Source organism: Peromyscus californicus, unplaced genomic scaffold (genome assembly GCF_007827085.1).
Source record: "Peromyscus californicus insignis strain IS unplaced genomic scaffold, ASM782708v3 Scaffold_14__1_contigs__length_90479793_seg_2, whole genome shotgun sequence".
Lineage (NCBI taxonomy): Eukaryota > Metazoa > Chordata > Mammalia > Rodentia > Cricetidae > Peromyscus > Peromyscus californicus.
In genome coordinates, this window is record NW_026294436.1 from 54,886,419 (window position 1) to 54,958,507 (window position 72,089).

At 41.7% G+C, this 72,089-nt stretch overlaps 1 protein-coding gene and 1 long non-coding RNA gene across 3 annotated transcripts; one reads left to right on the forward strand and one right to left on the reverse strand.

The window, feature by feature from the left end:
- The first annotated feature begins 7,851 nt into the window (after positions 1-7,851).
- LOC128109947 (uncharacterized) lies at positions 7,852-12,765 on the forward strand. Its single transcript, XR_008217971.1, has 2 exons — positions 7,852-11,418; positions 12,160-12,765. It is a non-coding gene; the product is annotated as an uncharacterized LOC128109947 (long non-coding RNA).
- On the reverse strand, positions 12,610-19,434 carry Rgs4 (regulator of G protein signaling 4). 2 transcript variants are annotated; one of them, XM_052737526.1, is made up of 5 exons: positions 19,212-19,380; positions 16,625-16,729; positions 16,053-16,114; positions 15,254-15,420; positions 12,610-14,812 (listed from the first exon to the last, which is right to left on the reverse strand). In XM_052737526.1, the coding sequence occupies exons 1-5, from the start codon at positions 19,253-19,255 to the stop codon at positions 14,573-14,575; spliced, it is 618 nt and encodes a 205-aa protein (XP_052593486.1). In that variant the 5' UTR covers positions 19,256-19,380; the 3' UTR covers positions 12,610-14,572. The 2 variants fall into 2 exon arrangements, with proteins under 2 accessions (XP_052593486.1, XP_052593487.1); XM_052737527.1 differs by lacking the exon at positions 15,254-15,420 and having other exon boundaries at positions 14,630-14,812; positions 19,212-19,434.
- Between the last annotated feature and the right edge of the window lie 52,655 nt (positions 19,435-72,089).

A 72,089-nucleotide genomic window follows, 5' to 3' on the forward strand; every position in this document is an offset into this window, starting at 1 on the left:
CAATGTACAGGAAGATTTATTTTGGCTCAGGATTTCAGAGGTTTCAGTCCATGGCTGGCTGGCTCAAACATTTCTGAGACTGTCAGAAGGCAGAGTAATAGTAGTAGGAAGATCTTGTAGCCAGGAGATGGGGGAGGGAGAGGGATGGGGACAGAAAGGGAGGTAAGGAAGGGAGGAAAAAGAGAGAGAGAATACACCCTTTCAGATCACACACACACACACACACACACACACACACACACACACACACACACACCCCTTCAGTGATCTACTTGCTACAGCTTGGCCCCATTTCCTGGTGTTTCCCCATCTCTCAACAATACCATCAAATTAGGACTCTATATCAATGGATTAATTTATTGATGAGGCTAGAACCCCCATCATCCAATCACCTTCCAAAAGCCTTAACTGTGAATAATACTATATTGAGGACCAAGCCTCTACACATGAACTTTGGGAATATTTCAGGTCCAAACCATAGCACCATCTAACGAAACATCTTTGTGCCTTTTTTTTTTTTTTTTTAGATTTCCCAGTGTCTCCTCTTCAGCTATATAGCTCAAAGACTGTTGCTACATCCAGAGTTCAATTAGGTTGAGTAGAATCTCAAGCCTCTACTCTCCAAATGTAAAGACAGAAAGGGATAAAAATCCAAATATCTGAAAGTGCCGTAAATAGCTAGCTAACTTCTAGCAGTGCTACAACGTATGTGGGGGCTGACATGGGACTTCCTGTCACATAAAGGGGAAATAATGGCCTACTAAGGACTCTTGATGAAGCATCTAATATGTGACATGACCCAGTCAGATACTTACTTCCTTGTGGAATTTTACTATCATCTTTCTGAATCTGGCCTCGATTTCAGAAATGAGATATCAGCGTGACGCCACAGCATCTGGATGTACCTGGAGTTTGAATAGTTAAGCCTAAAACTAGGCAGAACCAAAGTGGACTTAGTATGGCTTTTGATTTGGTTGATTGGCTTCAATCCAACACCTTCTACCCCATTCAAAGAATGGAAGATGAAATAGAGAGGCATTGCTAATAGGAGAAGATAGTGATTTTTGTCAAGGCAAGATGACCCAGCCAGCAAGCATTAGCCATAAGCATGACTCATGGGAGCTTAAGCAGGTTCTGCTTACCTTTATGGAATCACGGACCGCCTCCCACACCAAATTAGAAATAAAGAATGGCATAAGAGAGAGTTATGAAGATACAGTTTTATTTTGCACTTGTGCAGTTAGCAAACTCCCTCACTTCCTTACTTTATTTCCAGCTCTTGAATGCTGGTGGATGGGGAGGGAAAAACACACATTATTGTCTCAAGGTCTCAGAGAGAACCATGCTGGGGAGCCGCACCCAGAGCCATTAAGTGACAGGTACACCGAAGTCTTGATGGCGGCCGCAGTGACTTCACCACTGTCACCTGCTGAAGCGAGGTTGAAAAACGGTCAGAGTGAAGCCAGAGGTTTCTGGGGGGTAAGGAGAACTTTTCCAACTCTGATTCTTGTCCTATTTTGGCATCAACAGACCTCAGTGCGAGAAGAACTGCTCACCTAAAATAAATGTCTGAAGCAATGCCTAAACTTATTTGGACTGGCTGAATTCTTGGCAGGAGCTAATGCAAGAAAAAGACCGACTGCAGGGAAGGATCCCGTTGGTAACTATGTCAGCCCAGTGGGAGTCACCATATACGCTCTTCTCCAAGGGCTATGTGGTGAGGAAATGCAGCTGGCAATTCACTCTCCAGCAAAGCAGGCTCCCTGGCAACAGCTGTTAATTCAACTGTGTCAGGTCCATTTAACTCCCTGGGCAGGTGGTGTGTTCACTTAAGCACCAAATGGTCACCAGGCACATTATGACCGAAGGTCATATGTTAGCTTTCTTACTGTCCAATGTGCCTTTATGTTCTGTTAGGAGTCTATGTTCCCTCCCTTTCTTGCTCTCTCTTCCTTCCTGCTTGCCTTTCCTCTTCTCAGTCTCTTTTATTATTACTTTCCACATTCAGCTTCCCTTCATGGATCAAATAGACATTATCGAATACCAACTTTAGTTCTGTTGGTTTTCCAGAAAAGACTATGACTCAGATCCAAGAGCCTAAGTTCTCTCTTTGTAAGGAATTCTGTGCCTGCATCAGAAACACTAATCGACATGGCATTATAAAATTACCTTTGCAAGGCCATGCCACTATAGGAGCATGTGCTGACCACCAGTGTCCATGCCTACTACCTGCGGAGCATACAGAAGAAACCTTCCATATGAAGGCTGCCATTCAAAACCTTGCTACTTTTCAGAGAAAATAAGAATTTAGGAAGATACCAACAAATGACACAAGGCAGCATAGAGCTGAGTTTTTCTGAAGCTGTTTATGTTAGCACACAGAAATGAGTTGCTGGAAACAGTAGGGCTCATTACTATTTTCCAAGAAGAGTCATGCATCACTAGGATTGCAAAATATGGATAGGGAGTTTTAAAGGAGAAGATGAAAGAGGCTACAGCCAGGAGGAGGGACAAATTACCAAGACAACAAGAAGAGAATGGGCTTACCTTCAATTTTCTTTCTCTTCTTACATCTGGGTCTTTCTGGAGTTTTTGTTTTGTTTTAAGAGAAAGAGAGAGTACCTTCTGTTTACTGTATAATAGGTAGCATTTACTAATTTTTGTTTATATCAGAGACCCATTTGTATGGCCTTGATGTAGACTCTTCTTTGATCTATCATATTCGAATAAACATATTCGACAGGTGTTGCTCAGCCATCCTAACATGACCTATGCCCCAACAGACAAATCACAGTGTTGGTTAGTGAAGGCAAAGCTCTGCCTAACTCTTCACTGTGCTAGTGCCTCTGGCTGCAAGCACACTGGCTGCTTGTGTTCCTGGAGAGTGTCTCGGGAGTGTTCCATGATTCAACCTCTAGGTTATTGGGTATTGAACAAGGAATCAGTGAGAGTAGTAGTAATGCATACATAGTTTTTTTTTAAGTAAAAAGAAAAGTATTGAATGCATTCCACACAGTGGCAGTGGGCTTAAGCGAGCACAGGGCTCAAGAGCTCTGTTTTGGGAGCCCAGCAACTTTTTATTACAAGAGAAGAATTCTCTGAAAGGGTTTATCTTCCTTTGTCTGTTGTAGGTGATTGATTTTATTAGTTGGAGGTTTGTTCAACTTTAAGTGTGGTCCAGGGCAGTTTGAAGGATGGTTATTCTTGGTTGTAAGGTCCCAGAGGTAAGCTTTGACATAATCACACATGTCTGACCCTATCTCCCCATTTCACTTTGTATTCATTTAACTTTCTACATCCATATCCCTTGTCATGAACACTTTATGCTAACATGTACATGAACACATCTGTACCTTTCCACAATAGCATACTTTGTTGAATGATATTAAATTCACAAGATTTAGTGGTTTCTTTCAGTGGCAGCAATTTGTCATATAACCCTGCCCACCACAATAACCTGACCAAGGCACATGCATGTCCTTTTACTGCAATCCTAACTGCTAATACAAACTCTCATGTTGCACGACACACATACACAAGTTAAAGAGGCGACAGCAGTGTTCAAGAGGTTTCAGAAGTGGTCTTAGGAAGAGTCTGCATTGACTGGATAATGAGCCAGACCAGTGTGGGTAGGGAGCTGCTGCTGGAGTTGGGGTGTGAGAGTGAAGCAGCAGAGATTACCTGCAAGGTAGAAGGCTTGGGCCTAGAGCAGGCAACTAGTCAGGAGCAAGAAGCAGCAGGTCAGGCCCGGACAGATGACCAGATGAAAGGGTAGGCAGGTGATTAGGCTACAATGACAACGGGGAACCAGGACAAGCCAATGGTCCAGGGATAATCTTGGAGTCCTTTGCTTGTTGATTGGTATGGGGCTATCACATCATCATGTTAGTGTCCATCACTTTATGAGATCCAGATGAGCATGTCCAGTAAGTTTTGGGACCTGCTTTCCCTGATAGGATTTTAATCTCTCTTGTGCCCTCACTGTTTCAATTCTCTCCAGTAAACGTATAGGGTGGCTCAGCTTTTACTCCCAGAAATAAGTCATGGATCAGTTCATGCTGAGTGAGTGGGTGAGATCTGAGAGATGCTGCAGTTTCTGTGTCCACTCAAGGGCTGCAGACTTCCTTCTCGCTCAAACAGAGACAAACACTGCTTGCAAAATGGAGTCTCCCAGTACAAGACACAATCTGAAAATCCACCGTTTTATATAGAATGAATTATCTTAAAGTGATGTGTAACCTGATGTCTACCATACAGTATCTCCTATGTTGGCTCAAATACCCTGAACAAATCTTTCAAAGAAACAGTAGCAAGTGCTAGATTAAATGTTAATAGAAAGGGCCTGTAAAGGTCTCAGCAGGCAAAGGTACTTGTTGCCAAAACTTTAGACCTGAGTTTAATCCATGGGAACTGTGTGGTGGAAGGAAAGAACTGAATCCTGCAAGCTGCACTTTGACCTCCACATGTGTACCATGGCACATGCGTGTTTCTGCCATGAGTCCCTTTAAAAAAGACCCACATTTGCAGCTTAATGATACCCCATTTACTGGCACCCTTCTTGCTATATGGATGCACTGTGTGCTCTCTCTCTCTTTCTTTCTTTCTTTCTTTTTTTTTTTTGGTTTTTAAAGACAGGGTTTCTCTGTATAATTTTGGTACCTGTCCTGGAACTCACTCTGTAGACCAGGCTGGCCTCGAACTCACAGAGATCCGCCTGGCTCTGCCTCCCAAGTGCTGGGATTAAAGGCGTGCACCACCACTGCCCGGCTCTCTCTCTCTCTCTCTTTCTTTTTCTCTCCCTCTCTCCTCATCACCTTCCTCCTCCCTCTTAGGCTTCAACCTATGAATCTATAATAAACTTCACTATAAAACTTGCCCTCTCTGGACCATGGATTTCATTGTTCAAGTTTCTTGAGACAAGAACCCCAAACCACTTGCTCTGCTTTGGTGGCCTTTGAGTTTCCAGGACCCCAGAAAGGCCCAATGGTTCTCAAAGATGCACCCTACCATTCCCATATCAGTAGAACACTTAGTACACAAACACTATACATGAAATACCATTGGCTTACATCATTGAATGTAGCGGGTACATTCTTCTATGAAAAACAACTAGTCTAACTGAAGGCAATATGGACAGCTAACTTCCTCCCAATCCAGTTCAATATTCAGCGTGAGACTTTAGCATCATCCTCAGAGATTCCAGAACGTCTTTCTGAGAAAGAGTTGATATCGAGAGTAGCTTGTCTCCACTCTACATTCATTATTTTCAAACACATCTCTCAAAGATGCCTGAGGTTAAGCCCCAAATTTTGGACCTATGGTTCCTAAAGACACATGAGCTCCCTCAACAACCATAGCCTCTCAATCCACTGCCACATAGTGTCCCTTTCAAATGTCCTTTATCTTGCTGTTTGTACTCAGGAAATGATCATTATAATTCAGAAAGCTTTATGGTGTTATGGGAAGAACATAGAATTAAATGGCTGAACACTCTGCCACTTATTAGCTATGTGAATTTTCCTCTTCTCACTTGTTAAATGGAGACCAGAACAATAACACCCACTTCACAGGCTCTTGTGAGTACAGACTCAGGCAATGTGCCTGGTGATTTCCGAAATGTTATGCTTCCTGGTCTCTATGAGGGTAAGTTAGTGGGCCAAGGGCCCTTTCCCATCAGCCTTCAAGCCCCTTACATGCAGACTGTCTTCCCTGCAGAGCTCCTGGAGCCGGCTCCCAGATGGGGTTGTTCCTACGTTCATTTCGACAACAGTGAGGATACAGAGCGATGACAACTTACCTATACGAGTGGTTGCATGGGCTCAGCTCCCTGCATCAAAGCTGGCTTCTCTAGCTCAATGCTTCCTAGCTGAAATTGATACCTTGTTAACTTACTGTTGACATAAATCTGTTTTCTCCCTCCCTCCCTTCCTCTCTCCCTCCCTACCTACCGTATCCCTCCTTTTTTAAAAAAAAAATAATTACTTCTGGTGTTGGTTAGTTGTTTTTGTCAATTTGGCACAAGCCGGGGTCATCAGGGAAGATGAAACTTCCATTGAGAAAATGACTCCATCAAGTTGACCTGTAGGCAAGCCTATTGGGCATTTTCTTGACTGATGGTTGATGTAGGAAGGCTCAGACCACTGTGGGTGGTAACATTCCTGGGCAGGTGGTCCTGGGGTATATAAGAAAGTAAAGTGGGCAAGCCAGGAGGAACGAGCAGTACACAGCATTCCTCCATGGTCTCTGCTTCAGTTCCTGCCCCAAGGTTCCTTCCTTGAGTTCCTGCCCTGACTTCCTACTATGATGGACTGACTATACACTGCAAGATGAAAGAAACCCTTTTTCCCCAAGTTGCTTTTGGTCATGGTCTTTATCCCAGTGAAAGAGAGCAAGTAAGACAATCCCTAAAACACCAAATCTCTGGGGTTGGGAGCCTCTGAATCTGTTGTTTTCATTAGACTTCCCCAAGTGTTGCTTTAGGTGAGCATTTTCTCTTGCCCCTAATCAGTTTTGATCTAAGGCTAGATAAGTTTAACATCACATGAAATTGCCTCAAGTGTTGTTACACCCTTAGTGAAGGAGCAATTTGAGGTGTCGTAATTCAAGGGAAGGGACAATTAGAGTGTCTATGAACCAAAGAGCTAGGGTCTCAAACTGAACTCATTTTAATCCCGAGTCTGATCATCACTGCTTGTGAGATTTTGAGCAAAGAACTCAACCTCACTCAAGTCTGGATAGATTCATGAAGTGGAAATATTGGAAGAATTGGATGAATTAACATATATAGAGTACAATTCCAATATCAGGCTTCAGGGCAACCCCAGCAAATGGAAACTATTATTAATTCCTAAGACATGTAGATGAAGATTTCTTTTCAATAATTCCTTCATTTCCCTTTATTTTACATGGACCTTTCTATTTATACTTGAAATTGCTTGTGTGCTTCAAATTTCTTGTGCTATTTTATTCTCAAAAATAAAAAGCATTCGAACCTATTTTCAGCACTCATTTTACTGCTGCAATCACTGAGTATCCATGTTATTTTCTCAATTATCAGTGAGCTAAAGACCCATAAATCAGGCAACAGAATTGGAGACAGGTGTGAGGACGGTCCCACCTGCCATTGGTAATTATTCCGTGGACTGTGTCCAAATGCTAATGGGATGATAGGAATTACAGACACAGCTAAGTAGCTGGCTATTAGGAAAATGCCTGTACAGCTGTGATCTGGATTTAGTTCAGCTTTAAAAGTTTTAAATGTCATTGGAAATGCATGAATTTCTTACATAGACTAAGAAGGGAGATGTGAAGGAAACATGGGATGTTAGAAGAGATAGTCCAGGGTAGGAAGTTCAGAAATCTATCAGAAACAAAAGAGATGCACCAAAGTGGGTGTGTAAATATAATACAAGAGAGCAAAAGAAATTTACAGAGGAAAAAAAATTGAGAGAAGAGTAGATAACTAAAAAAAATGTTTATATATAAATATTTATATAGTTATGTGATACATGTGTGTATATATGCATATATATATTTAGCAATCACAGAACTTCATGCTTTTATGAGATAGACTTGGGCTGTGGGACCATACTGTCTTGGGGTCAAACCTTGATATTTTTGCTCATGAGATATGTAGTCCTGAGCAAGTATTTGCTTATCTGTGCATCTGTTTCTCACCTATGAAAAGAAGGCAATGGGTTTTTACAGTCTCTTTATCATGGTGGTGTTATGTATTAAAAGAGAGCAGATAAAGTGATACTAATACAAAATAAACTATGAATGTCAGTGAATTCGCCGCAGATGTACTGAAGGGATAGCGCACACAGGACACAATCAGAATGTATTCTGTCTATGAAATAGAACTAACTTTAATTACATATGTAAAATAGATACATGAACATACTGTGAGCACACTTGTGACTTTCTGCAAAATCTTTTCTCTGTAAGTGGCTCCAACAATATCTTTTCTACTCTATTTCATTCCCACTCCCCCATCACAAGCCTGGGAAAAACATCCTTGTCTTTTACAAGAAATGACAGGAACATAGTAGACTTTGAGAAGATTACATCACAACCATACTCAGGATCCAGTAAGCACTCAGGGCAGTTGGAGGAGCCAGATGGACCACTTCCTGCTCGCATCCAGAAATAGGTAAACTGATGTTAGTCATTCGACCAGCAGTCATCCTCTCAGTGTAAGGCTCATGACTTGGTGCAGGCCTTATTAAATCAGTGAAACACGGTCCATGGCCTTGAGAACTTGGCAGTCTAATTTGGAAGACAAAAATTAGTGATTGCTGAGCAGTGTTCTGGGACTAAAAGCGTGCCGAGCAGTAAAGGAAATCCCCAGGGGAGATTTAAGTCATGCCAGAAAGTGGGAGAAGTTTCTCAACTGGGGACAGGTCTTCAGCTGAATGTAGGAGCTAGCTAAATGAAGAAGATGCACTAACCAGAAAAATAACAGTAGCAAATGGTCATATACCACTTCAGAAATTGCCAATCTTCACAGCAGGATCAAAGAGATAATTGTAGAAGATAATACCAGAAAGCTTGACAGATTTCAGTATCATAGAGTTTGGAACATCAGCCAGGAGAGTTTGAAGCACTATAATTTTTCAGGAAAAGGTGGACCAAATGTACACCTATGAACACCATGACAGTTACTTGAAATGAACTGGAAGCTCCTGGGTTGGAGGTAGAAAAGCCAGTAGACAGGTTAAGTCAACCACCAAGGCCGCGCACTCTAAGGCCCTGGATAAGGGGACATCCCTGAAGGCAGAGAACTTTGAGAAGTTCCATCCAGAGAAATGTTACACAGTTAGATGTCTGTTGAGTGTGTGGACTTTCCAGATGGAGTGACTCCATGTAAGCTCAGGGCTATTGCTAAGGTAGGACATAGAGGAGGGAGAGAAACATTTGGACTGGAATTTGCCCAACATTCCTGACAGTTTTCTTCTTCAACACCAACAAGGCAAGAAAATATCAGTTAGCAGACAAAATTATCAAAAAGACCAAGTCTTCTAGCAGGGAGAAGAGGATAAAAGCAAGTGTTAGAAACGGTGGTGGGAGACAAAATGCATGGTTTGTCTTCAATGGGACTCTAGCTCTTTTCCCACAGTTCATTATCATCAAGGAGATCTTTTGGGGATATGCTGTCCTGGGAGAAGACAGTTACAGAAACCCCAAATGGGTTGGTGGATAATCTGGGAATCTTACAAATACCCCCATGAAGGGGGGAAAACAGCCTCCTTTACTTCATCAGCAATGACCCCAAAGTCGGGCTTGCAGAATCTTGGGAGGCTGCTGCTCTCTGGTTCCCACGGTCTAGCTTACTGGTTTGCACATGTTGTTGCCTTAACTGAACTCCTGGGGTGGGGACAGGGCCCTTTACCCTACTGACTTCCTCCCAGAGGGGAGGCAGGAACGTGAGGAGGACCATGGGTGCATGCCTGTTTCCAGCTGTGGTCCTGGCTGCATGTAACTCCTACTGACTGAATGACCTTGCTTTGTTGTGTGATGTCCCCCACCCCACCCCTCTAGCAGTAAATTCAAACCAGGGAGTCTGAGAACTTAGAGTACCTTTTGTCCTTTATAAATTTTATTTTATGTGTGTGTCTATTTGCTGCTCTATGAATGGTACCGAATCGGGCAAGTTTAAAGAACAAAGGGGAACCAGAAAATGGACTCTTGGAGCTCTCCTTAGTATCTAATGCTTGCTTCCAAAATGCACTTTTGACCAGATCTGGGGAGAATTCCCACTTGCCCCAACTCAGGCAAGACATGAGCAAAGCCCAGTGGCTGCTCAGTGCTCCAGGGAGCCTATGCTGTGGAGATGATGGGTGGTGAGTATTTGTCCTGTTTCACAGCAAACACCTTTGATTCTCTTCCTTTTCCTGTCCTTTTCTTCCCTTTCCTTGGCCCCTTTCTTTTCCTTCTTTGCTCTATTTGTCTTATTCTTCTACCTCTTCTCTCCATTTCCATTTCTTCCTGTGACTTTTCCTGTACTTCCTACGGCTTCTTTTTGCCTTTCCCCCTCTTCTTTTCTTCTTTCTCAACTAGAGTGATGAAACGTGAACTCTGGATGCAGAATACTGGGCTCCACTCAATCTCTACTACTTTTCTGAGTATGTGCTACTGGGCATGTCTCAGCGCTTTCCTATGTCCAAGTTTTCCCATCGGCCATGGGAAGACACTGAAATCATCTACCTCCAGGTTAAGCAAGATAATGTCATGCATTCAGCACCTGCTTGGCCCTTAGAACTCACAGCAGGCATGTAAGGTGTGACCATTAACTTATAGACTTCCTTTGGAAAACTTATTCTCTCTCCAAGCATTATTCATCAGTATTAGTCATAGAACTGTCTTTTGTATTGGCTACTTTAGCCCCTCACATATACAATCTAAAATAATTGGGTTCTAAAGGTAAATGATTACTAAGCTATCTCACTCAATTTTCTCATATCCTAAGAGAAAAGAAGAATCCCAGTATTTTCTTTTCTCGTGTCATTTCCATTTTCCATGCAGGCATAAAAGAAGCAAAACAATATCGACTAAAACAACAATTGTTTTTGTTTTGTTTTGTTTTGTTTTTGTAACTGATCATCTTGTGCTTAAGGACCTATGCAGATTCTTGGTTTGAATTCAGCCTCTGAAGGGATGAGCAGGACTCTTTAGTGGCTACACCACCAGCTTCTGCAGCTGCCTGGTCACGTCAGTTGGTTGACCTGACTCGAACTTCCTTTGCCAGAATGACTCCTTTTTTCCCATGTGTTTAGCCTGGGCTGAAACATAGTTGTTGGTTTTTCTGTGTCTCTTCTTTCTTCTTCACCCTTTCCCTTCTTCCATCTTTCTGTCATCTTTTTAGAAATTGAGATTTCTAAAACTGGCAGCAGGAGTTTTTGGAACACAGTGCAAGGCACACTGCGGGGAGAATCCCCCAGCAAAGTCTAGTTTGTGTGTGTGTGTGTGTGTGTGTGTGTGTGTGTGTGTGTGTGTGTGTGTGTGTTTGACTGCTATAGAGATGAATGAGGCATCTTAATCTGCAGTTTGGAACTTCTCCCCACCACACACACAGATGAATAGCAACAGCATAGTGCAGTGTTTAAGAGGCAGATCTCAGCATTGATCTGAGTAGCATGTGATGCTGGAACAGCCAGGAATCCACACACTAAGCATCAGCACTCCCCCATCTGGTGCCTACACCTTCTGGAACACACAGCCTGGGAAACTGCCAGAAAGAAGGGAGCAACAGAGAATAGATTTGGGCTCCATTATTGATCGATATGACTGCAAGTGACACCGTTGGCTGCTTTTAGTCCATCTGTGTGTGGCGGTTTGGAGGCTGCTGTGAGTCTCTGGCCTGTTCTTTGTGGACCATGATACCTCCGTGCACACCCCAGCTCTGTCACTTGCATGGTGGTAAGCTGCGTTTTCTTTGTGTTGGTTACCTCATCTGTGAAAGATTTCAGAGTCAATCCTCATGATCGACATCTCTACCTCAGGGCCGTTGGGAGAAGCAAGTGTGCAGGAGAAGGAGAACAGCGAGATCTCATTCGGTGTCTGGAGGGGTGGGTTGCAAACATTTTGTATAAATATTTATGAGAAATTTGGGTTCCTTTGTGTACTTTTCTAAGTATAGGATCCAGGGTTCCTGCCAGAGCTTTAAAAGGATCATTACTCAAAAATGTCTACAATCATCTATGCCTACTGCCCTGTGAGCACAACTCTTACAGTAGGAAATGGAAGAACCAGGAAATGGGGGTCTTATGACATGATAAGGCACTGATTTCAGAGGTGAGCATTCTGTGACCTCTTCCTCAGATAGTAGCCAAGGCTGAAGATAATATTGGGCAGCTGTGGCTGAGAGCTGCCTCCCAGGCACCTCTAGGCACCTCGGCCTTCTCCGTTTCCCTATGACCCACCTTCTCTCACTCAGACAAGTTGATGAAAGCAGACAGCTGCTCAGAAGATGAACTCCACCCCTCTGAGTCCAGGCAAGAAAACATGTGTCAGTCATCCCAACACTCGGGAGGTTAAGACAGGAGGATCTCAGTGAGTTTGAGTCCAACCTAGGCTTCGTAGTTGTGTTTCAAGCCAGCCCAGACTACAGAGTGAGACTCTGTTGTTATTGTTTGTTTGTTTGTTTGTTTGTTTTTAAAGCCCACTGAAGACCTATAAACAGACCGCGGAATCTGTCAACAGTCTCCAAACCTATAGCAGCCCTGGGTCTGTGAGCAGAAGCAGGCAGAGCAGAGAAAGGGACAAGAGCATAAACAAGGTAGGTTCTGCTTTCCTTCCTGGAGTTGGCAGGGAAGGGATAAAAGACTCAGTGTGAGTCATTTTCTAAAGGCATCCTATACTCTTCTGTCTCTCACAACATGCCTCTCTGGATCATTAATGTGTTTCCAAGCAGATTGTTTTGTAGGAAGCATTTATTTACTCTTATCATTAAGATATGTGTGTTTCATTGGAAGCATCAGCTTTGAGGCCTATAAAGCACATGATAGAATTAGGCATGCATATGGAAGGAGTAGTCTCTGCATGGACCAGCGGCAGGCAGGCTCACCATATCAAAGAGCAATGGAAATACAATTGAAAACACACTCAAAATGTATTACATAAAATAATTTACTTCTCATTCAGAACGACTTTCCAGACCTATTTGTGAGACAGCAGTCTGTGAGTACAGGTACAATCTCAAAGTTATGATAATATCAGGGTAGGGCAAGACCAAAGAGTTGTACAAACAAGATCTGGAACTGTGTATAACAAAAAATGGGGTGGAGAACACTGTTAGGGAGCTGTGGGGACATTACAAGCAAGACTGTCAGAGAGACAAGAAGGGTACAATTAGAAAACCAATTTCTTCAGTCCGATGAGACTTGGATACACACGGCTCCAGTGTCTTCATTTTGCAGCCCAGTACATTGGCTTACTAGCCACAGTGGTGCTCATGCATGTAATGTAGACCGGAACAGTGGGTGCAATGTGTGCATGAGTATGTGTGTGCTCTCAAAGGCAGTAGTTTTAGAAGAATGAGAAGAAAATTACTTCCTAGGCATTCATTAGTAATTCAGGTAACATCCTGTACCTCCGTTTATAAAACAATACAATAATATAAACATTGTAAAAACAACATCATAAATAACACAAATGAGAAATTTTCAAGTATTTCATGTGCCTTGAAAAGTTCCAAACAGTAGTCCTACCAACTGATATCCTGTCCTCTCTCTTTTCTCCTTCTTTTTCTCTCCTCTCTCCTTTTGTCGGTCTCTGCTAGCCTGGGATAGGATGGACAAGCTCTTAACTCAAAGCAGGAAAGCAAGGAGGGCTTTTCAGTTTGGGAGAACTTACTTCCTCCTTATAAAACAAAACCTTTCCCGTGACGAAGCTTTACAGATGTGGGCATGTAGCTTCGAGCCAAGCTGTGGTTCTGAAAGTGAACCACCAACCACAGTGAACTAAGGAGGCTCATCTGGCAGCTGAAGTTCTCAGGGGGTGGGACTAGAAGAGCACCTTATCAAGAGAGGAAAGAAATAGACCATCTCTAGGTCCTCTGCCCTCACATAGCCAGTGGCCCATGAGAGTGCTAGTTGGCAAGGTCTGGACCACTTTCCTCCATTCAGCTCTAATATCCCATCTCCCAACTCCAGACCAACCCAGCACCCAGGCAAAGGAGGGAAGGCCATCATCATAGGGACTTAAAAGTGCCAGTAGTGATCACTGATGCAAGGCAGTTCTGTGTCAGCCAGCGGATTTTTTGGAGTCATCACCCCTTAGCTTAGTGCTCAATGTGGAGGCTGTCATCAGTGCTTAAACATGAAGCCCCTGATTGTTCTCCATCAAGACCCAACGGTTTTACAGAACTTGTTTTCCACAAGTTAGTGGCCCACTCTTAGCCTGCACGGCAGTTAATTTAGTTTGCCCTGTTCAAACAAAGTATGAAGGACCAGAGATCAGAACATGCGTGTAAGCATGTGTACATACTCCAATTTGAGCACCTAGGGTCTTTCCCATCTACTCTTGTAGAAATGTGTGTGCACGTGCAAATGTATATAAATACATACATTCACACACATAGTTGAATAATAGATACAATATATACAAAATGTATATGCATATATTATATATATTTAATATACACATATACACATCAGTCTCACCTAAGCTCCAGAGTCTGTAGGAAGTGCTGCTGGCTGACATTGCATGTGCACGTGACGTCACATGAAGTAGGACCAACCAACTAACTTGAGGTCAAACTGCTGGAGGGGGAGGACGGCCAGCAACCTTGGAACATCCAGACCTACAGGGCCCTTATTTGGAGACTTGCTCACATGACACCCTTAAGGAAACTTGGGAAAATTTGCAATGAGTTGGGTCATATACCCCAATGGAAAACCCCAATACCACAACTAAGTCTAGTTTTACATGGAAGTGACTAGCACATGGCAGGCGGCATGGACACTAAGCTACAAGGTGGGTAAAGCATTGCTTAATACAGATCAATATTTGGCCTCAGATTTCCCAGGGCATAGAGTCTTGGCATTTCTGATCTCTGCCTCTGCGTGAGGAACTAGGCACACTGAGGGACTAGGGAGGCACAGTCTGCTGAACTCTTGGCTGCTTTCTGCTTCTCTGCCCCGCAGTTAGAAGGACTGATCAAATCGAGATAGAATCGAGACTTCAGGAAGCGGCGGTATGAATCCTTTTCCATCAGGTTGAATATCTTCTTCTGGGCTTCGTCAAAACAGGTTATCGTGGGCTCTAACATGTTCCGGCTCGTCTCCTCCCTGGTGCAAGAATCCAGGTTCACCTGAAAGGCAAAGACCAAGGTTGTATTAGATCTAGTACCCCCGTTGAAGAGAAGAGGCTGCAGGCTTATACTCAACAAGAAATAGCCGGGACCCTTCCTTTACATTTCTTCCAGAAATGAAGACCAGGACATTTGGGTGTGCCCTGGCATATTTGAGAGTATAAAATGTTCATTCTGCTCCTAAGTGGGAAGAGCACTTGATTTTCCTTTATTCTCTTTCACATTGAGGAGATTTTATGATTGTATTTATTGAGGAGAGTCATTGAAATCACATGGACAAAATTAACTTTTTTCCTAATAGATTTACTTAAAAGGTTGATCAGATTATAAAAGCTTCCCCATCCTTTCTTTTAACTGGTAGACCCAAAGATCTCCGACCCTGAATACCACTCCTAGGAGTCTTCACTAAGATCTAGAAAGTCCTCTGCCATGGAAACTTACCTCTTTTGTTGCTTGTACTGAGATGAACTCATTGTAGATCTTCTTGGCCTTGGGGCTTAGCTTAGAAGGTGACTTGATTTTCTTGTACTCCTCACAGCTGATCCAGAAGTCAATATTCTCCTCACTGTATTCTGACTTCAGGAATGCTTTGAAAGCTGCCAGCCCACCTGTGACAGACGACAAAGAGCCACAGTCACCACAGTGGCCAACCTACTAGATAGAACACTTCAGTAAAGCCCAGGTACTTAGGAAGCCTGGTGTGAGCTGAAGAGGTTCCCGCTTCCTTCCCTCTCTGGGGGTCAGCTAGCCCAAATGTATGTTTGGTATCTCGAAGACCCCAGTTTTATCTAGCCATTTCTACTCAAGATCGAATCATCTTTCAAGGAACTGTAATTCTGAAGCACCTGTGTGGCTATCAACTGCCAAGGTGGGTTTCCAATGAGAGCTGTAGCTCACTGTGCTAGAAGACCTCATTATGTGACTCTTTCTTTTTGCCCTTTTGTCCATGCCATGAGAGGGATGGTTTTCTTGCTGATGTTCCAGATGGTTCCTAAATAAACCTTCCATTGAATTTGACAAAGTTCTGAAACATATTGGCTATAAAATTCTTGTACCTGACTCTGGAGGTCAGAGGCAATCTAGGTCTTCTTTGCAGTTCCCACTAAACTGACATAGTAGGAGACGACTTCTCTAATATGGAGTACCCTATCCTCATCCTCCCCCCTCTCTCGTGTATGTGTGTGTGTGTGTGTGTGTGCTTGTTTTGTGATGAGAGAAAGACAGAGGTATGGTTACTTACATTCATGGTTAATCAGGTTTTCCAGTGATTCAGCCCATCTCTTGACTTCTTCTTGGCTCACCCTGGAGATATTATGGAAAAAAAAAGAATGATTTAAATACATAGCATAGAACTGAAGTGAAAAAAGTCTAAGATGAGATGTGATCTATTGTTTATTAGTATACTTTTTTCATAAAATACATAGAGATTTAAAATCTAATTATGATTGCCATGAAAATGGAGTCTCTCTCTCTCTCTCTCTCTCTCTCTCTCTCTCTTTCTCTCGTGTGTGTATGTGTGTGTGTGTGTGTGTGTGTGTGTGTGTGTGTGTGTGTGTGTGTGTATGTGTGTGTGTGTGTATGTGTGTGTATGAGATCTTGTTATAAGACTCAGGTTGGTCTTGAACTCATGACCCTCCTAGCAATCCAAGTGCTGAGATTACAATTGTGTACCCTCACCTTGAAAATGGAAGCCATCTTGACCCAAATCTGGCTCAACTAAGGGCCTGCCTTCCCACCCAGTCTTCTCATACAACATCTCAACCATCAGAAAGTTAATACCCAATAGCTCCTCACCAAGGCCATTTCTCTCACCTCTGGCAAGTGACTACTTTGTCCTTCTTGCTGTGTGAAGAGCTGTGCTCACAGGAGTCAGACTTCTGCAGCAGGAAGCCCAGCCGATGTTTCATATCCTTTGCGCTGCAAGGAAGAAAAGAATTAATATGAAAAACAGGTTTCTTTAAAAGAGAGACTTGACTTAAGAGTCCCTGATTGCTGTGTGGGTCCAAAGCACCTTCCTTGGAGGAGTTGCAGTAGCATAAAATCCCAGGAACAGATTCCTTTGTTTCTGCCCATGACCTTTGATATCTTGGGTGAAATCATGCTAATAAGTGACTGCCCTTTTGAAATGCGTGCAGTAACTGCAAAACATGACACCTTCTCCTTCTGGTCACACCTCCTTGAGGGTGGGTGCTATTTCCTAGATCAAGCTACAGAAGCACTTCAATAAACTAGAAGTGAATTCAGTCAGCACTAAATGTGGTAGCCAAGCAGTTCCTAAGGGTGTGTGTGTGTGTGTGTGTGTGTGTGTGTGTGTGTGTGTGTGTGTGTCTGTGTGTCTGTGTGTCTGTGTGTGTGTGTCTGTGTATACAGAGCGTAAGCTTGTGTGTGTAGCCCTGCAAAGAGGAGCAGAAATGACCTGAATGCTCAGGCAGGATGAAAGCTGAGCCCCACCAGGTTTGTTTCTAGGCAATCTCCAGCATGAGCGAAAATAAAATAAAATAAAAAACCCTCATTACAGGGATATGCACACTAGGGAGGGTGGATGAGACTTTGGGATAGGAGAAGCAAGACAGTCATTGCTGAGGTGAGTAATTATTTGATCAGAGCACTTTCCAGTTCACTGCCCCCACTTAACAGGCAACCAGGGTATAGCAGAGTTTCTGACTACTTGAACTTCCAGCTCAACACCGTCATTCTTAATATTTTTTTTAAAATTACTTTTATTATTATATTATTATTAAAATTACTCTTTTATTATAAAAGCCAAAAGAAAACTAGTTTAAGAGAGATGCTGTTTCCAAAACAACAAAGAATGAGATGTTCTGGCCTGGAAGGGTTAAAAGAGATGGGTGGTGCACAGTGGTGTTTTAGGATAGATCCTGAGACACTCACTGGTAGCTTATCAGTGGATTTTCTCAGAATGTCCAAATTTTGGCACTGTTCTTGGGCTGCCCTTTCAGTAGTATTTTTCCATCCCTTCAAAAACTGTCTTCCTTTCTCTTTTTCCCCAGCTGCTGACTGGTGACAAAGTCTTCCCCAGTGACAGCAAGATAAAATCACTAGAGCTGAGACAGTTCTAAAGTGATACTATGGATGCATTATAATCCGGCCCTAAGAGAAATGACCTTTATCTCTGTGTGCTGCCTCCTGCCTGAGCCCCAGCAGCTAATGCTAACACTAAAGCAAATGCATTTCCAAAGATCTAAAAGTATGCTTGTATCACAACAGAAGCATAACAATAAAAACCAAAGTGACTTCGGAAGCCACTGGAGACAGGTAACCTGGATGGGGACTTTCCTCCACCACCACCAATCATGTGACCTTGAGCAGATAAGACCCTCTGGAACCCCTTTCACTGAAGATGAGAGCTGCTTAGCCCTTTACATGTTTTCATCTGTCCCCAAAACTATTTGCTGGGGGCAAATCTGAGTCCCGACACTCCTAAGTTCTTCATGGTTGATTTTATATAATTTGACAGGAGCTTGGAATCGCTCACTTCAGTTAACTCCGGGACTCAGGAATGAAGGTGAGAAGGCATTTGCTGCCTCCTCGCTCCCCACCAGACCTCCCTGCTTCATTTTTTAAAAAATGATTAATGTGTTTATACTCCTGAATGGTAGAATGTGTGGAAGGCAGGCTCAGTAGCACACAACTGCAATGCTTTTAGGGATAGAGGGAGTTGGTAGACCCACAGAGAGACTCACAATACACACTAACCTTGAGTTTTATTTTAAACCATCTACTATATAAGTGCTCTATGAAATAATTTATTCATATCCTTAGAAAAAAGACACACGGGTGCCTCTAAAACTTTAAGCTGATATGTTACTATCAGTACTTATGTCTCAACCATGTCTCTTGTCAGCAACTGGAGGTGAGGTAGAAAGATAGAGAGATCTGGTTCGGAAAAGCATCTCTTCCTCTCACATTTGTTTGTATGGAAATAGAGCGGAGGAACTGCAGAACACCACAGAAAGCATTTCTGACAGTGTTTCCAAACTTCCTTCTGGGGCTTCTTCCCGGACACAAGAACTAGTGTGTTATCAGAGAGGCGGGATTCTGGGTGCTCAGCAATGCTCAACAGAGACAATAATCACCCAAAAGAATACAGATGCGTCCCAAACAGCCTATCACGGTGTAACCAAAACACATCTTGACGAAGTGACCAAGCTTAAAAGTCAGAAGCATTCCCCAAACTAAAGTTATGTGAAATAAGACACACAGGAAGCAACATTTGAGGAGTCTGCTCCCTAAATTAAAGCCTCTGGCTAGTCCTAGAGACGCTACCCACTGCTTTTTGCCTCTAATCCCAGAGAACTTCGTAAGCAAAGCATGCAAGTCACTGAGAAGAAAGTCTATGCAAAACTTTAGTCTGGCCAGTAACAGAAACTAGTCTTACCTCCTCAGGCAGGAAGCCGGCAGACCTGCAAGTCCTTTGCACATCGTGTTTAGCTGTGGGATTCGCAGCGAGGAGAGAAAGGGAGTCGGAGATCTGGTTTCTATTTTGAGCACAGTTGCTTCTGTTCGGCAAAGATGCGGTCAGAATCCTCTGAGCCTCTGGCTCCGGAGCCTGGAGGGGTCTCTTTTATAGCCCGGCCCCGAGCCGGGCAGCCAATCAGAAGGCAGGTCTGCAGGCTCAGCTCCTCTGTGGCGCTCTGCCTCCTGAGCCCCTAGAAAGGGTGAGGAAGAAGGACTGACGCATCAGGGATGCAAAGGGACCGAGCAGAGAGAAGCCGGTCGCAAAGAAGACATATAGAAAATGAGGTTTTGCTTAACGTCTCTGCTAACGTGTGAAGTTCTGGATTTCTAGGGAGGGGAATATAGAGTCCATGGTGCTGAAAAATATGGGGCTTGTAAAAACAATGCCTAAGGACGTTGCCTCCCAGAAAGAAAGGAACCAGCTAGAATTCTTCAGCTTATCTTGCGGCTGACTCTAAATACACTTTTTCCTTTGGATTAGAAATTCATTCTGTGCAGTCTAAAGTGGAGTGGGTAGTAAGATCATGGTCTCTAGGCCATTTGTGGAAGTAGCCTGCCTGACTGGTAGGAATAGAGGAATGTGGATGGCACACCATGATATGCCCGGCAGCATAGCAAAACTAGCCAAAGGCGGATAAATCCAGCATGTCTGTAATCGACTTGACTTTGAGACATTCCTAAATATGTCACTAAGAACAAAATTCAGCCTAGCTTTGACATTCTCCCCTGAAGGAGCTTGCCTCCTGCAAAAGCCTAAAACAGCAGCTGAAAACCACAGCAGGGGGCAGATGAACCATAAGACACCAACTCTCATTGCAGGTGGGCTTATAGCTTACATAATTCTAAGTCTTTATTATTCAAAAAAGAAAGAAAAGAAAAGAGGAGAGGGAAGATCCAGCAGGCAGAAAGATTCATAGTTTGCCTCGAATACTAACAAAGTGTCAAACCCGTGGAAGAATATTCATCCCTGCTGATGCTTCTGAACTTCCAATCATCTTTCACATTCAACTCTTCGGATTCATCAAAGTATTTCACATCTTGTAATCATGATTGAAATACCCAGATCTGCACTACAAAGGGACCATTTTCACATTGGAAAGCTGTGACTGGAAGGGAGAAATTCATTTCAACGTCTGATCATAACAGCTTTCATCTTAAAAATCACACAGGTGTGTGGTCATAGTCCAATGACCTGGAATTTACACACAGAGGCACCACTGCCTTTTAATATCTTTGGCTGAGATCAAGTAAAAAACAAGATATCACATGATTTGTGCAAAGAATGAAAGGTACCGATAGATGGGTTTTTTACAAAGGTACCAAGAATATAGAAGGGGAAATAGAAACGTGTAATGTTCTTCTGTGCTCTGGACCAGAAAGGTTGTTCCCCCAAACATCCCATCCCTTTTATCCAGACACCCCCATGCACATCTCTCTTGGCTAGGATTTCATATTTATACCAATATAAAACAGAGAACTAGGTATGTCAATACAGGGAAAGTCCACAGCCTTCTCCCATGCAGACTGAAGAAACACTTACTAAATTGGCCACTGAAACCTTTCCTTGAGTTCTAACATGAAACATAGGAAGGTTGTTAGCTGTCCTTGGCAGCGGTGTGGGAGCGATCACAGTGTAAAATGAAGTGAGAGAGACCTCGGACCAGGGGGCGCAAGCAGAATGTGCATCTAAAGAGATCAATTAAAAGGGAGAGACTGTTGCTCCACAGTGAACCAGAGCATCCTTTGTTTACCTGAGCACCTAAGAGAGGGATCACTCAGACCATTTAACTTGGGAGCATCAGTGGAAGAGTCAGAAAGATGTATTGGTGCTTGGAAAAGTTCCAAAGTGAGAGCGTTTTATCCTGGATCTAGAGGGAAAGAAGTGTGGCGTCAGTTAAGCAGAAGTCACTGTGATCGGTGAACTGAACGGACTTTAAGAACCAGCCGCCCAATACCCTCATTTGATCAAAAGGTAAATAGAATTCCGGAGAAGCGAAGGAACTCTCCGAAAGTCATAGCTTGCTGTTCGCAGGACAGGATGGGATGCAGACCCAGGTTTCTTGACACTAGGTTGTGTAGACTGTCCACTGAGCTGTCCTGTCATTCAATGGTCTTATCAAATGAGATACACTATGTACACAGAGATATTTCTAAACTGCAGAGTGCTTGGCAAATATTTTTTATTGTCAGATTATACATAGCAGATAATAAGATTTAGTATTAATTTTATACATTTCATTCTCTCTCTCTCTCTCTGCGTGTGTGCGTGTGTGTGTGTGTGTGTGTGTGTGTGTGTGTGTGTGTGTGTCTGTCTGTCTGTCTGTCTGTCTGTCTGCCTGGATTCCTTTCATTCCACACAAGCAGGAACTATAGCATACTCCCTGACTTTCCTCTCTGAGAAAACTCAGTTATTCAACCCTTTACTCTGTCCAGGCATATCATTCACTTTTTTGACCCTCCCTTGCTTTCCTAATAGTTTTAATACTTTCATAGAGCATTTGCAAAGCTTCCAATTAGTTAGCTCATCTTTTACTATGGGACTTGCTGCTTGTGTTGAGGAGGCAAGATTGGCACATCATGATACCCTGATGATGGCCTGCCTCCCCTCTCTGATAGGTACAAAGCATCAAAACCTATAATTTAGTGGTTTGTCATTCCCACATGATTCTTGTGTGGATGGGTTTTACTCTCAAAAGAACTATTTTGTATGCATTCAGCGATCACACATCTCCCAAGCATCTCCTCTTACATGGTGAGTAAACAACACAGCCTCCGCCCTAGTGGAGCTTTCAATTCAGTGGACAGAATCAGAAAAGCACCAAAGGCAGGTGATTTCAAGGGTTTGACCCACACCAGGAAGAAAATAAACAGAGGATGTGACAGAGGGCAACTGGAGGGCAAAAGGCCCCCCCGCCCACCCCCGCCACCGCCCCCAAATGACTGGCAAAGCCTAGGAAACAATAGTCCAGAAGTGAAAATACTTCTTACTTAAGATAAGGAAGAGCAGAAGTGAGGTGAGGTAGGATCCTAGGGAGTGGAGAACAGGGAGGCAGTGGCTGGGCGCTGAGGTGAGGGTGGAAGCTGGGTGCTGCAAGGATTTGGGAGCTGTGGTCAGGAAGCTGGACTTAATCACCAAGGGCAAAGAGACTGGTGTAGGATCCGATCATGCTGGCTGCTGTGGGAGGAAGGGTTAAGGCGTGTGGGCAGGAAGATTAGCAGAGTGGGCAGTTTGAACGCCAAGTCACTGGTTTCTACAATGCAAAATGGAGGCTTATTTCTGAAATTAGTATTTCTTAGACACTGGAGCAAGGATTCTGTTAGGCCCCAGTGACTTAAATAGGAATCAGAGCTGGTTTGTGCCTCTCGGCAGCTCACCTGATGATAGGGAAGAAGCATGAACCACTGGAAATTTTAAGGTTAAGTGCAGTTATTACAAACTTGTTCAGCAGATTACAGGATTATAGGGAAGCTCTGGGAGATGGAGGATAAACTCAACCTTTGGAATTTGAATAATTTTCACAAAAGAGATGGGTGAGGGATGGATAGAGGCACAATTATTACACAAAGGAGCCAAGATCATTGTGATTTAGGATACAATAATAATTACTAATTTTTTGTCCATTAGTTGTTCAAGAAAGTATTTTAAGCATTTTATAACAGTTATCTCACTTATTTCCCATAATCCTTCCTGAGAGAAAGTCTCTGGGGTCTTCATGAAGTATTTGAGTAACTTTCCTAAGGTTTCACATCTGAGTAGTATCAATGGTGTGCCGGCTTAGGCAATCAGATTCCAAGGTCCTGGTATTAATATCTATGATATCCTAGCCATGTAAGATGAAGGAAAGTGGACTATTAGAAGATGAGAGAGAGTTACTGGATTTCTTAGGGTCAGAGTCTGGGCCTTGGTGGCCCTAACAAGCGAGGCCCGACCACCTCTCCTTAGTGCACGCTCAGACAGGAATAATGACAGACAAAGAAAGATCCATGCAGTGTGACCACATTGGAAATAATAAATACAGGAATCCAGTGAGCTGTTCAAGTCCATGCTGAGTCCTGTCATGAGGTTTAGGTTGAAAGACAGGACAAGCCCACCCAAGGGATGGTTCTGCCAAGCCATTGTCTTGATTCCAATCTCTCCTTCAAAGTGGTTTGATGAAGTGTCAGGGAGACAAATTCCCCCTCTGGCTGACACCAGGCTTCAGCCTTTTCCTTCTTCTAGCATGAGGCTCCTGGGGGGGGATTTCCAAATTCTTGGGGCCCACTGTCTCAATAATTTGTCTGATAGCCAAAGGGAAGGGCACAGGAGTGTCTTTAAATGTCATCATTTCTTCCAGGAAGAATAGCATTGTTATTATCGTTATATAGTCATGATTACCTCTTTGGGAGAGAAGCACAGGGAAATCGGCCTGTTTGGGACCTCTCTTTAGCTAGTCTTAAAGGCCACTGGGGATGGATTGGTTAAACGCCATTGTGGGTGGACTGGAGGACCAAAGGGAAGCCAAGAAAGATCTCCCGGTAACACTCTGAGAATCAAAGGGTGTGCTTGCTTGTTGGATCACTCTGAGGACCACGATTTCCTTGATGAGGGTATTCAAGCAAGCATTTGAGTGTCGTAGTGAGATCCAATGGGAGAGAAGCAACCATCAAAGGGCCCACTCTGAAAGTGATGGTGAGGACCGTCGGGAGCCAAGCTGTGGGAATCAAATGGAGCCATCCACAGAAAGAGCTCCTTAAGCCTAGGACCCGCTGCTCCTCTGGGAGGAACTGTTGACAAGAGCCGCAGAGGGCTGCTTCCTGCTGTGCAACACGAAGTCACACAGCAGGGTGTGAGGTGTGTGTGGTGTACGGGTGAAATTTGAAGTCCCCCAGACCTTGTTCCTGGTGAACAAAAGAGAGTGTTTCTGAAGTATTTGTGTGATCTAACACAAGGAAATAAACCACCCACGGCCGGTCTTGCTTCCACCAGCTCCTAAAAGGGGGACTGGTGCTCCTTGTGGGCAGAATGTGAGCCAGAATTCAGCGGTAGACTATGTTTGTACTATCTCAGGTTACAATTTCCTCTAAGCTGTGAGAAAACCCCTTCTCTCTTTATTGTTTCCTACAGTGGCCTTGACATCAGTGAGAGTTTACAATTAGTAGTTTTAGGGATAAAAAGCAAACAGATCAGGTTGGAAAGGGCCGAACGCCAGGAAGACACACAGGGACTTTCCCAGTATGCGTGGCTTTTGGGAAACATGTCTGACTCTGCAACCACATGCAATAAACCAGGGACTCTGACCCTGACACTTGATAAGAGCAGGTGACACACCACTCTGAAGGGACAGTGACACATTTAACTAGCTGGAGGACCAAGCGTTTCTTTACCAAGAAGTGGAGGAAAATCTGAAACAACCTTATTCCAAAGATTTTTTTCTCTTTCTTCTGAAGGGCTTCGCCCAAGATAGAACAGCAATTTTCTAAGAGTTCATTTGCATTGTGCAGGTGGAAAGAGACAGTATGTCATGTTAAGTGCTTGAACCTTACTGGGAGGCAGACCTAGATTCTAATTCTAGCTCCTCCATAGATTGGCTGGGGGATGGTGGCGGAGCAGAGTAACCTTTATAATCTCCACTTTCGCTTGTGCCTTGTATTCCTGCTTGCCTGAGTATAAAGGTTCTAATGCCTTAGCACAGTATTTTAATAATTTGACCCCAGTCCCACTTATCACCTAGCCTTCCACTCTATGTGAACTGAGTCTTCCAGTGGGTTTGATATAACTCGAGTCACGTGATACAAGATCCCCACACCCTCTCTGCAGTCTCTGTTGCTGTCCTTACTTTGACTCTCAGGGTTTAGAATTTAGAGTGTGGCTGGGGCTGGGGATTGTAGCTCAGTTGGTAGAGTGCTTGCCTAGCATGCAGGAAGCCCTGGGTTTGGTAACATGGAGGGAAGAGGATTGGAAGTTCGAGGCTGTCATTGAAAGAAACGGCTCTCACGTCAAAGAATAGAGGACACAGTTTGTCCAGGAGCAAGAGATGAATGGCCATAGCCTGGGAACATAGATTTAGGTCACGCCAAATAAGATGCTGCAATATGAAAGCAGTTTAATTGAGTTGTTTTGTGGTAACAGAAAAAGAAAGTTAAATCAAGGAATTTAAAAAATACAGTAGAAACAGCTTCTTTCCAGGATTCTTGTTCCCAAAGTCATTCTTGATCACAGAGCTGGTTCAAGGCCAGCCTGGAATCAATGAACAAAGAAAAGTATGATTGGGATCCAAACACCAGGAAAATGCTGACTGAGGAACAGCCCAGGGATGATTCTACAGTGGGATAGAGAAATATCTCAGAGGCAGCCAGGGAGCAGCTTATGGGGTCTGGATCCAGGGACCCATGGTTGGTTACCAGGACAGACTGTGACGAGAGGGAAAGGAAACAGAATGGAGGCTGGAGCAAATGCACATACTTGGCTTTTCATGTCCTTCCAAAGCAGTGTCTACCCCTTAAGGCCAGCTGTGGTTTCTCCTTTAACTCTATCTACCCTAACATTCCAATTAAAAGTCAACTTTTCATTCAGGCTGTTGTGATCTCTAAGAACTTATGAAAGATACTGTTCTGGTTTACACATCCAGGTTTTATCATTTCCACACAATAGTGAATTCTTCCAGCACCTTTTGCCTCTTTTGTATAATACTGACTTTCAGTAACTTCTCGACACTAACTGGCTTAGAATATTTTTAGCATCGATGGTGCCACTTGAGGTAGTGTGCCACCCTCTCCCTGGGTAGCTGATTTGAGGCTTGTCACTCTTTCAAAGATATCTGTCTCTGGAGTCTGTTCCAAAAAGCCATATAATTTGTTTTTATTAGCAAGCCAAAGCCCCTAAGTTTTGTGATACATGAGTAGATGGTACACTAAAATGCCCAACTTAGCTTAAAAGAGTCAATCAGGCTAACTTGAGACATTGGCCTTAAAGACCTATGGAGTAACTACAAGAAATGAGACAGCCCCAAAGAGAATAACTGGCACTTAGAAAGAAGCAAAGGAGGCCCGGGGGTGTGGCTCAGTGATAAGACACTTGCTGAGTGTGCTGGGGCCGTGGATTCAATGCAAGCACCTTCCCTGGTAGTGATAGTTATCATCAAGATGGCCATCCTTTGAAGCTCTACTTCCCGTGGTTTCAATAACCACATGGCCAACTATGGCCTGGAATAATTAGATGGAAAATTACAGAAAGAAACATATTTTAGGTCGAACACTGCTCTGAGTAGCATGATCCAGTCTTGTGCTGTCCCTTCCTGTCTTGACTGGGACATGATTCATCCCTTTGTACAGCGTGTCTATGATATATACACTGCCCATCCGTTAGTCAGTGACCGTCTGGGTTTTCAAGATAGACTGCCATAGAATCTCTGTGACTGTGTTCAAGTAACCTTTATTTTACTTAATATTGGTTCCTAAATTCAATTGTGGTGTTGAAAAGGGTGTACCAGGACACGAAACATGGAAGAACAGATCAATTCTGGTTCTAGGTGGTGACTGCAGGGCATGTAGGTATATATACTATATATTCAGGGTCTGGTATTAGCCATCATTTCAGGTATCTGCCAGACATCTTGGAACACATACCTTTGGGGTTAGTAAGTGGTTGCCCTGCTATTATAAGCAGAGAAGCCACATCCTGGCTTTTCAATGTCTTTGTGATGCTGTTCCCCTATTTTCTCCATCAGTTCCAGGATCTGGATTTCTTTGTTCTTATTTGTATTTTTCACATTTCACTCAGTACTGTATTTGGACACACTCTTCATTCTACCCCTCCCAAATACACTGAATTCTAACATTTCAAACTTTGGCCCCTCCTCTAGGTTCACATTGCTCTGTTCTTTTTAGCAGCTCATGATTCAAATACAGCAAAGTGTAACTTTTAAACTACCATCCAGGTAGGCACCAAGATGTGTTTGTTTACTCCCCACTGCTGAGACAAAACATCTAAGATAAAGAACTTAAAGAAAGATCTACTTAGAGACGTGAGTTTTGGAGGGTTCAACCATGGTTACTAGGTTCCATTGTTTCCAGTCCTACAGTGAAGAGGAATCATCATTGTGAGGAGCAAACTGCTCACCCTAAGTCACCAGGAGCAGAAAAAATAAAGAGAGTGGGGTCAGGGATACCATACACCATATTGACCAACTTCCATCAAGTAGACCCCACCTGCTCATTTTCCATTTAGGAATGACCTCATCATTGATGAAGTCCATACTTGAATGATCTAATCGTATCTCAGTAATGCCACAGTTGCTAGCTAAGCCTTCCATACCTATGTATGCATTACATTCACAATGGTTTTTCCTCTTTAAAAGAGAGGACTGGGGCACAATGGAATCAATAACCTACATAACAGTTGCACAGCTAAGAAAATCATAGTGCAATACTCTAGCTGGGATATTGTTTCCAGAGGCCACGCTGGTAACCCTTATGGATGTCAAAACTCATCCTTGTCTCCTGTTGTGTGCAGCTCTATTGAGAGCTACCATGTATCTTCCTTCAGACAAGCAAGATGATAGAGTCAATCTTACCCAAGGTAGTGAATTCGCTTCCCTGTTTTGCAATGAGTTTAATGAGCTGGGCCGTCTGGCTTCCAATGGCACTAAAATAACACAACAAAATCAAAGTGGAAATAAGATCAGAAAGCAGGGACGATTCCATGGCATACTTCCTGCCAGAGTAAAAACCTTCAGGATCTCCATGCTTTTTAAGCATCAGATAAAGAAACACTGAAACGAGCTCCTAGGGGAAAGAACCCACCTGAGGAAGGCTTCCAGAATTCTCACTCTTGCTTCTAGACTGAGTATCCGCCTCCATAGCACCTACTCTCACACTCAGCTTCAAAAACGTCCTAAATTCTTATGAAATAAAAGTAATTTTGTAGCTCAAAGCCCCCTCAGTTACGGCATCCAAGGGCCATTTCAATATTAATTTCCAATCCGTTCCCAAGCATTCTGCAGTATTTTTTTCAGTGATTTCTTACACTTGAGTCATTTTTTTTAGCTGGCAGAAAACACATCTTCCTTTCTATCTTCTCCAGTTCAGAGCTGGTCCAAGCTCTGTGTGGACACAGCTTTGCATCTTTCAGTTCTGCCAAGACTGTTGTCGGACTTAATCCACTTAGACCAAGCTATAGGAACAGCTGCCTCTTGTTTCAGAGAAAATAACAGCAGCGGGAATAATGTAATAGCATGGGGCTAACCTAGAAATATGATAGGGCTCTCCTACAATCTACAGCTCATGTGCTCTGATTGTTTTTGCCGGAGTGTTGATGGGCTACGGTGAGTCACAAAAATGGTCTTAGCCATTTCCTCTTAAAATAACCCATCCATTTCTGAAACACTTCACACTGAAGCACTTTTTCCTACATTATCTCATTTGCCTTTTACATCAAACTCAACATGTCCAAATTGCAATAATTTCCCTCTCTCAAAGATACTCCACCCTCAGGACTCTTTATTACCGTAAATCCCCACCCCCAGTACCAACAATGTTCCTCACCCTGTTCCTCCTCTCCACCCCTTACCGCACTAGTTTAAACCTCCCTTACTTGTCCTGCAGAACAGATATGACCACTTCATTTGTTAAGTAGAAATGAAGTCATTATCCAGAATATCAGTTTTCAGTAGAGAATGCCGTAGAACACTAAGAAAAGGAAGGAAAGAGACCTTTTTATCCTCCTGGAACATCTTCAGAAGGGCTGGGGGTTTTATTGGAATATAACTACATCCACTCATTTACCTATTTATTTACTGTGTCCATATCTTCTTTTGCATTATAGGGCCATAGTTGCATAGGCTTTACACAGACCATTTGACCCCGGAGGCAAAAATACTTAATCTTTGATCTTTGGAAACGTATACATAGCACCTTCACTGGCCTTCCATGGTAGTTCTCTTTCAAACTCACTTAACAAACCATAGTCATGCTATGCTTCTGGAAAGTAATGCTATTAATTTTCTTCAAAATAAAGATGGAATTTCCTACCCCAATCTAACCAAGACATGACATCCAAGTACCACTGATATTTAATTTCTGGTCAGTCCACAAACACTCAGCAATATTTGATTTAATCTCTTAATGGCCTAGAATTCCCTACACCTAAGTCATTTTTTTATACAGGAAAAAAATGCCAGGAAGAAATGGCTTCCTCATTCTAGCTCCCCAAGTTCAAGGCCACCCAATCATTAAAGCCAAATGCTCCTATAAAGTGAGTTTCTTGAGTGTTCATTTGAAAAGGGCTTGTGTCTTTAATTTCAACGATGTATTTTAGTCACTTCAGACCTAGTGATGTTGAGCAACTTCTAATACAGATTTTGATTATACTCTTATCTCTCCTTTATTGTCCTATGAACTTAATTCTGACAAGAGGCTGATCCCATTGCATTCTCTGGTACATATCGGTGTCTAGTATGCACATTGCTCTTAAACGGGCTCAGGCTAACGAGAAGATGAACAAGTAAACCTGTGGAGAATGAATTGCTATATAATTACATTTACAGATGCAAAGACTCAGAAATAAGATTAGTTTTATGGAGGATAACCTAGGTTGTGCTACAGTGCCCACATACATACACGTGCATGTGTGCACGCACACACGCCCTATTTCTTGTTAATATTGCATGTTCTTTTCTATTAAGTATGGCTGTGTTCACTACTAGCCTTGACTGCTTGACTATAGTGCTCATGTTTGGAATGTTGCTGTTATTCATGACAGAAAGGGAGAAAACATAACAAATCACACTCTGGAGGCTTCTGTGAAGGAGGGACACATTTTACTTCTGTTTGTATTTCATTTACCACATTTGATGTCAAAGGTCTGGAAGTAATCATGATATTTCTCTTAAGTGGGGTAGCAAATATGTTTTAAATAGCAAAGTCGACGAAAAGGGATTTAAACAATGTATCAAAAAAATCACACTGTTGAGGGACAGAATAGGGACTTGAAAAGCAATCCGTTTTCTTTCATCAAAAAGCAGAGGGTCTGGAGCTGGGATGTCCAAAAGCAGCTGTGTTGTAGCCATTTGAACCGAGCTGACTTGCCAAGGACTTCAGAAGAGAAAGAAAAACCAAGATAAGCACTTGCTTAAGGTCACTTCTCTCAGCATATCATCGGCACCGGAGGAGCATCCACCACTGGGGCCATAGAAGGAAAGACAGGAAGTGACAGCTTCTGTTACTGTTGATGGCCTTTAAGGATGCTAGAAGCAGTGAGAATGCTGTAAACGGCTTGAGGCTCTGAACGCATTACCTGGACTCCAAGTTCCATTACCAGTAATCACAAGCCGAAAGGCCTTGGGAAATTTGACAGTACAGGGCTTAATGGGGCACAGAGAAAGCTAAGGACGAGTTTGCTGATATTTGTCTTTGAAATTTCATTAATTTTTCTATTACTGGAAAATTTACTTGAATTTTGAATTTGGTTTATGTGACTAGAGCTTTGTTTTCATTTTTTTTTTTTTTTGAGTACTTAACAGTTACTGGATTTCTGCTGATCCAAGTAGTATGGGAGGTCCATGGAACAGAATAAAACAGATACCGCCCCCGAACGCCATACAAAATACAGACATTAAGTAACACATCTCTTCATGGGTATTAAAAACTGGAGGAGGTGGGAATGGGGGGCGTGTATTGGGGGAAAGGTGAGGGGAGTGGGAGGGGGGAGAACAAGGGAATCCGTGGCTGATATGTAGAACTGAATTGTATTGCAAAATAAAAATAAAAAAAATTAAATAAAAAAAAAAGAAAACTTAGAACCAAGCCAAAAAAAAAAAAAAAAAAAAAACTGAAAAGGCGGCACGTGAAAGGAGTCTTGGATTTCCTTTGTCTATATACACGAGGTTCTCTACCAGCGTCTGAGTACCTGGCTTCTAATGTCTGGTCCTGGACTTTTCTTTGCAAGGACACTCCCTGGGGAGTCACCTTCAAGCATGGAAGTACGAACCAGCTAAGAGATGAGGAGTCTTACCCAGGTTAGGAAAGCCAGGAAGAGAGTTCTCAACCGAACCCGACAGGCTGGCAGCTTGATCTTGGGTTTCCAGTCTCCAGAACTGTGAGGAGAAACTTCTGTTGTTTTTAAGCCCCTCAGAGTATGATATTTTGTTATCGGAACCCAAACTGACTAAGCCCAGTCATGAAATCATCAGTAGCAAACAGAGGTGAAGGCCATGCTACACAGCTGTCTCGTTACAGAAAAGAAAAGCGAGCCAACCGTAGACTAGAACAAGAGCTGTGGACTGGGATAGTGTGGCTGAATCAGATGTACTAGGGGAAAAGTCAATCAGAATTGCGATCTACATATTTGGATGTTAAGGAGAGCTGTCAAATATGGAGCCTGTGTTTCCAACTCGGGTTATTAGATGGAAGGCTCCCCTTGCTGACAGAACTCAAGGTGAGAAGCTAGTTTGAGGAGCCTATACAATACTCACGATACACTCTTTACCTTTTCTCATTTTAGCAAAATTCAATTCAGCAGTGTAGACTGCACAGGTGAGTTAATGGTAATCTATCCTCTGAATCACTTTACAGTCTTGTTACAGGGAGAAGCAAGAGGTAGGCTGAACAACACAATACAAAATAGTGTCGGATGAGAGACACAGGAGAGGCACAACATGCTAAGCAAGGGCGAAAGGGAGGAGAGGCTAGAAGATTGAGCTAGCAATCATTTAGAAAGAAGCGCGAAGGATTTTGTAGAATGTGTCATTTGAAGCAGGCCTTGATGACTGACTAGGTTGTCAAGAGTCAGAATGTATCTTGAATGAATCCAGGGTCCATTTTCAGACACCCCCAGAAAACCAAGCAAACATTACTGAACACTAATCCAATGTGAAACATCATCCAACTTATAACTGATCATTGCCTGTGTGAAATTCTATTCTCTCTTACCCACTTAATCTACATCTTCGGCAACGTTGGCTCTTACTCCACTGGAATCCTTCCTAGATGCTCAGCTGTCTCAAAACCCTTGCTATTTTCTCCCCTGTGTGCTTTTCTTCTCATTTTCTCTGACACAAGATGGAGAATTGTAGAGTTGGGAACAGGACTCTGAAAGGTTGTGAAGGAAGGAGTGGAGGGGCTGACCCACCTGCTAATGTCTCTTTCCAGTCCCAAGGAGACAAAGCAGGCAGCACAGAAGCCCATGTCCTAGGAGGAGGAGAAGGAGGCAGAAGCCAGGTAAGTCTAGAATAAACAGACAAAGACAGACAGCATGCCTCAGGATACTCTAAGTTTGTCCTAAAAGGGACAGGATGAGGTATCACAGTATGAGATATAGGGTTGCTTTCTTTGGATACAAAAAACAGGTGGGATTGAGTATGCTTGATGTTCTGAAGGGGAAGTGGCTACAGCCTATGTTTCTAGACCTTACCAACCTTTGCTCTTTGTTATCACATTAATTTTTGAAGGGGAGACAGTCATAGGAGAAACACTTACAATAGAAATCTAGTTGTTTTTTAACCTTCTGGAGCAGGACCTAAAGCCAGTATTCAATTGTCCTAAGCTGTATCCTAGCCCTTCAACCATCTCCCAAGAACCCTGCTTCCTCACCAATAAATGTGAATTGTGTCCCTTCAATGCTGCCATATGATGCTAAGTCACTAGACTAAATTGTGCTTTCTACTCTTTCCACCTTAAGTCAGAAAGCGGACTAATGGACATTAGAAAGATTTTAGATAACACATCTTGAACCTATTTTTTATTTTAAATTTCAGGTAATTGGGAAAATGTGGCCATGATAATTATTAACTACTTCTTGTGGGGCTCCTCATTCTAGGTAAATTGCAGTGGTAAGGATCATGGTTACTGTAAAGACAAAGTAATCTAAAACGTAGACCTATGTAAAGTGACTATGTAGAAAGGAGAGGAAGTATGCTCAGTATGAAGCAGAAGCCCTCAGTGTCTTCTCTGAGACCCTGGAGCGTCCCTGAGTTCCAGTCTCAGGTTCTATCCTGATTCTGAAGGAGTCATTCATTTCACAAACCTAGGGCTAGAAGAGCTACTCATCTCAGGACAATTTAATCAGTTTTGTCTTCCTCTTTCTGGCCTGCTAGGCTGGCTCAGAAGTGGGATGGAAGGGTAAAGTGTTGGCAAGAACAGAAATTAGTTTCCCATCTTAGCTGTGTGTCAAACTCTCCATTCAATCACAGCAGCCCACCCCCTTGGCTAGCCTAGACACTTGTCAATCTTCCTCTTCCTCATCACTCCTGTCCATCAACAGAACAGGCATCTTGCTGAGCATCTGCTTTATTCTGTCCTGTTCATACTCAGGAACACAGAGACGGCTCTTGCTGTACAGTCATCTGTAGCTGGAGAATTTCTCTCCAGCTCCCGCCAAGTCCCGCCAGTCCCGGAGCCCACTTATAAAATAAACACACAGACTCTTAACATTATTTAAACTGCTTGGCCATTAGCTCAGGCCTATCACTGTCTATCTCTTGCTCTTATATTTAGCCCATTTCTATTAATCTATACTTTGCCACGTGGCTTGTGGCTTATCGGTACATTACATCTTCCTTGTCCTGTGCAGCGGCTCCAGGCAAACTCCCCTTCCCTTCCTGTTTTCTCAATTCTCCTCTCTGTTAGTCCCGCCTATACTTCCTGTCTGGCTATTGGCCAATCAGTGTTTATTTATACAGAGCGATATCCACAGCAGTCATCAGCAATAGCCCCATATATTCTCTCAGTCTTTGAGATGACTTCATATTTTGATGAAGAGAATCTAATTCTATTCCCTTCCCCTTTGGGAAAAGTGAAGATGGATTTCCTATTGGGGAATGTTTGAAAAGGAAGCACATTGTTTTCAATTATTTTTCCAAGCTACAAACCTGGGAATTCTTACACTATTTGAAATTTTACTCTATAGATCAGAATTCTGTCTATATCATAACCAGAGTCTGGCTTGTATTGATTGCAACTGACTCAGTGCAGAAGAGCTTTACAAACCCCAAGAAACAGGAAGTATGAAAGGGCCATGCCTTAGAAGCTCACAAAATCTTCTTTCTCTATACTGCTGTACCCCAGTGCCCATGAGCTCCCAATATGCAGTTTCATGCAGTCCCTATATCATGAGGAGACTGGAGTGGAGAAAGGAAACAATCTTGAGCCTGTTTTTCAGATAAGAACACTGAGTCTCAGGGATATTAAGAAAGGGACTTATTAAAAAAATCTCTCAGTTGGTAATATGGGGATCTCAATATTCTGTCTCCAATTCCAAGGCTCCTTCCAGGAAATCACAGCTCCTTTCTGTCTTCATCCACCTCGATAGAGACACATACCTCAGTGTACCTTAGGGGCCTTGCTTTCTACAATGGCCATCCAGCTTCATTTTTATATGATAGAAAAATCAAGAGGAAAAAAACAGACCAAGCTTTTAGAAATTATGCCACTGGAGCATCATTGATGAGGATTGTGGGTGATTTAATCTACGTGGAGGTACCAAACAACATCCAACAGCAGGTTGCTATGGCAACGCTACTCTTATCTTAGTGGCTTCAAACAAAAATACCTCAAGGGCAGAGTAATTAGGTAAGTAGAGCAGAGAGTCTGTGTTTCATGCAGTCATTTTCCAGTGATTACCATTTTATTGTGCCAGGTCCTCATAGGCTCCCTAATATGGCAATTCTAGCTGGTGTGTGGGGTGTGTGTGGGTGTATGTGTGGGGGTGTTATGTGGGTCCCACCAGAGCAGGGTCCTCCAAACTCCTTTACCAACTTGTACCATATGGCAGGCTCCCACTCAAGCACATGTCCAACAAAATAGTCCTACGGGGGACTGCAAGATACGCACAACCTCCAACTGCGTCTGTCAGGGACGGTGAGTGTGTATTGTTGGAACAGTGTTTGTTGTACCTTGAATTTTTTGCTTTTTAAATTAATTTGAAATGCATCCTGGTGTTGCTTGTTTCAGCTCTGACTCACATTGTCATTTCCCAAGGCTCCCAAGAGGTCTTCTGCTTCTGTCTCTAACGCCTGGCATCCCTTGCTACCCAATCAGACGCCATCATAACCCTCCCCACTCACTCTGCCCCGGAAAAACAGAATTCTCCTGTTCAATTGCTTATTCATGCTGGGAGAATGTTGTTGGGGAGAATGTCCCCAGCTTTCCAACTTTCTGGGCTTCAGCTTGTGGTCCCCCGCCCAACACAGTGGGAAAGGAGAGACGAGCTGATGTTCTTCGAACACTCACTATGTGCCAGGGTTTAGTCAGGTGCCTGAGGGTACTTTGTCATTTGCTCCATCCTCACAGCACACATGAGAAGCTGAGGCTCATCTACATTAAAACCAAATCTCAGAATCACATGACTATTAAATAGCAGAGTCAGAATATGATCACAGTGCTGGCTGAGGCCCAAGTGTTCATTCTCTACAGCCCCACACTGTCTTACTGAAGAAGGCATGTATTTTGTATTTTGGTATGAGGGGATCAATATGGTCCACCTCCTCAGTCCTGCTTTGGTCTGCTATTTGTCTTTAGGACCATTGTTTTTAACCCATCGGTTACCCCAAACCAAGGTGTTTTGTGCTCCCACCTCCCACCCCCGTGGGGGGGCACATTGAGTGATATCTGGAGCCATTTTTTAGTTGCCACAACTAGGACTTATAGAAGAAATTCTAAACAGTCTTATTAAATAAGAATCACAGAGCCAAACACAGAGTTAAAGCCTAAGAGATCAGAGCACTGGTGAATAGCCTTTAGCTTACCACCACGCCTTTAATCCCAGCACTAGAGAGGCAGAGCCAGGCATGGTGGCACATGCCCTTAATCTGATCACATGGCAAGCACAGTCTTTGTGTGGTCAAGGACACAGCCAAGCGGTGACATAACTTTTAATCCCAGTACCAACCATAGAGACCTGGAGTTCTGTATAGACAGGCAGTGACGAGGAAATCATGTGCTGGCTTTAGAGCCAATGAGAAGGCAGAAGAGAAAGGCAATAAAAAGACAGTCACACAGGAAGGTCTCTCTCTCTCTGCGGGAGGCAATGGTGGCAGCGAGGTAGTAGTGGCTCTTGCTCTGATCTCTTAGCTTTAACTTTGTATTTGGCTCTGTGTTTCTTATTTAATAAGATTGTTTAGAATTTCATCTACAAGGACTATCCAACTTGCCTCTAGTAGGTCAAGGCCAAGGTTCTATTAACCATTCTACAATCTGCATAATGGTCTCCACAAGAAAGAACTCACCTGTCCAAAACATCAGTTGTTTTTAAGTTGAAGGTGACCCTACAAATTGTCCGCACAACAAAGAATTCTCCTGTCCAAAGTATCAATGGTGCTTCTCATGAAGACAAAGCCTGTGGTTTCTCAACATAGATAATTTCATGTATAGAATTTAGTTCACAGATCTCTCTCTATTTGTCATGCAGGTAGTACAGTCTAGAGCTCAAGCTTGTTCCTAGGAAGGATCTGAACATTTTTCTTCATTTGAGTGGAGAAACAGGTAGGAATTGTTACACAAAATATGATGACCTGTCAGTGTACACACAAGACATGGTGAATTTGCAGGGAATCAGGAAAAATTGCCTTCACAAAAGTTGTGATGCTTGAGCTGAGTCGTGAAGAATAAACAACACTCTCTCAGTGGACATGGGATGAGGAAGGTATTCCAACTGTGAACAGTGCATTACGCATCTTAAAGAGGGTGAAAAACATATTGGGAATATGAGTAGTTCTGAGGGCCTTCATCAAAACCAGTGTGGCCGTAAGAAACTGAGCAGATATGCAGGAACCAGCTCCCAAAAGATCTGTGGGAAGGTTCCATTTCGTCTTCTAGGTGACAGGGAGCCTGAGGCACTGGTCTCTAGTTTCCTTTGAATAGAGGCATGATCATCCAAACCGAAAGAACAGTTGTTATCTTCTATCTGTCCTACGTGGTGTCTCTGTTGCTGTGATTAAAATACCTACTCAAAGCAACTTGGGGAAGAAAGTATTTATTTGGCCTATGGGTTCCTCATCAACGAAGGCCAAAGCAGGAACCTGGAGACAGGACCTGAAGCAGAAACTATGGAGAAGTGCTTCTTATTGGTTTGCTCTCTATGGCTTGCTCAGCCCAAGACTACCTTCCCAGGGGTGAAACCACCCACAGTGGGCTGGGTCCTCCCACATCAATCATTAATCAAGTTAATGTCCTCATAGACATGCCCACAGTCCAATCTGATGTAGGAAGTTCCTCAGTTGAAGTTCCCTTTTGCTAAGTGACTCTAGTTTGTGTGAAACTGACAAAATCCATCACACCATCTAGTAACATCTTGTAAGGACAAGTTGAAATGCTCATTTCCTAGAACTCCATTTTAGTATGCTTCACCTTGTTATAATGAATGTTCAAGGTTTAGCTGACAGTTCTAAGGAATTTACATCCTGGCAACTGGCCTGTGCTGTGCTCTGGAAGGCCTCTGGCAGATGGATGAAGTCACAGTGGTAGGAACATTTGGGTAAGAGATTACATGGAAAGACAGGAAGCCCAACCCTGCAGAGATGTCAGACCATCTCTCTTTATGAAAATTCATTCTTGTATAAGTCACCCACTCTTGCAAGATTCAGCCCACACTGGGAGAAGAGTGTGAATCTCTTCTGAAGACAGCATCCACTATATCCTAACCCTTCCTCTGGGTACTCTTCTTAATTGTTCTATGGCCTCAACGTGGCCACTTTGGGAACCAAACTTTCAGCATATGGAGCTGTAGGAAGAAACTCAAACTATACCTGAATTAACGGCATATTGCTACAAGATATAGCACAGATGGCTTACAATCACAGACATTGATTTCTTCATGGTTGTAGACTCTAGAAGTCAGAAAACAATATGCCAGCTGGGCTATGCACCTTGGGAAGCCTCAAGGGGCATATCATTTTCACAGTCTTTGCCATTCTTTGGTTTAAGGATAGATTAATCTATCTGTACTGTCACATGACTTTCTCCCTCTAGATCTCTGTGTCCACATTTCTCTTTTCTTATATGGGCACCATATATTCAGGACAATATCATCTTGACTTAATTATACCTCTGAAGACCTTATATCCAAATAAGGTCATGTTGGTAGTTAGGGTTTTCTTTTTTCTCTCTTTCTTTCTTCCTTCCTTTCTTTTTTTTCTCTATTTTGACAAGGTCACACTATGTAGTTCTGGTTGTCCTGATTCTTGCTATTTAGTCCCAGGCTGGCCTCAAACTTGCAGCAATCCTCCTGAATAATTATTGGCATTATGGGCACATGCCATCACACCCAACTTTCCTTATATCTGTTTGATTGTTCTTGTTTAAAAAGTTGTTTATTTATGATATTTTTATGTATGTGTATCTGATTGCATTAGCTGATGTACATCACATAAGTGCAGATGCTGGATCCTTGGAACTGGGATTCCAGGTGGTTGTGAGCCACCCAGTGTGGCAAGAGCAGTAAGCTCTTAACCACTGAATCATTGCTCCAGCCCCTCATCACATCTTTTAAAAATGTTACTTTGGTCATTTTGTCAGCACATATTAATTATAGTAGATTTATATATGATGAACTATGATATTCATACATGTTTTGGGGTCATGTTCACCCTCATTACCATCTCTTGCCTGCCACCAACTTCTGCTGATCCCCTTCCTTTACCAACGGCCCCCACCTTCTACTTTTCTGTCTTCTGAGGTCAGTGACCCAATGAGTTTCATTAGGATTGTTTCCAAGGGTATGAGCGAGGAATTTTTCACAGAAGCATGGACAACTTACCAGTGGCTACACCACTGAAGAAAACATTCTTGTTCACACAACCATTCACTGCCTACAGATCCTTAGGGAAGGCTGGAGTCGTGTGAGCTCCCTTGCCATCCATGTGATGATATACAGGCAGGCTCAGTCTTGTACAGGTCTCCTGCAGGTAATCACAACTTCATTGTGTTCGTGAGTACAAAGGTCACAATATACCTTTTTTGAATGTAAAATTCAACCTACAATTAGCTAGCCAAAATTTTCTCCTTAGACATGTCAAGTTCCTCTGAATTGGACTAACATCTGCTTTCCAGGCCATTGCTCCAGGGACACTGCCTTCTTGTTTCTGTTGATATTACTATGAGTGAAATGTCTCTAAAACAGGATAAATAACTTGTGCAAGGTTTGTAGATCATAAAGAAAATGATGGGAGCAGCAGCTTGAATAGTACAGGTCACGGAGCTGAATCTGAAAGAATAAACCGGTCCCGTTCTGATAACCAGCTCTTGCCAACCACATGAAATGTGCCCAAATTATTATTTCTTTTTTCACAAAGGAGTGGGTTACTCCAGAAAATTAGAAGCTTAGTTATTATCCTGATGGTCTAAAACATTAGTACATGGCCTCTCACTAGCGCCTTTGGAGTTTCATTGATTTGTTCTAGTCTCAAGAGCTGTCATCTAAGCAGAAACGTTACCTTTGGGAGCATCTTGGGAGGTGGTTCCATGCCCTCTGAAGCCGCATTTTGTCAGAGGGCACAATTGGTTGACTAAAGACACAGCAAAACACTGGGTGGAGTCTGGCTCAAGACTGTGGGGAATCTTCTTATGGCTGCTGTGAATTTACTGTATGACCTTGACTAAGTCAGTTTCCTCTCCCAAACTTCTTTTCTTGTAGAAGTTACAAGGTCTCACCAAGATTAACACCTAAGACCACAACTCAGAACAGATCCATTCATGGTCAGCTTTTCCTGTTCTAATCCAGAACGGGGCCTCAATCAGGACATCGGTGCTACACCTCTCCCTGCTGCCCTGAATGTTCTCACGTCAGCCATTGCCTGTAATGACCTGTCAGCTCTTCTTTCCATCACTCACGTTCTTAATGGGAAGTTGACATCTTAGCTTCTAAGATAAATTCAGACCACTAGGCATATTCACCTGCCTATCCCCAAGATATCCTAACCTTCCTAGAATTCTCCTCAATTCTCAGATTTGAGTAACTCCATATTGGGTCTTCTCTGAGAAAGGAAATAGGATGTAAAAAAGCAAAGTAACAGGAAATTCCTAATGTGTTCAGATCACTGGTGTGTACCACAGAGCTCAGGACTGTACTCCCTTTTCTTCTCCATAGCTTGGAGACCACACCATGAAACGTGTTTGCCCACATAAAATAAAAAATCCATACACAGAAACTGTACAAAATTAAAGATACTTTTTTATTTCATCCTCAGTCCCCTTTCCCATGTATTATAGATATTTGGACTTGTTTTTGCCTATAACCCTGAAACCCAGAAAGTACTTGCTATAATTCTGTATTGAAAACAATTGCCAAGTACTTACTGTGTGTTGTGTCCATGTTTCTCCCATCAGTCATGGCTTAGAAGCCACTCTCATCAGTGTCCCCACCTTCCTTTGGTTTCTAGCCAATAAAACAAAGACAAACATGCATCCAAATTAAGGAAAGTACAGTCTGGTTGGGGCAAAGCACCAAGAAAACCAATAAGGCACTACATGGGTATATGTATCATTGAGGGACCAATCTAACTGAGTATACAAACGAAGGTCAGTTGCTTGCCTTCAGGGGTGTGAGTCTTTGCACGATTCTGAAAGATGAGCATCTTCAAATGTCAACCATAAATAGAAAAAATGTTTCAGACAAGAAACATCCTCTGGAGAGCCAGAGGCTTTGGACTACGTGTGTGAACCCAGGGAGAGAAAGTGGTCTGGGTCATGAGATAAGATTGAGACAGAACAGCAGGCTGGTGTCCACAGTTAGTCAACTGTCAGAGGAATCAGGCTCAAGAACACTGACATTTCCCTGCAGCTTTGAGTTTGAGAAAGATGCCTCTGGTAGTCCTTGGAACAGAGAATAAGGGTAAAGGACAGAAAATGAATAAAAACAGACATTTAGATCAATGATGCAGAATACATATCCCAAAAATAAGCCTGGGTGTTTATCATGAAGTAACCTTCAACAAGAGTGCCAAGAATACAAGATGCCAGGAAAATTATATTCAAATGCAAAAGAATGAAATTATACCCATATCTTATATCAACTCCTTAAGACTAAAACTATACAACTCATAAATTAAAATGTATGAGAAAGTTTCTTGACATTGATTATAGTAACGTTTTTTTTTGTTGGTTTTTTTTTTTTTGATTTGACCCTAGAAGCACAAAGCAAAAATTCAAACAGGATAACATCATACTAACAGCTTCTGCATAGCCAGTGAAACAATCAATGAAATGAAAAGAAAATATATATGATGGGGGAAAATATTTTCAAAAATAAAAATGATTAATATGTAAAATATAAGAAACCCATCCAATTCAATAACAAACCATGATAACGTGATTGAAAATGAACAAGGAACAGTATTGGTATTTCTCTGTGGAGGACATCCAACAAATGTATGAAAAGGTCAGCTCCAATCATCAGGAAAATGAAAGACAGCATCACAATGAGACATCAGCTTGCACTTGCTACTCTTATCTTCTATTCGTCAGAGTGATTGTTATTAAGAATGATAAAATCACTAGTATTGGTAAGGATGTGGAAGGAAAGACCTCTCTATAGTGTTGGTGAGAAGGTAAACTGACGAATCACTATTCAGAGTAGTATAGAAACTCCTTACAAATCAAAGGAGAACTACCGTATGGTCTAGCCACCATGCTTCATGTCGGTATCCATAGGAACTGGATTCCGGATCTTGAAGTGATAATAGCTTACTACTTCCATGCTCACTGCACAATAATCAAGATATAGGAGCAACCTAAACATTCACTGGTGGGTGCGTGGCTACATAAACTACACATAGAAAGACGATGGAATATTATTCAGCACTAGCAGAGAAGGCAGGTCTTCACTACTGACAAAACAGATGAACCTGGAAGTCACTACGTCAAATAAACTACACCAGAAACAGAAGAACATGGAGTGTATGGCCTTATGTATACAATGTTTCGATGATAGTCAAACCTGTAAAAGCAGAAAATAGAGTGTTGATTGCCAAGGACTGTAGTACAGACAAACAAGGACATATTATCCAAAAGGTACCACATGTAATAATAAAACTGAACAAGTCTTGGTGGTCTATTGTATAATATAGCAGCTATAGTTAATGATGTTGTATTATATAGTTCAAATATGCTTAGAGGGCAGAATTTATGCTGTATTCTTATTAAGCATGCTAATAATAAATAAGGTAGGAATAAATTTTGGACTTAATGGTCAGATTTATGCCATAGGTTGTGATATTCCCAGGTGCATACTTATTTCCAAACTCATCCACTTAGATGCATTAAAGATGTACAGCTGTTTGTTTGTCAATCATAACTCAGTAAAGCAAACTTGAAAAGAGCTATGTAAAGAAACTTGTCCATGCTTAGAAGAGCTGCACGAACCCACACACCCCGGGTTTTGTAGAAGACTGATCCATGGACTGATAAACCTGAACAGTTCTTTTCTATGGTTTCAGATTTTTCAATACAAGAGAGTCTTTAAGAAATTACTACTTGTCAAGTTTTGATGTGGAAGAAAAGAAAACTATTCACAGTTGTGTGAAAAGACTATCAAAACAGCCCTTCTTTTTGCAACTATGTATCTGCACTAGGCTAGATTCCCTTCAACTCTGTCAGCCAAGACTACTTATTAGGGTGGGCTGAATGCTGAAGCAGAGAGGATCTAACCATCTTTTTCAAGTCAGGCAATAGATTGCAAAACTAAAAGTGCTAGCACTCTTCCCCCTAACATTTTATGCAGAAAAAGTGGGCTCCTTCATAAGAACAAGTTATTCATTGGAGTTATTTTAGAGAAATTAGTAAGTAAATATTTTTAAAATTTGACTTAACTCTCTAATGTCAAAATATCAGTAGATATTGCCAACATCTATTTTTTTAAGTCTTAAAAGTTTTCAACAATTTTAAGACCACAAGGACAACCCAACACTAAAATCTTTGAAATAACCAATCAGATTTTCAACGTTAAGACATTCAAAATTGTGAATGAATTGCCTTCCAGTCCCAACAACTCAAAGTTGAGTTTAGAGTTTTTCTCCTCAGAAAACTGCACTGGACTATGAAGAGGGCCAACTCTTGTCTCCCATCCTGACCCCTGTCCTGCTCATTCTCTTTGCACAAGGAGACTCATGGACATGCAGGTAAATACCCAAGCCATACAGACAAGCACATCTACCTGCAGCAAACAGCTACCTAGCGGCCACTCTCTGCAGGTACCTAGTGGCCACTCTCTGAGTTTAACTCTATACACATTGCAGCAATGTTCCATCTCAGAAAGACAAGCATTTGGAAGAGACTTACGTGGTCCTGAAGGCAGACTGTGGGCCTTGGGGACAAGAAATCTAGGATCCCAAGTTCCCATGGCTTGGTATAGAGGGTGATGAAGGGAACCAGGTCACAGCTGAGTACTCCCTACCTTCCCTGTAGAATCGATTCCCAGGCAAGTGATGGAGTGGAGACCTTTAAATCGACACCGTCTCTTCCTGCTCTCATTTTGATAGAATCATGTAGCAGATCATTTATTTTCCCTTAATTTCAGTTTCTCTCCGTAAACAGATGGTTAGAGAAGATCTTGTCTTATACCAACCATTTAAGACTGTTTTGAGTCTAACCCAATGGGAGGTAGTAACAAGCTCTTGCTGAACAATTAAAGCTAATTTGAGAAGCACAAAACATTACATGAAACACTACACGACATTAATGGGGAACACTTTCCCTCCACCAGCAAAGCAAAATGGGGGGATGACAAAACAACCATTTCCAGTCCTCCCCTGGTGCTGATCTTCAGTTTGAAATATCAACAAGAAAGATTTTCTTCCAATGCGCTCTCTGTTAGTCCTCCCTGTAAAGAGGTCTGAAGGTACCATCTCATGGGTAATGAAATATTATTAACCTCATTCATTGGGTCACCTATTATTCTATTTTGGTCTGTCACTGCCTCTACAGCTGCCTGAAGTGAAAAAAAATCATTCAGATGCAACCAAAAGTAATGGGATGCAATACTTCATTTGCACCCATTTCTCTCCCCTTCCTTGGCCTCTTCCCCCAGCTCACTCACCGAAAGCAGAGGTAAACTCCCCTCTGCCCTACGTTCTTATGCTTTCTGCACATGCACTCTACCTGCTGAGCTTACAAGCTCAGAAATTTCTCCTGAGTTTTTGTTTGTTTGTTTGTTTGTTTGTCTTTTATTGACCTGGCCTGTCCACTCTGAGAATGTAAGACTTCACTTGGTGCATGAGACTATTTGACAATAAAACATCCTACAATGAAGAAGCCTAGTTCTAGACTTCCATAATTTAAAATACGTGAGCAATGGAGAAGGCAGTGCCCCTGTTAAAACAAGTCACACTATCAGGGGAAGAGGGATGATTCATGGCACTCATTCATTCTCTGCCCCAGAGTGCTGCTGTGGTGGAGCCAGCCCGTCTGCGTCTCCTTATGAGACGGTAAGGAATCACATTTCCTGAGAACTGGAACAGCTGTCACTTACTGCATACTGACTGTGCTCACGCACTATTCCAAGAACTTTAAATGGATTAACTCTTGCCCTTGTACAATCTGGCCAAAAAATACTATTCCACTCTTATATTCTTATAGATACAACAGTAACAAAATAGTGGTTAGGTTACGTCTCAACTATAAACTGCAATACACATTAGTGCATATATTAATATGGATGTCTGCATATCTGAGCAAGGGCACCCAGGAGATGAACTGAGTACAAGACTTGGCCTTTAAATTTTTGATGGTGTCATCTGAATTGCCCTGCATAGAGGATGGTACAAAGCCAACAACACTCCAGTGATGGTTGAGTGTGTTTTCCCTCCTGCCAGGTCTTGTTGCTATTGTGTATTATATACATCAAATGTTCCCAATTGGGTAGGAAAAGTGATGTTCTATCAGGAGAATTTAATTTGTATTTCCTGCATGAGGTTTAGTTACTCCTTAGATGTACATTGAATATTTAGAATAATTTTCTCTTGACTTCATGTTACAACCTCTTCTTTTATTTTATTTCAAAATTTTTTTTTTCATTTTCCATACCAACCCCAGTTCCCCCTCCCTTTCCTTCTCCTGCCTCCTCACCTGCCCCGCCCCCATTCCACCTGCCATCCACTCCTCAGAGAGGGTAAGGCCTCCATTTGGTAGTCAGCAAAGTCTGGCATACCAAGTTGAGGCAGGGCCTAGCCCCTCCCCCCTGAATCAAGGCTGAGCAAGGTATCTCACCATAGGTAATGAGCTTTAAAAAGGCAGTCCATGCACCTGGGATAAGTCCTGGTCCCACTGCCAGGGGACCCACAAATAGATCAAGCTACACAACTGTTACCCACATTCAGAGGGTCTAGTTTGGTCCCATTCAGGCTCCCTAGCTGTCATTCCAGAGTCCGTGGCCTCCCATTAGCTTGGGTCAGCTATCTGTGTTTTTTTCCCTTCATGATCTTGACCCCCCCCCCTCCTTGTTCCTACAGTCCCTTCTCCCTCTATTCAGCTGAGCTCCAGGAGCTTGGCCAAGTGCTTGGCTGTGGGTCTCTGCCTCTGTTTCCATCAGTCACTGGATGTAGGTTCTATGATGACAATTAGGGTAGTCACCAATCTGAGTACAGGGGAAGGCTAGCTCAGGCACCCTCTCCACCATAGCTAGGAGTCTTAGCTGGGGACATCCTTGTGGGTTCCTGGGAATTTCCCTGGCATCAGGTTTCTCCATAACCCCACACTGGCTCACTCTATCAAGGTATCTCTTTCATTACTCTCCCTGTCCATCCACTCCACCGCCTCACCAACCATCCCCCTCGGCACTAGTGACCACAACTTCTTCTTTCGACTTGTTTGTCAAAGAGAAATTGGCTTTGTCAAGTACTTGAGCAGGTATTTTTTATTAATTTAAAGCTAGCCGAAAACAAGACAGGCTTCCATTAATAGGTTCCAAGCTCACAGCTTGTGGTCTGTACATACAATGAGATACCCTGACGATATTTCTTGATATCAGCAGAAGGAGACAAACTGCACAGGTTTTGAAACATGCCTAAGATACAGCAAGTGAAGTAGAAAATGACAAGATAAAGCATGTTAATCTACACTCTCACATTAGCAAATTTATGGAGTATAATTAGTGTTTCTCATACACACAAATGGCCTAGGGAAAAGAATAAGCTTTACTTCTTAACCATTACCATGTATTACAATAATAATAATAATAATAATAGTAATAATAGTAATAAAAACCATTATGAAATTGCATTGTTAAAGTAATTTGCTTCTTAGGAGACCCAGTAATAGGCTAGTCAGACTCCTTTTTCTACATCTTGTAACCCATGGGCAGAAACAATGCATTTCTCAGTATATTAGATTTCCAAGGGCAAGCACTGACACTTTCTATCAAAGGAAAATCTATGTCAGAGCCTCGGGAGGGTAAAGTGGGAAGCTGAGCTGAGGAAATACCCGAGATCCACAGACACATAAGCGAAGGAGTTGCTCATCGCTTCCTCTTACTCCTCTTACTAACAATGATAATACCAGCTTTCATCATCTGACAACACTAAGACTTTCACCACGTTTTCAAGGCTAAGGTCAAGGTAGCTCCATCACAGGAACAGCAAACCTACAGCAGAGCGCTAATTCCTCAGAAACGAGACCATGCTGGAAGCAGAGGTAAGCGATAAGTGGGCGATGATTCAGCGGTAAATCACTGCCGGGATTGTCCCACCCACTGGAGGCTCCTGGCTGTGTAGGGAGCTAGGGAATCAAGAGAACCGCCCCTGCTCCTCAAGAGGCAGGAGACTGTGCTGTGCCAACTTTGCCCTTGAAGAATCCCTATTGGAAGATGCGCTTCTCTAGAAAATTAAGATCTCGCATTTGTTTAAAATCAACATACATTTTTGTCTTATTCTCTAACTCATCTGTGTTACTCATATCTGAACAATAGTTTTTATTCCCTATATTTTCAATGACATCTGCTGACTATGTCATTGGAAATGAACAGTCTGTATGTCCTAAAATACTTTCAATATCTACTAGGAAGAGAGGTGTTCTTGCCCATGTTATTTAATCTCTTCCCTGAAACTCCTTAGTTGGAAAAGAAAAATAGTAATCTCACACCTTGTAATAACTAAATGGGGGGAAATATATCCTGGTATCTTTGGCATGACTGATGTTAATTTAAATGTTAAGTTTCCCCCTCAAAACTGTTTTCAAGTATGGAAAAAACCCTCCAATATTTAGTGAGTTTTATGCCAGAATTAATTTCTGCTATATGCCAAATGAAGCAAGATGGAATTTAAATTTTCCATTATGTCAGAGAATTTTGGAGCATTGCAGTTCAGGGCTGCTATGGAAACAAGACTCTTAAAATAGTGTCTTTGTTTCTGCTCTACCATCTCTACCACCTTGTTTCCATGTCCAAGGTTGCATAATGGTCTAGTATGGTGGCATTCCTGGCAGCTACCATATTTAAATTCCAGGAAGAAGGAAGACATGGAGGGAAAGTGGTAAAGGTCAGATCTGAGAAAGACCCTTGTCTACACAGGGTTCTGGAGGCTTCTTCAGTAGTCAACCTCGCTTTAAAGATGGCTGCTGATTCTAAAGTTTTAGTTGAAAATGAGATGCCATTTGTAAGGACAGAGAGAACTAGTCTTGAGTGGGCAACACAGGAATTCTGCTTCCAATATCAACTCTGATATGTTAATACCCAGTCTTGCTGATCATAAACTTTTGGGCTCATGATGTAGGCAGTATCTCCTTCCTTTGGAAATAATAAGAGCTTATAAAGTAAGTGTCCAAGCTAGAGTATCAACAGAGAAGGCCACAAGCAGAGCAAGCTCTTTAGTGAGCTGTCTCCTGCTTCCAGAACTGGGGGCTGTCATGCATCATTGCAGTACATTTCGAATTGCAACAAGAAAGTTGAAGTTGTGGAAATTGAAGTGGTCAATTATTTGATAGAATTGGTGATCCCAATTCTTGTGTTTGGAGACACCAGTTTGAGCTGAAATTTTAACTGACCTTTGGTTCATCAAGCTCTGAGTTTGAAGCCTTTATTTCACTGCTATTTTGCTCTTCAGAGATAAACTTCTGTCTTAAAGGCATGCTATATATAATACATCTATTCATTTTTTTTCATTAAAGAGCTTCTGGATTGCCTACTGTGGCAAAACTATATTCCACTAAAGACTCTGAGATTAAAAGATATTAAATGTATCCTTACCTTTAAAGATGAAATTTGGAGCCAGGCTTTATAAGCAATTCACCTGCAATGCAAAGCAAGACATTCATTTTATATTACACATCACACTCCTCGAACACAAAACACATTCAAACTCCTATAAATCAATATTTGTTCTTGCCATATATAATTCACTAGTATTTCTATTTTATCCTAACCTCTATCAACTGCCTTTTAACATTGAATATCATGAATAAAATTATTTTAAGACACTAGTAAGTTGGAGTGCAAAGCATTCATCTGTAAAAAAGAAAAAGGCAATTAGATAGATAAATTCATCATAATGTGAAATACGTTAAAAGTCACACAAACAATGAGCTCGTTGGCCTTAAAGAAATAGACTAAGTCTTTCTGGGAGATACTGGCTTAGGGCACACTTGAATGAACTCTGACTTGATTTGTGAGAGATGAGAGGGAAATTACCAGGTGTAAAAATGGAAGGTGATTCTGAACAACAGAAAGGGCATGTGCTGGCAGGTAAGAGTGAGATAGAATGGTCAGAAAAGCAAGCAGGACCTGCGCATCTCAGGAGGGGAGGGATGAATCCAGTACTCAGGTGAAGGACTGTCATGCCATGAAACAGCCTCAGATACACTAAGGACCCTGCCAAGTCCAGAAACTAGTTCACAGCAGTGAGTTTCCACATCTGCCAACACTGGGTACGAAATACCGAATGGAGGGTAGCCATGGTTAATATTGATTACCAACAGAGTGGATTGTAATGTCCTAGGAGACTAGTGAAGCATGAGTCTAGGTGTGTCTGTCAGGGGGTTTCCAGAGATGGCTGGTATGTAGGAGAGCAACACAAGGGCAGAAGTCTTTGAATGTGAGCAGCACCATCTCACAGCCCCAGGGTCTAGATGGACCTTTAAAGCAGAAGGGGGAAGGCAACCAGCACCTGGATGTTGGAGTCTCCTGAGCAACTGAATCTATTTCTGCTACCATTGTCTGTGGGTATCAGAATCCATTTTCTTCAATCTTTCAACATGGGCTTATACCATCAACTCTCCAGGGAGCTTGCAAACCACCAGTCTTGGATCAGGGATGCATCATTGATCCTTTTTATTCCATCCTTTTGGACTGAGTGAGTATCGGTTTCTGAGGCTCTGTGGCATGCGGCTGGCCACTGTAGGAGATTATATAGCCTCCATTCATGTAAGCCAATCTAACAAACACCAATTGATATGTATTTTACATATACACATATAATTATGGTGGTTCTGTTCTTATACAGAACCATAATTGTTTAGTCACTATATTCTATGGTAAAGTTACAGCAAAAAGATAGAATTGACTGTGACGCTCAGAGAGCCAGTTTAAAGAAGAGGGTATACATAAATGACTCGGTGCCATATTATTAGGTCTATAACAGCTACCTGTGCACAATGCAGGAGGTGGACAAAAGAAATAACGATGTGCCCTGGTTGTAGTGTCAGGGACATATTCAAGTGTAAGAGACAGATGACAAAGAACAAATAGGACTTCAGCTTAGGAGTCAGTGGTTGAGAGATGGACAGCCGGTTACACTGCTAGTAGAAGTCTCAATTAATATAATATGCAATGAAAATGAAGTTGGCCATATGCTTCCACAGACATAAAATGTTCGCTGCACGTGGCTAGTTACCTTACATGTTTAATGACCCAAAGAGCCACAGGCATCATCCTGTAGGCTCTTCACATTTTGATGACGTTGCATTAATAAAATATCAATCATATTTGAAGTTGATCTTGGTCTTAACTGTCTCTCTAGACAAATGCTAACAGGCATCCAACACAGCTTCACCTGGAGTGGGTTAGCACCTAGCAGAATGGTGTATATGCATTGCAGTAAAGGTCTTGGCTTCTTCTCAGAGTTCAAAGAATGGAGAGAGGGGCACAGAAAGAAAAGAAAGAAATTAAACCATTCAGGATTTAGATTAATATAGCGTAATGAAAGGCAAGAGAGTCAGAGCTGGCCCTGGGAATGTCATTCCCATAGAAATCTTCCCAACACCAAGGGAAAGACTTCCAGAGGGTGTGGACATAGACATGAAAATCTTAAGGAGTTCTTACAGAAAATACCACAGGTAACATCTGGATTTGAAAGCATGAATGTGAGACATTCCTCCAAAATGTGTGAAGTAGGGAATGATAATTAAGTGGTGTGTGTGTGTGTGTGTGTGTGTGCGTGTGTGTGTGTGTATTGCACGTATCTGTATTGTATACGTCTGCGTGTAAATGTGCTCACCCATGAATGCCCAGAGGTGCATGTCTGGCATCTTCTTTTGTTGCTCTTTGCCTTATTCTTCGAAGCAAAGTTGTTCACTGAGTCTGGAGCTGTTTCAGCAATGCTGGTTGGTGACTGAACCTCTGTCCACCTCCCCAGCATTGAGTTTATTGATGTGTACCACATGTCTGACTTTCATGTGCGATCTGAACTCAGGTCCTGACTTTATCCACTAAGGCATCTCTCCAGCCCCTTAAAGGATATATTCTTACAATACAATATTTGTGTCAATTGGCTATCATATTATAGAAAAAAATTGTTAAGAAAATGGGAACTAGGATTTAAAAGTCAGTATGTAGAATGATTCAACATTGAATAGAACATATTTATACAGAAGCATGTGGAAAAAGTAGGAAAACCATAGAAAATTATTAATAGTGGATATAGAATATTTTACTTTTATTATTTTTGTCACTTTCACATTGCATATAATTAATATACTTTCTGAATTAAGGCACTGTGTATGTGCACGTGTGTGTGCAGATGCATTGGTCTATATATTTACACGTGGAGGTCAGAGATTGACTTTGGGATGTCTTTCTTCTTCCTTTTTTGTTTTCCTGAGAAAGGGTGTCTCCACAGAATCTGAATCGTATTATATTAGCTAGGCTGGATGGCCAGTGAGTCTCGGCAGCCTAGCTGTCAGTACCGGAGTTATAGGCATGTGCCATCATGCCCCACTTTTACATGGGTGTTGAGAACCCATCCTCAGACCCCAGTGCTTGAACAACACTTTATCAACAGAGGTATCTTCCCATTCTTGAATTTTTTTCTGAGACAGGTTCTTTCTATGCAGGCTGGCATCAAGCTCACTATCCTCCTGCCTCTACGCTCTAAGTGCTGAGATTGCAGACATACACTGCCATGACTGGCAAAGAAACTTATTTTCTAAAGTAATCGGCTAGACATGAGAACCTACTAAAATATGGAATTAGGAGATAATTGCAGTTTTAGCATACTAAAAGCCCATTAGGCTTTGTAATTGTGTTTCACTATTGTAGAAACTGGTGCCCAGGGATCCGGCAGGATAATAACAATTATGTAAAAATGGAGCATTGAAGCCTGGTTGCACACAGTGTAAAATGTGTTATTTCAAAAAGGGTCTTGCAGTTAAGCGATTATTTTGTACTGGTTACTCACAAGTAGCATTTGGGAACCTTTTACATTGATAGTCATGATTACAGCAACCACATTCAATAATAATAATAACAACGATCATAATAAATAGTGACAATAACTTGTTCCCACAGCAAACCCATGAGTTGAATACTATCTGAGTGTCAGATGGGAAACTTAATCTTGTGATAATAAAGACAGGTCTGCGGATAGATAACTGTGAAGAAGTCAGATTGCAAGTCTACACTCGCTGTTTTGGCTCAGCTACACTTCAGATCATTTATAAGAAGAGAAAAGCAAAGGCCTAGGAGTAAGCAGAAGATGTGATATAGGCAAGGAAATGAACAGAGAAGTCAACCCCTCCCTTCTTTCTCTGTTCCCCAGTACCAACCGGGCTGAGAAATCAATTCTGGAAAGCCATGTATAAGAAGCGAAATTTCTGTCTAAATTGTAGCATGATCCCTGAATGCTTCTTACATTTTTCAGTGGAACATTTTCCATTATCCCTACAGATGCTGCAGGCAGGTTTTAGAAGACAGTTTCCAAGCTAATGGATTGAAATCGAAGTATATGATTTACCTTGGCAGGAGCCTTGCTGATCCCAGCTGCCAGCCACACCTTCTTCAGATTTCCCAGCTCTAATCCCCAGAGCCTGTGACATTTATCTCCAGCCCACCTGGTGAGCAAAGTATTTTTTGGCCATGGAAAAAGGATACAATATCAACCTCATCTCATTGGCCTGAGCCCCCCTTCAGACAGATAAAGACTATTTGGGCATGACAGTCATTGGCCCTATTCTTCCAACTCCAAATGCTGAATCCAGTGTGACTTATAAATTAGCCATGGATTTATGTGGGTTTTTTTTCCTTCCAAAACTTAACTGCTTTTCTAGGACTTTCTCTAAATTCATTTTACATGTTTCAGGCTTCATGTTTTTCTCCCAGCATTTCCTGGCCACCATCCCTAGTTATTGTCCCTATCCATCAATAACCACCTGCAAGAATTCCATATATATTAATAACTCCAAAGTATAGCTCTCTCAACCTTATGGTCCTTGACCATCTGCTACCTTTGGTGTCTTAAGCTTCCTGACTATGAGACCACCTGCCAAGATACCCACTATGCTGATAGTGTGTCTCCCTGGGTGCTCCTGTCTAGAGGGTTTCCCACATTGTTCTCTGAGTCCCCCTCAAGATCATAAGAGCTAGACTCCTTGCCGAATTGCTTCCCATTCTGATGCTTTTGGGATGTGGGTATGACAAATTGAGGCAGTGAGTCTGAGTTAAGGCATGGCCTTAAATTTCATCAACTATGCTTTGAACTGTCACTATGTTCTAGACATTGTGCCAAGTCCGTGGGTGTGGAAAATTATCATGACATACTCTTACCCTAGTTGTATGGAGTTTATGGCTTTTGAGGAAGAAAAAATATGACTAACTGTAATTTTTAAGACAAATTGAAATGAGATGTATGCGAGACAGAGTGATATGTTTGGGAGAGAAGAACACAGAACAACTGTGTTGTCTGTGACCATCAAGAAGAATGTCAGGGGGAAGAAAAGGATCTGAGTGAAGCTTTAAGAATGGATAAACTACAGACAGATGGAGAAACAGCTTGCAGACTCAGATAATGAGTAGAGTGACTATATTATGATAGGTTAAAAGCTTAATCTTCTGTGTCTGGAAATTGAGGGGTGTGTTTTGTGGCACTAGGGATTGAATGTGGACTTCAGTGAATGCTAGGCAAGTGCTATGCCACTGAACTATATCTTCACCCATTTTGACTTTCCTCTGTAAGAAAACTCACCTAAGTTACCTAGGCTGGTCTTAAACTCACTCTGTAGCACAGACACACCTTGAACTTGTGATAGCCCTGCCTTGGCTTCCAAAATACTCGAGATTATAATAGGCTTGTGCCCCCTGGCCCAGCTGAAAATGAAAGGCTTACAGGAAATTATAAAGAAACGCCTGGAAATTGGCTCGATATGAAATCTTGAAGAACCACAGAGAGCAGAGTGGGACTCTGGAATTTGTGTTCTAGAAGAGTCCTTCAGCTTTTAGCAAAAGATGCTCGATACCCTTGCCTGATGCTTTTCTCTAAGGCCTTTCTGTTCAGTGATCAGAATCTACAGGTGGAAGCAGATGACTTGGAGCAGCTGATAGACAGATGTGAGGGAAACTGAAAGCGGGGAGACCATCAAGAAGCATGTTGCCATTATTGCTGAAAGAGGAGGCATCTCAATGGGAACAGGGCCGATGGATGGGCTGACAGCTACAACTTCACTGAACAAAGGAGTCCCTGTTATCCACTGTCATCTGAAGCCTGTTTTAGAAGATGCTTCAGTCTGTCTTCTATTTGGCTAGTTGGACCTTTCCTTGTCCCAGGTTCTAAAGGGCAATCTCAATTCTGAGGCAGCTTTCTGAAAATATTTTTTGAAAAAAAAATTCAATTTTTCAATGGAACACTTTAGAGGGAGAGAAAAAAAGAAGAAAGAAAAGTTATTTATTATTGCTTTAAATAAGTTACATAATGCTGCAGGATATTTATTCACAAGGACACTCTGAGACTGTTAATAAAGCTTAACCTTGAATCAGGGGGTGGAGTTAGAGACTAGGTGACCAGAATTAGCCATAGAAATTTTGGAGGAGCCAGGATACATATAGAAAGACACAGGAAGTAGTATGGAAGGGCTTAGAAAGATTCTCAAGCCCTTTTGGATCAGGGAAGGAGAGAGAGAGGAGACCATTGGTCACTTCTCCACAGCTTCTCTGATCAATCAGGATTTTACCCTGATATTTGACCACTAAGTTTTTATTAATAATAGAAAAATTTAGACAAACTCAACAATTAAAAATGTCTTCTTTTAAGATCACTGAAGCTTGACCGTGAAGAATCTGAAATGACAATTTGGCATAAACAGAGCCCTTTTGGTCAAGAGAAGGAGTATGCACCAGCTTTGAGGCACAGGCTCGAGGTTGGAATGCCCTCCACTAGACTGGAACTTCCACAAGTCTTAACCTAGAAGGCAATTTGGGTAGATGGAAAAGACACACTAGAAACAAAGCCCCTCACATCTGTTGAAAGTGCAAGAGGTCATGAACTCTGACCTTCATTCTAGAGATGAGGAAAAAGGGAACTGGATCATTTGCACAAAGTCTCCTGTCTGTTTCTCTAGAATCAGAACCAGGGTTATTTGTTATTGTTGTTGTTTTTGTTTGTTTGTTTTTATCTCCTGGTCATGTACTAGTCTGTCTGACGTCACTCCAAAACCTGCCTGAAGTTTCCCAGGACCCAAACAAACAGGAAGTTGGGGAGACACATCCCTTACAGTAACGCCCAGTTGTCTGTAGGCTGGAAATAGAGATACAGGCACTCGGGGTGGTGTGAAAAGAGCGAAGACTTCTCTAAACACACATAGTCTGTAATCCATACTCTCAAAGTTCCTCTTCCTCCATTCCTGTATGCTCCACCCCAAGACATCATCTCTCTATGACCTCTTGTTTCATCATACCCATTCATATTTTAACTTGATTACTTCTTTCTCTTTCTATCCTCCATGTTCAAATCCCATGCAAACAAGGCAAATATGAAAATTCTTCCAACTTAGGAATAATTGTTTGCCTAGAAATTTCTGGAGCTCTTCTCACACAGGCAGAAAGGTAAAGTTGTAAGCTTTGAGGGTAAAAATCTGTGCGTTGGCTTTAAAAATTATTTGGAGACTATGTAGCATAAGGAAAGAAAGTGGTGATTAGATGTATACATTTTTTTCCTTAGGGTTTCATCATGAATTTCCTGCCACAAATAAGTAGTGAAAAGCATCTTGAATATAAGTAAAAACATAGATGCCCCAACTCCACCTCTGCCGCAACTCTTGGTCTGGGGCTTGTGTTCACTGGTTCCTTAGACTGACATCTTGTGTGAGTTGCTCTATAGTATCGTTTTGCACCCATGAAAGTACATCTGAGTTTCCTGTAATGATGGTTGTCTCTGGAACATGATGGGCCAGGTACTATTTGAAGGATCTAGTCACATTGCCTGGCCTTTGGACTACTGCTTCCATCCCATAGCAACAGGCTGGCAACTTCAAGCACCGACACTGTAGTTATATGATGAGACCTATCCAAAAGCAACTGTATTTTGAAGGGGAAGGTAGAGAGTGCATGTTATCAATTATCAATGCAAGGATGCAAAGGAGGGGCCAGAGGGAGGTAAGGGGGGGGGCTAATAAAATTCTATTTCAATTAAAATATATAAAAAGAAAATAAAAATGTAAGAATAAAATAAAATACAAAAGAAAAATACATTGTACACATGTATAACATTGTCAAAGAATAAATAAAATATGCTTTTAAAGATCTTTTTAATTTTTAAAAATTCACTTATTTATTTTACATCTCAATCACAGTTTCCCCTCCCTCCTCTCCTCCCATTCCTCCCCCCATCTTCCCCCTGCCCCCCATCCACTTCTCTGTTTCTATTCAGAAAGGGGCAGGCCTCCCATGGTTATCAGCAAAGCATGGCATATTAAGTTGCACTAAGACTAAGCACCTCCCCTTGTATTAAGGCAGGCAAGGCTACTACATATGTGTATAGGTGTGTAACTTGGTCTACTTGTGGAACTCCTAACAATGGGACAGGTGATATCCTTAATGCATTGGCTGGCTCTTGGGACTCTATTCCTCATATTGAGTAGTATTGCTCGTATATACATGTGTCCAGGGCTGACCAGTTGGGGTGGGATAACCTATGAGGAAGCTCATCCCTGTAGGAAGCTGCTTCCCCCTCTCTGAGCAGTCACTGGACCCCCTGTAGCTCTTCATTTGGTGTGGGGGGGACTGTGGAATTTCTGGTCTTACCCAGGCAACAATAATGTTGAGATTTCATGAGTGTGTATTGCCTGCCATATCTAACAGATAATAGCATCAGGCATCCTAGCCCCCAGCTCTTACAAATTTTAGCCCTCATTTCCACAGTTTTCCTGGGGATGTGGGTATAGGGGTTTCAGTGCAGATCAATCAGTTGTGGTTGGGTACCCTGCCGTCACCTATTCTCTGTATTTTTGCCAGTTGTGGATGTCTTTAATAGTCTCTACCTGATGCAAAAACTAGCCTCTTTGATATGGATCAAGAGCTACACTTACCTGTGAGTATAAGGATAGTTAGAAATTGCATTGGTTTCAGAAAGTGGCAGTAATGGGCTCTTCTCTGGGGTCTATGAGCCCTCAAGACCCAGGTAGTTGACTAGGTTTACAGTGCCAGCCGTGAATTACCTCCTATTGCTCAGGCCTTAAGTCTGATTAGACCACTATTAGTTACCTTTCAAATAAAAGTGCCATCATTGGACCAGTGTGGATATCTTGCCAGTCTAGGCATTGTTGTGTTTCATGGGCTTTGTAGCTGAGGGGGACTACTGATTGCCCCTTCCCATTGACAGCTTGCACAACATCCTCAGATACTGTGTGATCAAGTCCTCAGGGAGGAACTTTGTCTCAAAAACAAACGAACAACAAAAAAAGAGTGGTAGGTTGACCACACTCCAATGAAAGATCACACATCCCTACACATATGGACAGCACAAATTGAACCTGATGGATGGGGAGGAGGGGTGGGACACTGCTGTGGGATGTTCTGTATGTCAAGTGTGTTGCTGACTGGTCAATAAATAAATCACTGATTGGCCAGTGGCCAGGCAGAAAGTATAGGCGGGACAAGGAGGAGAATAAAACTGGGAAGTGGAAGGCTGAGTCAGAGAGACACTGCCAGCCGCCACGATGACAAACAGCATGTGAAGATGCCGGTAAGCCACGAGCCACGTGGCAAGGTATAGATTTATAGAAATGGATTAATTTAAGCTGTAAGAACAGTTAGCAAGAAGCCTGCCGCGGCCATGCAGTTTGTAACCAATATAAGTCTCTGTGTTTACTTGGTTGGGTCTGAGCAGCTGTGGGACTGGCAGGTGAGAGAGATTTGTCCTGACTGTGGGCCAGGCAGGAAAACTCTAGCTACAGGGCACAAAACTGGGAAGGGAGAGAGGATCTGGGAAGAGTTGGAGGAGAGATGAATATAATCAAAACTCATTGTATGAAATTCTCAAAGAACTCATAAAAATGCACATATTTTTAAAGACTGAACTACTACATTTCAAAGAAGAAATTCAATACTAAGTTTGACTGAAATTTTTCGTGTTCCGTGCCCTGATGCTTTCTAGATAAAGAACATACTATAGCAGTAAAACAATAATTAGAGCTGGTGGGATGGCTCAGTGGGTAAAGGTGCTTGGTGCCAACCTTGATGACCTGAGTTTGATCCCTGGAATCCACATGATGGAAGGAGAGGACCAATTCCCTTGGGTTGTCCTCTGATTGCTTCACATCACCCTCAGCCCTCTCTTCTAACTTCTCAAACATCTTCAAATACCTCTTAGAGCAAAGCCAACATTCTTCCATAGCTCCAGTCTTAGAAGAGCTATGTGTTCACTTCAAACAGGTTTTGGTACTTCAGCCACACCGGCCACCTTGATATTCTCAGCACATATAAGACCTACTTATGCCCAGAGGTTCTCAGTCTCGCTGTCTCTTGGAATTGCTCCTCTTCCAAATGTAGATATGATTCATTTTCTCCCTTTTTTAGGTCTGTGTAAATATTCACTCTTCAGTGGGGCACATTCTAACCACTCTGTTTAAGGCTGAACTCTCTCCTTCCCTGTTCTGCTATCCTCTACTGTATTTACCACCTACAATGAATGTATCCCCCACTGCAGTTTTTTACAATATTATCAACATTCAGTTACCTCAACTCCAATTCTATACAAGCCTCAAAGCAAAGGGTTTTGTATGTGTTTGTACTCTTATGCATTCTTAGCACATAGAGTAATATTTGGTATATGGAGTGCTCAATAGATCTTTATTGAATGAAGGAACTTTTAAAAACTAGAGGGATAAAATGAAGCAGAGTTGGTTAGGGAATACTTTACAGAAGCAGAAACCCTTGAAGACATCTGCTGAATGATGAACATGGTTTCTGTTGAAGTGGGAACATTTATTTAAAATCATACAAACAGGAAATAGCACGGCCAACTGAAGGTACCAGGAGTACTATAGCATGGTTGGGTTCAGGTGTGGAGCAGTAAGCATCAAGGTGAGAAATGATGAAAAACCTCATGTATGAAGTTAAAGGCCAATAATATTCAGATTGTGGTAGAGTGCTGTCTACAGGTTTTAAACATAAGAGTAGCATAATCTTGCTCATGTATTATGTCCCAAGAGGGTGCTTTTTCTAAATAAATTTTAATATGTCTTTCTAAAATATAGTAACAATTGAATAATGATATTGCTTAAAAATAAAATAAACAATGTACATTATAGCCCTCATATATGAACTAGGGTGGTGGCAGTAGAAATCCAAAGGGGAAAAATGATCTTGAGAGCCACTGAAGAGAGAAAACATTGAGAAATTGGGACTAGGTGCAGAGAAGTTCTTCAAAGATTTAGAAAAGATGTAAATACAGACAATGCTTAGGTCTCAGAGACCAGCTGCTTTCATTCATTAGAATGGAAGTGGACAAGGAGGAGGAAGAGGTCAGAGCGCAGTTTAACAGTTTGTTTGACTTACACAAAATTGAGGTTCTTGTGTTGTATTCAGAAAAGGAGTTAGGATGAAAATGGCTTTCTGATGAGTCAACAATGTTCTAACACCCATCCAAATGATGTAACTCCATTGACTCACCTTCCACTCAAGTGGCAACTGAATATGCATATATTTCTGAAGGAATTTAGTTGGCTGTAGTTAGGTAACTGAAGGTATCTGAGATGCTTGTAGAGTACAGATGTGTAGGTCATGGCTTGAGTCTACCCTTGATGAGTGCTGAGGTGATTCTGACATTGGTGGTCCACAGATAATGCTTATGAAATGCTCATTTAGATAAATCTAAAATTATTAATGATGCTCAACTCTGGTCATTCATCAGGGCACTTCCTGAGTTCTCCCACCACTGTGTACAATTTTATTTGCAAGCCCTTTCTGGCCCACTTTGAATATTCTTCCTCAATCATAATTAGCATCCATTGACCCATGGAGTACATATTACATCGATTATCACATTCTTTTCATAGCTTTGAGAGGTAGACATTATCTTCTTTCATTCTGAAGTTAAAAGAACCAAGCTCAGAAACTTTTCTAGAACCCCCAAGCTAGATTACCCAGCCAATCAGACATAAGAGAAAACCATATGTATCTTACTTCATTCCACTTCCTCTGTGAAAGCTTCTTTTTAAATAATGTCCTTTTGAAATACTTTATTTTTGAGTGGAAGATATTTTTGTGTGTGCAATGCTAGTTGATGGAATCCAGGGCTCATACCTACTGGGCAAGTGCTTTTCCCCTGAGCTACTTCCTAATTGCTTATTTTTAGTCCATCGTCCCATCATTATACAGCCAATTGATACATAGAAAATTTGTGTCTTAATGCTAAGTTCTACAGCCACAAGACTATCCTCCATTTTTTATGTACCCTCAAAGTGCTTGGAACACATGATGATCTTTGCAGGGAGCTCAACAAAAGTTGTCCTCAATTTCCCCAAGGTGCTGGATGTTCTGAGGAGTGGTTGACTTCCTGTGACCTCTTCAGTGACTCACATAGTGTCATAAACTCCTCTTCTTTAATTCATTTTTTCCCTTGTACTTGAATAATGTGAGTTTCTAAAAGAAAAATTACAAACCATGGCCAAACTACAGTGAATTAAAGCATGTGTGTTCATTTTTAAGTAGAATGTTAAAAATGAAATATGTTCTTTTTAGAAAATAGCTTTCCTGCCGGGTGGTGGTGGCACACGCCTTTAATCCCAGCACTCGGGAGGCAGAGCCAGGCGGATCTCTGTGAGTTCGAGGCCAGCCTGGACTACCAAGTGAGTTCCAGGAAAGGCGCAAAGCTACACAGAGAAACCCTGTCTCGAAAAACCAAAAAAAAAAAAAAAAAGAAAAGAAAAAAGAAAATAGCTTTCCTAATCTCTCTGACAGAAAATTAATATTCCTGACCTCTAGAGCAGTGGTTTCCAACCTATGGGTCACAACTTCCTTGGGGGCCAAAGGAGCCTTTCATAGGGGTTGCCTAAGACCATCAGAAAACACAGATATTTGCATTACAATTCATAACAGTAGCAAAATTACAGTTATGAAGTAGCAATAAAAATAATTTTATGGTTGGGGGGTCACCATAAAATAAGGAACTGTAGTAAAAGGTCTCAACATTAGGAAGGTTGAGAACCACTGCTCTAGAGACTGCCTTACTTCTCCAGGACCAGGATGGTGCTGTGGACTGGAATCTTTTCCTAAACAAGAACAGAGAGGAAAGCTGTGATAAGTCATAGAGAACACAGCTGAGAACTTACAGGCCAGGAAACTGGTAGTTCTCTCCTTGTCATCCATCCTGAACAGAAGCAAAGTGAGATGTCCCATGAGAGATGAGATCAGTGTCACTACTAACACAGCCTGACTTCCTATAACACTTCCACACTAGCTTATCAGGGGCCAGCTTCTCAGTAGGTTGTGAGATCAAGAAACAAAGTATCGAACCAGAGCCAGTGATAATCTAAAAAAAAAAAAAGTGTGTGTGCGTGTGTGTGTGTGTGTGTGTGTGTGTGTGTGTGTGTGTGTGTGTGTATGATCAAAGATGTGAGCCTCCCAAGTGCTGGGATTAAAGGCATGTGCCTCCCAAGTGCTAAGATTAAAGGTGTAAGTCACCACTGGCTGGCCTCTATGTTTAACTAGTGGCTAGCTCAGCCTCTGATCTCCAGGCAAACTTTATTTGTCAGAGCACAAACAAAATATCAAATATTTCCCTGTTTTTGTCTTAATAAAAAGCAAAGGTCTTAACTAACATAGAAAAACATAATACAATAACTATATTCAAATATATACAGGCAATGATTACATTAACAATGTCTAGTCTATTAGCATTTGACAAATTCAGAGAAATTACTCTATTATCTATCCTATCTTGGTGAGTCCAAACTATTGTACCTAATTTATTTTTTATCCTAACTTGCATCATCAACCCAAAACTATCTTTTGGTGTCTCTCAACTTTATACACTTTACACCTCTTTAATGAGTTTCTTTTCTGAGTCTGGTAACAAGGAAAACTATAACTATCTAGTCTTCAACTTTATCAGAGACATGAGAAGGATATAATATTACCTGAGTAAACAGGAAGTGTAGAGGAAACAACTTCTAAAAATAAGAAGTGACAGAAACAGCTGGCTGCCTGGACAGTCATCCAAGGTTCCTCTGCAATGTTGGGGCATCCATCTTTGGCCTACAGGCCTAGAATATCTGACAGCCTTATCCATGAAGCAGGATTTTTTTAAGGACTGTCCCACCTTGTTTTGGCAAAATTTTGCAGTCACTTTCTTTTCTGTCCTACTTGTCCAATTTGGACAGCAACTCTCAGCAGTTGAGGCAAGGGCAGTTTCTTGCCCAGTGGTTAACTTTTGCCACAAAGAAAGTAAACTCCATTTGGAGTTTCTTCAATGCCCATCATCTTCTGTTAAGTAGATTGGTGCTGCCAGAAGCAGACATGACTCTGTCATAAAAATAAAAAAATAAATAAAAACTTACGTTATTAAAACATCTTAAATGTTACATTCTGTAAATCTGTAAAGTGTTTGAAAACCACTTGCCTAATCTAAAATATATCTCTGTTTGACCTTGTAAACATACCTAACATGACTACAAGTTTGATTGTAATAGGTGACTATCTACTAACCTGCATTTCTTTATTATCCTAAATGGTTTGTAATAATAACTTTCAAGGACTAGAAATTTATGTTACATTGTTAGATGAGCTGTATAGGTACAATACTTTGAACAAGAGAAGAAACATATGTATAGTATGTTCTAACAAAAATAACCTTAAATTTGCATTAATATACAAAAATCCATATCAATGTAAAATATTTAAAACTAGTAGCTGCTATTTTTGTTTAAAAGTAGATTAAAAACCTACCTTTTATCTTATCATTTGTATAATATAAACAGTATAACAAAAATAACCTCAAATTTGTATCAATATGCAAAAATCCAAGCCAATGCAAAGTATTTAAAACTAGTAATTTATTTTTAAAAGTGCATTCAATAACCTACCTTTTTAATCCTATTTCTATATCCCCTCTTTTTCTTTTTAGAAGAAGATCCCTGAATCCAATCTCCTTTGTTCAGCTTTTCTCCTAACCATTACCAATAACAACTTGTAACCAACCCCCTAAACAATGACAAACATCCATAACTCACTAAATAATCAAAAACTGCCCACCCTACCTCTTGGGAATATGAGTGTCATGTTTTTAAAATTACTTCCTGCTGTCTGGGGAAGATGCTGATGGCATCTTTAGGGGACCCTGCAAAAAAACTGGGATAATTGTCAAGTCCTGGGAGAGCTAGCTGTACCATTTGTTGTCCAGTCTCTGTGTAATGGGAAAGTGCAGGGCTTGTCTCAAGTCCTGGCTGGAGTAGTCTGTGAGGCTAGATCATCTCAGCTAGCCACCTTGAAATTGTTCTGAGCAATTTGTAGTCCAAAGCCAATCTTTTGGTGGTGTTTGTCACCTTAGTGACATTACCACAGTCTGTTACCCTGATATTTGACTCCTGGTTTTTATTGATAAGACTAATTAGGATGACACTTCACAGGGAGTTCACCACACCCAAAACATAACAAAGCAGGCACCTTTCCTGACCCACATCACTGAGGATTTTATTTATAATTTCTAAGCAGAGGATCTAGGGAGACAGCTCAATAGTAGAATGAGACATTTGTGAGGATACGTGAGCATATGTGTGTCTCTGACCCTTCAGCTCCAAGCCCTGCAAACTAACCAATGAACCAACTAGATAATTATACTAATCACCTTTCTGTTGCTGTGATTAAAAAATACCATGACCAAAGGCAACTTAAGGAAGAAAGTTTATTTTGATTTGATATTCCAGTAAGATAAGAGGAGACATCTCTCATTCAAACCACCATACTAATTAAATAAATAACCAACTAAATAAATAATAAGCACAGCCCCATTTTGTACTGTTTGGGGGTTGTTGGATATGATTATACCTCAGTAAAACACCATTTAAATCATTACAAGTTGCCTTTTCAAGGCTGTTGCGAAATCATCAGTCTAAAGCATGTTAGACTTAATCCTAATTGTGTGTATTAGAACAACTGAGATAAGAAGTTTTTAAATGAAATTCTTGTGTATTGGCTGAGCCAAGCCAGTGTACGATACACCTCACAGCTCACACTTCTGAATAAGCTTATTTCTCTCTGAATGTGACCAAAGCTGCCAAGCCATCAGTCTTGTATTCCAAATGAAATCTAGTTTTCTATGTGACTAGAACACTAATCCAGATGAATTAAAGAACTTGAGACTACGCCGGGCGGTGGTGGCGCACGCCTTTAATCCCAGCACTCGGGAGGCAGAGCCAGGCGGATCTCTGTGAGTTCGAGGCCAGCCTGGGCTACCAAGTGAGTTCCAGGACAGGTGCAAAGCTACACAGAGAAACCCTGTCTCGAAAAACCAAAAAAAAAAAAAAAAGAACTTAAGACTTGAGACTCAAGTAGGCATAGGATCTAGGCTAGACAAGCTCTAAAATAGCTCCCATGGTCCAGAGCTTCAAGCCTGCCTCATTACCCCACCTATCCTATTCTCAGATTAGTCCAAACTGCCCCCAAGGTCTCAGGCTGCCTCAGTGTCAGGTTAGCATTCCTAACCTAAATCACCAAATTCAACAGCAAATAAGATATTACCTGCCACTATCTAGAGGGTGGTTGATGGTAAATATTCTGCATCATAAATGAAAATATATAAATGACACTCCACATTAATTGAATGAAAACATAGCAGTACCATCTATTAAGAAGAAGAAGAAGCACTTGACAAAGTTAACATCTTTCTATAATAAAAACTAACAAATTGGTTATAGGAAAAAATCTGTTCTTTGTGTGTGTGCATTTACATGTAGAGGAGCACATGTGTGTACAGGTGAGTAAGGATGAGTGTGTGCATGCATGTGGAAGACAGTGAGCATGAGTATGTACATAGTATAGAAGGTAGTTAGCATGAGTGGGCACATGCACATGGAAGACAGAAGATAACTTCGCTGTTTTTCTTCAGGTACTGTCTGCCTCTATTTTTGAGATAGTCTCCCATAGGCCCAGAACAAGCCCCATGGATCCATCTGGCTCTATCTCCCAAGTACTGGGATTGGAAGCATATTGCCATACTTGGCTTTCTAAAAGTGGGTGTGGGGAGTCAAACTCAAGAATTTACACTGGCAATGCAAGCATTTTACAGACTGAGCTACCTATCCAGCCTGAAAATATGTTCCTTAACATAATAAATGGCTATGCTAGTTAGTTTTTATCAACACGACACAAGCTAGAGTCATCTGGGATGAGGGAACCTCAATTGAGAAAATGTCCCCATCAGATTGGCCAGTTAGCAAGTCTACTGAGGACTTTTCTTGATTGACGGTTGATGTGGGAGGGCTTAGCCCACTATGGGTGGTGCTACCCAGGGCAGGTAGGTGGTCCTGGGAGGTATATAGGAAGTAGTTGAACATGAGCCTTGGAGCAAGTCAGTAAACATCATCCCTCCGCGGACTCTGCTTGAGTTCCTCCTCCAGGTTCATGCCTGACTTCCTTCAATGTCAGACTGTGAATTGGGTGTTGGAAGCTGAAATATAACCTTTCTTTCCTAAGTTGATTTTGGCCAATATTTATCACAACAACAGAAAGCAAGATAATATGGAAACTGGTACAAGGAAGTAAAGTGGGGTATTGCTGTGAAAGACCTTACCACGATGTTTTTGAGATGACCATGGGAGTATTTAGAACTTTGGGATGGAAAGCTGTTGAGTTCTCAGAGCTCAAGGGTCTAAGAGCTTTGGGCTATTCTGCAGGAGCTGGGAAGACAAAAGGGCTAAGAGCAGCACAGATGAGGGAGGCTTTGCTTGGGAAGCTTCAGAGGGAAGTTTGGGGGTCCTTTGAAGACTCTATCAAGGCTATTTGTGTGATATTTTGAATTAGGAAACTGTGGGTTTAGGTTTACAGAATAATAATAGAGCAGATCAAAGCTGAAAATCTATAAATCTGCTCCTACACATATTTCCTTTATGATTAAAAGCTTACATTATAATAATGTCTGAAATTTGTGATATTTGTCATAATTAAAATATAACATTTATTGTTAACCACAGCCCACAGTTTGCATTAAACTTCCCTCTTTGTGTTGTATGTATGGATTTTGACAAATGCATAATGATGATCTGTCCTTTTAGTTTAGTGCATGGAAGTTTCTCTGCCCTATAAACCTGTGCCTCCACCCGCCTCACACACACCTCTTGCCCCTTCACTTCTCCCTTCTTCCCCATCTCTGTCAGTATCAGATCTGTTTGCTTTCTTTACCTCCCCCCACTTTCCAAAATATCATCTGGTTGGTCATGTGCAGCCATTTCAGACTAGCTTCTTTGACTTACCAAGTTTCCCCCATGTCTTCATAGATAGTCAAATCATTTCTTTTTTTAGTTCTGAATATATTCCATTGTATAGATTATCAACAGCTGCATATTCATTCCCTAATAGACACACAACTTAATGGCTTCTAGTTTTGAGTGAATAAGTAGGCATTGGGTTGATGAATTACATACTGAGAATATTTTAAGAAACTGACAGAAGAAAACATTAAAAAGAAAACACTAAAAAGCTTTTGATTTCTCCAAAGAACGCGTTCCCAACCCAAACTCATCCTTCAACACCTCACCCACCCTCCCTAAAAATCTTAAGCAAAATTTGCTCTATACCCGAAGGCTGTGTTTCTGGTAATGTGCTAGGAGTATGTGCAGAGGGAGGAGGTGGGTAGAACATGGAACATGCCCTGCATGCTGTGTCTGGGTGGACACGGTGGGGAAAGAAGTTAGTAGAGCATGGGACATGACATTTTATAAATTGAATCGATTTCTTCCAAGAAGATCATTTGAACCTGAAGCTGTCATGTAAGTATTCCACTGAAAACTCGGGAATTTGAAGAAACCTTGGGAGGAACTTCAATTTTTCTTCAGGACATAAAGTGGGTGTTGGATCTAAAGTGTGCACTTTGGGGAGCCGGGGCTAACCTTTAACAGCTGAACCTCCTCTCTAGCCTGCTGTGTTCTCTCTAGCTCTCATCTGATCCCTCTATAAATTTTCTCCACACTGTAGTCAGAGCAATTTATCTAAAACTCTGACATTGTGTCTTAAGGGAACTGTATTTCCCTTAAGAATAATTGGAAATGCATGCATTTAGTTGGTCAGTAAACTCAGGGATTCCCTGTAACCTATAGACTTAGTGGAGACACCCAGCTGGTTATACAGTGCACTCATCTCCTCCCCTGTCATCTGTCTTATTCCACTCACATCCTTATCATGCAGTATTGCTGCTTAGAACTGAGCATGCGTATGTGGAACATAATCAGTATTGGACACGCTTTGCAAGGAACACACTGACCTCTGAAATAATATGCTAGCCACTGAACATGTTCAGTATTGAATGTTTCCAGTACTGAACATACTTTGCACTGAACTTTTTTAGCCCTGAACAAACATATCACTAAGTAGGTAAAGCACTGAACATGCCCAGTACTGATTTGCACTGAACTGACTCAGCATTGAATATGCTTATCATAGCACATGCTTGGCAATGAACGTGATTAGCAGTGAATGTGCACATACTTAGCACTGAGCTAACATGCTCATCACTGAACACTGTCCTCCATGTTCCTCATACTACTCAATCTTTCTGGCCATTATGGTTTTGCCTAGAATGGAGTTTTCACTCTTACTTACCTGAGTATCTCTCGTTTATCCTTTAAGATTAAGTTTGGTATCTTTTCTTCTAGAACATTCTGCCTGTACTCTGCATTTCTCATCCTCTATGGATATTTATATTTGAGCCAGACAGTAGGCTTTGGCTTGAATACTGCAGTAGATTCTGAAGATGCTGCAGATGCTGTAAACTGGCAGCCCTCCACTTGACAAATTCTCTGCAAGTGAGATCTGAGAGGCACTCCTCTATAACTGTCATAGAGACTTAGAAGACAGAACTAGGCAGTTCCCTCTACCAAAACAATGGTTCTTCGGGGTATGACCCCACTTTGTTGCTCAAAATGCAGTGCGTTTTCAAGATTTCAGAACAATAAATTTTGAAAGTTTCACATAGAATTATGCACCCCAGTTATGAAGATTTTGAATGTATCAGTTGTTTTCAAGTTTAACTTTCAACCTCTTTAAAATAGAACATTAAAAGCTAGCTGCCTGCCACTCAATCACCAGCCAAAGTGTCCCCACCCACACTGAGCTGAAATCTACCCATTTATCTATTCCTTCTTTAATTTTTATGCGTGGGAAATTCTCTTGGGTGTTCACATCCTAAAAATGGAAATGCATGACTTTTTTTCTCAAAAATTTCAAAGTTGAATATTTATGAAAATATGTCAGTGCAAAACATGTATTATTAGCAAGGTTTGAACTAAAAATAATGGTGCTATTTCAACCGACAGGTAACATCTCTAAAAGTTCCTACAGAAGCAAGGAGAAAGCATGAATCCTGGGCACATTTATTTTCCAAGCAAAGCGTACGGATGGTACATGCAATCAGATACCATCAGGAAACACAATGAAGCTGCTTTTCTGTTAGCACTTTTTCCATTTTGTTTTTTTATCAGTTTTGTTAATAATAGCTCTGTTATATGACACCAGCCAGCCTTACAGCCCTTTCTTGTGCTCGTCTCAGTGGTTGTCATAGGAATGTCTTATTGTAAAGAACCAGAGTTAATGACCATGTTGAACTCCATTACCCTGGCATCCTACAAAAGTCATTTGCAATGTGTCACCGTATTTTGTGAATAGCTTTGGAATAGGCTCATTTTGTTGAAACAGATATTTATAACACAAAACTCTAGTTCATTCTACATACTCCATAAATGAGTAGAGTAGTCTGGGCTCATATTAACCGATCTCAAGTTACATATTAGGAAGTTATTTTGAGAATGAGTTTCATGAGCTAATAAAAATAAACCTGAGATTAATTCAAGTTACCATTATGCTCACACTTCCTTTTTACATTTAACAAGATAAGAAAAATGGCCTTTTTTTTTTTTTTTGGTTAAATTTGAACCCATCCCTCAATAGAGTAAACATGTAAAAGTTACATTTATGGATCTCTCTCAATCTTGACTCTCTTTTCATTTTTTTTCTCTCAATAATGGCATGTCCTCCCAGAAGTTACCAAGTCCTATTCATTTTATAAGCTTCACATGTCTTATATTTGCATCTTCTTCACTATTGTCAAACCAGTCCAAAGGAGTCAGCTCCTGTCTAGACGGGACTGAACTTTTTAAATAGTCTCACACTCTCTCGCTCTGTGATTTCCATACAGTAGTTACAGTGATAAGAGGAGTTTGTTATATTATTGTTGTGTTTGTAACACATTCACACTTCTATTTGCTGGTAGAATAAGAATCCAGAATTCTAACTCTCACAGAATGCCTGGGACCTGTGGTGCCTGGTCCTCCTTCCTTGCTAAACACTGGTCTCCTCACTTATGAGATTTCTCCCTTTGAGTCTTTCTTGTGTTTTATCCTATGTTCTCAGCCTAAAATTTCCTCCAACCTCTCTTGTACTGGCTGTCATTTAGCTTTTAGATCACAGCTTAACTATGGTTTCTTCACAAAGAAAGTCTTTAGAGTGGTAGATCGCATTGTTGGAATGATTATTCTCTCATCCATGTATCTCTGTCATAGACTATGTCCCCATCAGTGACTGCGAGTGCTCCCCATCAGTGACTGACAGTCCTTCCCTGCCCAACCAGAGCAGGATGGGCCTGTGTCTTGTAAGATCTCAGTGGGGAAAATCAGCCAATAATCTGCAGAGAAATACGCTATGAATATGGAGAGAGATTTGTTTTAAGGATCTGACTCAGGTGACTGGGGCCTGTCAATCTGCAGAGCAGGCCATCAGGTTGGACACTCTGGCAGAATTTTTATATTACAGGCAAATTTCTTTCTCCAGAAAAAAATCTGTTTTTATTCTTAATGCCTACAGCTGGTTTGTAAGACCCCTATCTGGGGGTATAATCTTTAGTTAAAGTCAGCTGATTGTAAATATTAACCTAAAATTATCTTTAAAGAAATATCTAGACTATTCTTTGGTTGTTCAAGGTACCATGAATAACCAAGTTAACATTTAAAATTGGCTGTCCATCACAGCTCCATGGATGTACCTGACTGGGCCAGCAGGGGAATGAAGAAAAGACAAATGACACATAGAAAAGCTCAGATTGTGTGGACTGGGCACTCTGATGGAGAAAATGCTGTGTCATGAAAGCTTAGCACATTAATTGTATACAGTTGAATAGGGAAGCAGACTTGTTGCATACAGTTGAACAAAGAGGTGGAGTTATTACATACAGGTAAATAAGGAGGCAGGGCTATTATATACATTATATAATATATATAATCAAGGAGTCAGGTTCAGTGAATTAGTCTCTGTAGGGAACAGTCTTTAGGCCGTAAATATCCAGGTAGAGAAAGCTATGGTGGACATTTTCTGCACACATTTCAAACATCCACACAGGGACCAGAGTAAGGCTTTTCCTTTCCTTTTGAGCCTTACCTAAGGGGGTGGGGAGGGCTGGATATTTGCCATTTTCCCATGGGTCTGAGGCTTTCGCATCCTTGACATGGCCAGCTCATGTCAACAATGCACACTCATTTGGGACTTCATCCACTCAGGGCTTCCTCAGCTCCCCACAACAGAGGTTTCTACTTACCTCTGACACCTCTAATAACTCCATGAGAAGATACATTGACCACTGGTCATCAGAAAGTGAAAGACATTTGGAGATAAACACACCAGTAGAGCCCACCCTGAATTGCCAAGCATCCAGATGATTGATAGCCAGATGAGGTAGTTGTATACAAAGTAGGCTTTAGTTGACCAGCGTCCGTGGGAAAGGTAACAAATGTTTGTTCTTTCAAGACCTGAGTTTGAGGTGGTGAAGTACTATATAGTGATGGATAATTAACATATCCAATCTCATGATCAAAGTGGGTTCCAGGCTTTCCCTTATGGCACCTTCTAGTTTTCAATCATAGCATCTAGCACATTTTCCAACCATGCTGTTGTAACAAAATTTTTTCTATGGAGATGCTGCTGCACGTACATCTACTCACCTCAGAGAGGGAACCCATAACAGACTAAAGTACAGATACCATCGAAGTCTAATTTGGAGAACAAATGAGTTTTATAGGGGTTATTTACAGGAATATGGGTCAGGGGTTATTTACAACAGCAGAAGTGATGCAAAGATGGTTGCATCACCAAAGTCCACTCCAGAGTGGGTGACCTCTCACAAAGCTGGGAACCGGAAGCACACTACCCAGTCTGAAGGTAGTTCAACAGGTTGGAAAATGCCCTTTCCAAGTAACTCAGTTAATCTAAATATTTTGAGTTGTTTACCTTCCTGCTTAAGGAGCTTCTCCGCAGTATGGAATGTTTCAGTCTTGAAGGAAACTGTTACACAACACATGTACTTATTCATGTGAGTAATTCTGAATGTCTGCCTTCTTTATCATACTGTGAGCTCCAAAGTACAGGAACTCTACCTTTAATGAAGACAGACACTGACATGTTTTATAATGGGGGTTTCCCATGAGGTTCACAGAAGTAAGGTAAGTGGCTAAGATTTTGCAGCTCTTAAGTAGATAAACCAATAATACCTACATTCAGTTGTGTCTTCTGATTTAAATGAAGCTAAATTCTAGAGGCAAAAGTTACAATGTCCATGCAATCTTTTAGTACCCAGATTTAAAAGGGATCTTTTAGCATCCCAAGGTTACATACTGTAACTACATTTAGTTAAAAACAAGAACTACTCAAAGGGGAAATTAATAGAATGTCCAACTTAGAGGTGGTGGCCAGGAAACATGACAGGAGGAAAAAGGTATTGAATCCAGAACATAAGAACAAGATGTCACCCAGCAAAGCTGACATAAACAAATACCTCAGACAGAAGAGTTAGCAAGTGCAAAACTCCAAGACAAGAGTGAGGTTGGCTTGTTTGAGGAACTAGATGGAAGATGAATATGCTTGGAATTGGTTAACAAATGTAACCCAAGGGTAGAGCTGTGGTCAGGAGCCTGGGCCTGCAAACTTTGTAGGTCAGAAAGGCCTTGGTTT

Excerpts from the sequence above, each read along its gene's own strand:
- Rgs4 (XM_052737526.1), bottom strand. The coding sequence starts at position 19,255 with ATGTGCAAAGGACTTGCAGGTCTGCCGGCTTCCTGCCTGAGGAG. Across the intron at positions 16,115-16,624 it reads AAAGTAGTCACTTGCCAGAG|GGTGAGCCAAGAAGAAGTCA; the intron begins GTGAGAGAAATG and ends TAATATCTCCAG. Across the intron at positions 15,421-16,052 it reads AAACCTGATTAACCATGAAT|GTGGGCTGGCAGCTTTCAAA; the intron begins GTAAGTAACCAT and ends CGTCTGTCACAG.